Source organism: Cryptomeria japonica, unplaced genomic scaffold (assembly GCF_030272615.1).
Source record: "Cryptomeria japonica unplaced genomic scaffold, Sugi_1.0 HiC_scaffold_381, whole genome shotgun sequence".
In the NCBI taxonomy this organism is placed as follows: Eukaryota; Viridiplantae; Streptophyta; class Pinopsida; order Cupressales; family Cupressaceae; genus Cryptomeria; species Cryptomeria japonica.
In genome coordinates this window covers 87,501-146,407 of record NW_026729202.1, presented here as the reverse complement: position 1 = coordinate 146,407, position 58,907 = coordinate 87,501, and the positions used below count along the sequence as shown (strand labels likewise).

Sequence of the window (58,907 nt, the reverse complement as noted above, 5' to 3'; positions counted from 1 at the left end):
AGGAGAAGAAACATGCTCTGATGCCCAACAACGAGAATCGACCCCGAAAAGGCCACAGGCCAAAAGTGGGATGCGAGACAAAAAAAAATGGGACCCGAGGACCAAAATTGGGTTCCCAGGTCGAAGACAGGGCAACCGGACAAGAAACGACCTCTAAGGCTCGAAATGAGTCCCGACGACTAAAACTTGACAAGAAGCACCCATCAGGCACCCAACTCGACACCCATGGGATGCCGACCCACCCGGGCTTCCACCTAGCACACCTTGGCACCCACCCACCCTCGCACCCAACCTCGCACCCAACTTAGCACCTTTGAACCCACATTGGCACTCACCCTGACCCTGGCACCTTGGAACCCACATTGGCACTCACCTTGACCCTGGCACCCACCTTTGCACTCACCTTGGGACCCACCCTGGCTCCCACCTCGGCACCCACCCAGACACCCACCTTGGTTCCTTGGCACCCACCTTGGATCCTTGGCACCCACCCCGACACCCACCTTGGCACGCAACTTGGCTACTTGCCACCCACCTTGGCTCCTTGACGCCCACCCCGACAACCACCCCGTGACCTACCCTGGCTAGGGTTGGTGCACACCCACCCTGGTGCCCACCTTGGCACCCACCCTATGACCCACCTTGGCACGCACCTTAGTACCCACCCCGTTACCCACCCTAGGACCCACCCCGTGACCCACCTTGGCCAGGGTGGGTGCCTTGGTGCGCACAACTTGCCTGGGCTGCACACCAGGGCGGGCTCAAGATGGCACCCGCGTTCCGTTTTTTTCACTATCTTTCAAAACGGAAATTTTAAAATCTCATTTTTTTCTTTTTTTTGCCTTTTCTGGAAATTAGTGAAGGCAGCGCATCAAAGGTGCGCAATGCTGGTGCGAACCCGGGAGCGCTCCGATGTGTGCTCCAAGGTGCGGCGTGCACGAAGTCCGAGCCCGGTTTGCCCCGGGTGCGCACCTCGCGTGCACCTTCGCCGGGGTGAGCACCTTGGCTGGGTTGCGCGCCCTGGTGCGTACCAAGGAGCGCTCTGAAGTGTGCTCCAAGGTGCGGCGTGCACGAAGTCGGAGCCCGGTTTGCCCCGGGTGTGCACCTCGGGTGCGCACCTCGCGTGCACCTTCGCTGCGGTGGGCACCTTGGCTGGGTTGCGCGCCTTGGTGGGCACCATGCAGTGCACGAAGTCGGAGCCCGGTTTGCCCCGGGCGCGCACCTCCGCCAGGGTGGGCACCTTGGTGCGCACAACTTGCCTGGGCTGCGCATCAGGAAGGGCTCAAGATGGCACCCGCGTTCCGTTTTTTTCACTATCTTTCAGAACGGAAATTTTAAAATATCGTTTTTTTTTGCCTTTTCTGGAAATTAGTGAAGGCAGCGCATCAAAGGTGCGCAACGCTGGTGCGAACCTGGGAGCGCTCCGATGTGTGCTCCAAGGTGCGGCGTGCACGAAGTCGGAGCCCCGGTTTGCCTCGGGTGCGCCCTGGTGGGCACCATGGTGCGCACCAAGGAGCGCTCCGAAGTGTGCTCCAAGGTGCGGCCTGCACGAAGTCGGAGCCCGGTTTGCCCCGGGTGTGCACCTCGGGTGGGCACCTTGGTGCGCATGCCTTGCCTGGGCTGCGCACCAGGGCGGGCTCAAGATGGCACCCGCGTTCCTTTTTTTTCACTATCTTTCAAAACGGAAATTTTAAAATCTCATTTTTTTTTGCCTTTTTCTGGAAATTAGTGAAGGCAGCGCATCAAAGGTGCGCACCTCGCTGCCCACCACGGTGCGCAACGCCGGTGGGCACCCGGGAGTGCTTCGAAGTGTGCTCCAAGGTGCTGCGTGCACGTTGTCGGAGCCCGGTTTGCCCCGGGTGCGCACCTCGCGTGCACCTTCGTCGGGGTGGGCACCTTGGCTTGGTTTGCCCCGGCTGCGCTCCGAAGCGGGGTTATTGGAGCGCCGCCTCTTTTTTTGTCGGAGCGTTTGGTGGGGTTTCTCGCATTGGCTCTTCCGAGGCCCGGTTGCCACCCTGGCGCGCACGAAGTCGGAAGTAGGGTTAATTGCCCGGGTGCGCACCTTTGCCAGGGTGGCACCTTACCTGGGCTGCGCACCAGGGCGGGCTCAAGATGGCACGCGCGTTCCGTTTTTTTCACTATCTTTCAAAACGGAAATTTTAAAATCTCCTTTTTTTTTTGCCTTTTCTGGAAATTAGTGAAGGCAGCGCATCAAAGGTGCGCACCTCGCTGCCCACCTTGGTGTGCTCTGAGGTGCGCACCCGGGAGCGCTACGAAGTGTGCTCCAAGGTGCGGCGTGCACGTTGTCGGAGCCCGGTTTGCCCCGGGTGCGCACCTCGCCTGCACCTTGGCCGGGGTGGGCACCTTGGCTGGGTTTGCCCAGGGTGCGCTCCGAAGCGGGGTTACTGGAGCGCCCCCTCTTTTTTTGTCAGAGAGTTTGGTGGGGTTTCTCGCATTGGCTCTTCCCAGGCCCGGTTGTTGGGTGCGCTCCCACCCTGGCGCGCGCGAAGTTGGAAGTTGGGTTAATTGCCCGGGCGCGCACCTTCGCCAGGGTGGGCACCTTGGTGCGCAAACCTTGGCTGGGCTGCGCACCAGGGCGGGCTCAAGATGGCACCAGCATTCCCTTTTTCTCACTATCTTTCAAAACGGAAATTTTAAAATCTCGTTTTTTTTTTGCCTTTTATGGAAATTAGTGAAGGCATCGCATCAAAGGTGCGCACCTCGCTGCCCACCTTGGTGTGCTCCGAGGTGCCCACCACGGTGCGCAACGCCGGTGCGAACCCGGGAGCGCCCCGATGTGTGCTCCAAGGTGCGGCGTGCACGAAGTCGGACCCCGGTTTGCCCCGGGTGCGCACCTCGCGTGCACCTTGGTGCGCACACCTTGGCTGGGTTGCGCGGCCTGGTGGGCACCATGGTGCGCACCAAGGAGCGCTCCGAAGTGTGCTCCAAGGTGCGGCGTGCACGAAGTCGGAGCCCGGTTTGCCCCGGGTGCGCACCTTCGCCGCGGTGGGCACCATGGCGTGCACGAAGTCGGAGCCCGGTTTGCCCCGGGTGCGCACCTCGCGTGCACCTTCGCCGGGGTGGGCACCTCGGCTGGGTTGCGCGCCCTGGTGCGCACCAAGGAGCGCTCTGAAGTGTGCTCCAAGGTGCGGCGTGCACGAAGTCGGAGCCCGGTTTGCCCCGGGTGTGCACCTCGCGTGCACCTTCGCTGCGGTGGGCACCTTGGCTGGGTTGCGCGCCTTGGTGGGCACCATGCAGTGCACGAAGTCGGAGCCCGGTTTGCCCCGGGCGCGCACCTCCGCCAGGGTGGGCACCTTGGTGCGCACAACTTGCCTGGGCTGCGCACCAGGAAGGGCTCAAGATGGCACCCGCGTTCCGTTTTTTTCACTATCTTTCAGAACGGAAATTTTAAAATATCGTTTTTTTTTTGCCTTTTCTGGAAATTAGTGAAGGCAGCGCATCAAAGGTGCGCAACGCTGGTGCGAACCTGGGAGCGCTCCGATGTGTGCTCCAAGGTGCGGCGTGCACGAAGTCGGACCCCGGTTTGCCCCGGGTGCGCACCTCGCGTGCACCTTGGTGCGCACACCTTGGCTGGGTTGCGCGCCCTGGTGGGCACCATGGTGCGCACCAAGGAGCGCTCCGAAGTGTGCTCCAAGGTGCGGCGTGCACGAAGTCGGAGCCCGGTTTGCCCCGGGTGCGCACCTCGCGTGCACCTTCGCCGCGGTGGGCACCATGGCGTGCACGAAGTCGGAGCCCGGTTTGCCCCGGGTGCGCACCTCGCGTGCACCTTCGCCGGGGTGGGCACCTTAGTGTGCAGACCTTGGCTGGGTTGCGCGCCCTGGTGGGCACCATGGTGCGCACCAAGGAGCGCTCCGAAGTGTGCTCCAAGGTGCGGCCTGCACGAAGTCGGAGCCCGGTTTGCCCCGGGTGTGCACCTCGGGTGGGCACCTTGGTGCGCATGCCTTGCCTGGGCTGCGCACCAGGGCGGGCTCAAGATGGCACCCGCGTTCCTTTTTTTTCACTATCTTTCAAAACGGAAATTTTAAAATCTCATTTTTTTTTGCCTTTTTCTGGAAATTAGTGAAGGCAGCGCATCAAAGGTGCGCACCTCGCTGCCCACACACGGTGCGCAAACGCCGGTGGGCACCCGGGAGTGCTTCGAAGTGTGCTCCAAGGTGCTGCGTGCCACGTTGTCGGAGCCCGGTTTGCCCCGGGTGCGCACCTCGCGTGCACCTTCGTCGGGGTGGGCACCTTGGCTGGGTTTGCCCCGGCTGCGCTCACGAAGCGGGGTTATTGGAGCGCCGCCTCTTTTTTTGTCGGAGCGTTTGGTGGGGTTTCTCGCATTGGCTCTTCCGAGGCCCGGTTGCCACCCTGGCGCGCACGAAGTCGGAAGTAGGGTTAATTGCCCGGGTGCGCACCTTTGCAGGGTGGGCACCTTACCTGGGCTGCGCACCAGGGCGGGCTCAAGATGGCACGCGCGTTCCGTTTTTTTCACTATCTTTCAAAACGGAAATTTTAAAATCTCCTTTTTTTTTTGCCTTTTCTGGAAATTAGTGAAGGCAGCGCATCAAAGGTGCGCACCTCGCTGCCCACCTTGGTGTGCTCTGAGGTGCGCACCCGGAGCGCTACGAAGTGTGCTCCAGGTGCGGCGTGCACGTTGTCGGAGCCCGGTTTGCCCCGGGTGCGCACCTCGCCTGCACCTTGGCCGGGGTGGGCACCTTGGCTGGGTTTGCCCAGGGTGCGCTCCGAAGCGGGGTTACTGGAGCGCCCCATCTTTTTTTGTCAGAGCGTTTGTGGGGTTTCTCGCATTGGCTCTTCCCAGGCCCGGTTGTTGGGTGCGCTCCCACCCTGGCGCGCGCTAAGTTGATAGTTGGGTTAATTGCCCGGGCGCGCACCTTCGCCAGGGTGGGCACCTTGGTGCGCACACCTTGGCTGGGCTGCGCACCAGGGCGGGCTCAAGATGGCACCAGCATTCCCTTTTTCTCACTATCTTTCAAAACGGAAATTTTAAAATCTCGTTTTTTTTTTGCCTTTTATGGAAATTAGTGAAGGCATCGCATCAAAGGTGCGCACCTCGCTGCCCACCTTGGTGTGCTCCGAGGTGCCCACCACGGTGCGCAACGCCGGTGCGAACCCGGGAGCGCCCCGATGTGTGCTCCAAGGTGCGGCGTGCACGAAGTCGGACCCCGGTTTGCCCCGGGTGCGCACCTCGCGTGCACCTTGGTGCGCACACCTTGGCTGGGTTGCGCGGCCTGGTGGGCACCATGGTGCGCACCAAGGAGCGCTCCGAAGTGTGCTCCAAGGTGCGGCGTGCACGAAGTCGGAGCCCGGTTTGCCCCGGGTACGCACCTCGCGTGCACCTTCGCCGGGGTGGGCACCTCGGCTGGGTTGCGCGCCCTGGTGCGCACCAAGGAGCGCTCCGAAGTGTGCTCCAAGGTGCGGCGTGCACGAAGTCGGAGCCCGGTTTGCCCCGGGTGCGCACCTTCGCCGCGGTGCGCACCATGGCGTGCACGAAGTCGGAGCCCGGTTTGCCCCGGGTGCGCACCTCGCGTGCACCTTCGGCGGGGTTGCGCGCCCTGGTGGGCACCATGGTGCGCACCAAGGAGCGCTCCGAAGTGTGCTCCAAGGTGCGGCGTGCACGAAGTCGGAGCCCGGTTTGCCCCGGGTGCGCACCTCGCGTGCACCTTCGGCGGGGTTGCGCGCCCTGGTGGGCACCATGGTGCGCACCAAGGAGCGCTCCGAAGTGTGCTCCAAGGTGCGGCGTGCACGAAGTCGGAGCCCGGTTTGCCCCGGGTGCGCACCTCGCGTGCACCTTCGCCGCGGTGGGCACCATGGCGTGCACGAAGTCGGAGCCCGGTTTGCCCCGGGTGCGCACCTCGCGTGCACCTTCGCCGGGGTGGGCACCTCGGCTGGGTTGCGCGCCCTGGTGCGCACCAAGGAGCGCTCCGAAGTGTGCTCCAAGGTGCGGCGTGCACGAAGTCGGAGCCCGGTTTGCCCCGGGTGCGCACCTCGCGTGCACCTTCGCCAGGGTGGGCACCTCGGTGCGCACACCTTCTCAATGTTTTCTTGCCTTTTCTGGAAATTGGTGAAGGCAGCGCATCAAAGGTGCGCACCTCGGTGTGCTCCGAGGTGCGAACCCGAGAGCGCTCCGAGGTGCCCACGAAGTCGAAAGTCGGGTTAATTGCATTGTTTTCCCCGGGTGCGCTCCGAGGTGCGCAACATCGGCGCGCACCAAGGAGGGCTCCGAAGTGTGCTCCAAGGTGCGCACGATGGCGTGCACCTCTGGTGCGCACGATTCGGAGCTCGGTTTGACCGGGGTGCGCACACCTTGGCTGGGTTGCGCACCTTTTGTGCGCTCCAAGGTGCGCACGAAGTCGGAGCTCGGTTTGCCCCGGGTGCGCACCTTCGCCAGGGTGCGCACCTTGATGCGCACGCCTTGGCTGGGCTGCGCACCTTGGTGGGCGCCATGGTGCGCACCTTTCGTGCGCTCCAAGGTGCGCACGAAGTCGGAGCTCGGTTTGCCCCGGGTGCGCACCTTGGTGGGCGCCATGGTGCACTCCGAGGTGCCCAAGATTGGTGCGCACCAAGGAGCGCTCCGAAGTGCGCTCCAAGGTGCGCGCGAAGTCGAAAGTTGGGTTAATTGTCCGGTTTGCCTCGGGTGCGCACCTTGCGTGCACCTTCGCCAGGGTGGGCGCCTTGGTGCGCACACCTTGGCTGGGCTGCGCACACCTTGGCACCCGCGTTTCCTTCATTTTAAATTTTTTTTTTTTACAATCTCTCAAGTGGGAAATTCTATAATCTCAACTTTTTTTGCCTTTTCAGGAAACTTTTGAATGGAGCGCATCATTGGTGCGCTCCGAAGTGTGCTCCAAAGCTCTCTCCAGCTGCGTGCACCTGCCCCGGCCGCGCACCCGGCCCCGCCCAGCTTCGCTCACCTGTCCCGGGCGTCTGGTGCGGAACCTTAGAGTAAGAAACATCACCGTGCACCTTGGCCAACGTGCGCGACTCGACCGAGCGCGCACTGGCCGAGGTGCACACCGATTTCACCTGGGTGCGCGCGCAGCACCTCGGGCGCACCGGGGTGCGCGCACAACGCCCGGGTTGCACCGTGGCCTGTGTGCTCGGGGCGCCTCGGGTGCGCGCTCGGTGTCGCCCCCCGCGCGCGCGGTAGTGCGGGCAGCGCACCCCGGCCCGGCCCGGCCCCGACGAGAACGCAAACGGGCAAAAGGTTTATTCAAATAGCATTGCGACGCCCGGCGAAAAACTAAAAAAGGGTGCAACACCGGGACTTCCCGGGAGGTCACCCATCCCAGTACTACTCCGGCCCAAGCGCGCTTAACTGCGGAGTTCTGATGGGATCCGGTGCACTAACGCTGGTATGATCGCACCCGTTATGAGCTTGTCGCAGTGTGTACTTAGCAAACCGCGACCCACGTGCGAATCCACCCCGGCCACCCACCCCCGTCGAGGTGCACACCCTCCCTCGCGAAGTGCGCCCCGTTCGCCAAGTGTGAGCCCTGCCCGGGTGCGCGCACCTTGCTAGGGCGTCGGGTGTGCACCCGGCCCGGCCTACGTGCGTGCACCTGGAGGGGGCGTCGTGTGCGTGCAGTGTCCCGTCTGCAACGCGGTGCCCACACACCACCTCGGGCGCAACGACCTGCGCTCACATGTGGGCCGAGTGCACCTTGGTGCATGTTCGGGGCGCCTCGGGTGCACGCTCGATCTTGCCCCGGTGCACCAAGGCGCTCGGTTTGCCCCGGGTGCGCACTTGGTGCAAGGTGGGCACCCAAAATAGGGATCAAGCACCAAAACACAAGTTTCGGGATGCAAAATGGGACCCAAGGACCACAAATGCGTTCCAAGACCCATGATGGGTCCACGAGAACAAAAATGTGTTCCGAGACTTAATAAACAAATATTGGGTTTTAGGAGAAGAAACATGCTCTGATGCCCAAAACGAGAATCGACCCCGAAAAGGCCACAGGCCAAAAGTGGGATGCGAGACAAAAAAAAATGGGACCCGAGGACCAAAATTGGGTTCCCAGGTCGAAGACAGGGCAACCGGACAAGAAACGACCTCTAAGGCTCGAAATGAGTCCCGACGACTAAAACTTGACAAGAAGCACCCATCAGGCACCCAACTCGACACCCATGGGATGCCGACCCACCCGGGCTTCCACCTAGCACACCTTGGCACCCACCCACCCTCGCACCCAACCTCGCACCCAACTTAGCACCTTTGAACCCACATTGGCACTCACCCTGACCCTGGCACCTTGGAACCCACATTGGCACTCACCTTGACCCTGGCACCCACCTTTGCACTCACCTTGGGACCCACCCTGGCTCCCACCTCGGCACCCACCCAGACACCCACCTTGGTTCCTTGGCACCCACCTTGGATCCTTGGCACCCACCCCGACACCCACCTTGGCACGCAACTTGGCTACTTGCCACCCACCTTGGCTCCTTGACGCCCACCCCGACAACCACCCCGTGACCTACCCTGGCTAGGGTTGGTGCACACCCACCCTGGTGCCCACCTTGGCACCCACCCTATGACCCACCTTGGCACGCACCTTAGTACCCACCCCGTTACCCACCCTAGGACCCACCCCGTGACCCACCTTGGCCAGGGTGGGTGCCTTGGTGCGCACAACTTGCCTGGGCTGCACACCAGGGCGGGCTCAAGATGGCACCCGCGTTCCGTTTTTTTCACTATCTTTCAAAACGGAAATTTTAAAATCTCATTTTTTTCTTTTTTTTGCCTTTTCTGGAAATTAGTGAAGGCAGCGCATCAAAGGTGCGCAATGCTGGTGCGAACCCGGGAGCGCTCCGATGTGTGCTCCAAGGTGCGGCGTGCACGAAGTCCGAGCCCGGTTTGCCCCGGGTGCGCACCTCGCGTGCACCTTCGCCGGGGTGAGCACCTTGGCTGGGTTGCGCGCCCTGGTGCGTACCAAGGAGCGCTCTGAAGTGTGCTCCAAGGTGCGGCGTGCACGAAGTCGGAGCCCGGTTTGCCCCGGGTGTGCACCTCGGGTGCGCACCTCGCGTGCACCTTCGCTGCGGTGGGCACCTTGGCTGGGTTGCGCGCCTTGGTGGGCACCATGCAGTGCACGAAGTCGGAGCCCGGTTTGCCCCGGGCGCGCACCTCCGCCAGGGTGGGCACCTTGGTGCGCACAACTTGCCTGGGCTGCGCATCAGGAAGGGCTCAAGATGGCACCCGCGTTCCGTTTTTTTCACTATCTTTCAGAACGGAAATTTTAAAATATCGTTTTTTTTTGCCTTTTCTGGAAATTAGTGAAGGCAGCGCATCAAAGGTGCGCAACGCTGGTGCGAACCTGGGAGCGCTCCGATGTGTGCTCCAAGGTGCGGCGTGCACGAAGTCGGAGCCCGGTTTGCCTCGGGTGCGCCCTGGTGGGCACCATGGTGCGCACCAAGGAGCGCTCCGAAGTGTGCTCCAAGGTGCGGCCTGCACGAAGTCGGAGCCCGGTTTGCCCCGGGTGTGCACCTCGGGTGGGCACCTTGGTGCGCATGCCTTGCCTGGGCTGCGCACCAGGGCGGGCTCAAGATGGCACCCGCGTTCCTTTTTTTTCACTATCTTTCAAAACGGAAATTTTAAAATCTCATTTTTTTTTGCCTTTTTCTGGAAATTAGTGAAGGCAGCGCATCAAAGGTGCGCACCTCGCTGCCCACCACGGTGCGCAACGCCGGTGGGCACCCGGGAGTGCTTCGAAGTGTGCTCCAAGGTGCTGCGTGCACGTTGTCGGAGCCCGGTTTGCCCCGGGTGCGCACCTCGCGTGCACCTTCGTCGGGGTGGGCACCTTGGCTTGGTTTGCCCCGGCTGCGCTCCGAAGCGGGGTTATTGGAGCGCCGCCTCTTTTTTTGTCGGAGCGTTTGGTGGGGTTTCTCGCATTGGCTCTTCCGAGGCCCGGTTGCCACCCTGGCGCGCACGAAGTCGGAAGTAGGGTTAATTGCCCGGGTGCGCACCTTTGCCAGGGTGGCACCTTACCTGGGCTGCGCACCAGGGCGGGCTCAAGATGGCACGCGCGTTCCGTTTTTTTCACTATCTTTCAAAACGGAAATTTTAAAATCTCCTTTTTTTTTTGCCTTTTCTGGAAATTAGTGAAGGCAGCGCATCAAAGGTGCGCACCTCGCTGCCCACCTTGGTGTGCTCTGAGGTGCGCACCCGGGAGCGCTACGAAGTGTGCTCCAAGGTGCGGCGTGCACGTTGTCGGAGCCCGGTTTGCCCCGGGTGCGCACCTCGCCTGCACCTTGGCCGGGGTGGGCACCTTGGCTGGGTTTGCCCAGGGTGCGCTCCGAAGCGGGGTTACTGGAGCGCCCCCTCTTTTTTTGTCAGAGAGTTTGGTGGGGTTTCTCGCATTGGCTCTTCCCAGGCCCGGTTGTTGGGTGCGCTCCCACCCTGGCGCGCGCGAAGTTGGAAGTTGGGTTAATTGCCCGGGCGCGCACCTTCGCCAGGGTGGGCACCTTGGTGCGCAAACCTTGGCTGGGCTGCGCACCAGGGCAGGCTCAAGATGGCACCAGCATTCCCTTTTTCTCACTATCTTTCAAAACGGAAATTTTAAAATCTCGTTTTTTTTTTGCCTTTTATGGAAATTAGTGAAGGCATCGCATCAAAGGTGCGCACCTCGCTGCCCACCTTGGTGTGCTCCGAGGTGCCCACCACGGTGCGCAACGCCGGTGCGAACCCGGGAGCGCCCCGATGTGTGCTCCAAGGTGCGGCGTGCACGAAGTCGGACCCCGGTTTGCCCCGGGTGCGCACCTCGCGTGCACCTTGGTGCGCACACCTTGGCTGGGTTGCGCGGCCTGGTGGGCACCATGGTGCGCACCAAGGAGCGCTCCGAAGTGTGCTCCAAGGTGCGGCGTGCACGAAGTCGGAGCCCGGTTTGCCCCGGGTGCGCACCTTCGCCGCGGTGGGCACCATGGCGTGCACGAAGTCGGAGCCCGGTTTGCCCCGGGTGCGCACCTCGCGTGCACCTTCGCCGGGGTGGGCACCTCGGCTGGGTTGCGCGCCCTGGTGCGCACCAAGGAGCGCTCTGAAGTGTGCTCCAAGGTGCGGCGTGCACGAAGTCGGAGCCCGGTTTGCCCCGGGTGTGCACCTCGCGTGCACCTTCGCTGCGGTGGGCACCTTGGCTGGGTTGCGCGCCTTGGTGGGCACCATGCAGTGCACGAAGTCGGAGCCCGGTTTGCCCCGGGCGCGCACCTCCGCCAGGGTGGGCACCTTGGTGCGCACAACTTGCCTGGGCTGCGCACCAGGAAGGGCTCAAGATGGCACCCGCGTTCCGTTTTTTTCACTATCTTTCAGAACGGAAATTTTAAAATATCATTTTTTTTTGCCTTTTCTGGAAATTAGTGAAGGCAGCGCATCAAAGGTGCGCAACGCTGGTGCGAACCTGGGAGCGCTCCGATGTGTGCTCCAAGGTGCGGCGTGCACGAAGTCGGACCCCGGTTTGCCCCGGGTGCGCACCTCGCGTGCACCTTGGTGCGCACACCTTGGCTGGGTTGCGCGCCCTGGTGGGCACCATGGTGCGCACCAAGGAGCGCTCCGAAGTGTGCTCCAAGGTGCGGCGTGCACGAAGTCGGAGCCCGGTTTGCCCCGGGTGCGCACCTCGCGTGCACCTTCGCCGCGGTGGGCACCATGGCGTGCACGAAGTCGGAGCCCGGTTTGCCCCGGGTGCGCACCTCGCGTGCACCTTCGCCGGGGTGGGCACCTTAGTGTGCAGACCTTGGCTGGGTTGCGCGCCCTGGTGGGCACCATGGTGCGCACCAAGGAGCGCTCCGAAGTGTGCTCCAAGGTGCGGCCTGCACGAAGTCGGAGCCCGGTTTGCCCCGGGTGTGCACCTCGGGTGGGCACCTTGGTGCGCATGCCTTGCCTGGGCTGCGCACCAGGGCGGGCTCAAGATGGCACCCGCGTTCCTTTTTTTTCACTATCTTTCAAAACGGAAATTTTAAAATCTCATTTTTTTTTGCCTTTTTCTGGAAATTAGTGAAGGCAGCGCATCAAAGGTGCGCACCTCGCTGCCCACCACGGTGCGCAACGCCGGTGGGCACCCGGGAGTGCTTCGAAGTGTGCTCCAAGGTGCTGCGTGCACGTTGTCGGAGCCCGGTTTGCCCCGGGTGCGCACCTCGCGTGCACCTTCGTCGGGGTGGGCACCTTGGCTGGGTTTGCCCCGGCTGCGCTCCGAAGCGGGGTTATTGGAGCGCCGCCTCTTTTTTTGTCGGAGCGTTTGGTGGGGTTTCTCGCATTGGCTCTTCCGAGGCCCGGTTGCCACCCTGGCGCGCACGAAGTCGGAAGTAGGGTTAATTGCCCGGGTGCGCACCTTTGCCAGGGTGGGCACCTTACCTGGGCTGCGCACCAGGGCGGGCTCAAGATGGCACGCGCGTTCCGTTTTTTTCACTATCTTTCAAAACGGAAATTTTAAAATCTCCTTTTTTTTTTGCCTTTTCTGGAAATTAGTGAAGGCAGCGCATCAAAGGTGCGCACCTCGCTGCCCACCTTGGTGTGCTCTGAGGTGCGCACCCGGGAGCGCTACGAAGTGTGCTCCAAGGTGCGGCGTGCACGTTGTCGGAGCCCGGTTTGCCCCGGGTGCGCACCTCGCCTGCACCTTGGCCGGGGTGGGCACCTTGGCTGGGTTTGCCCAGGGTGCGCTCCGAAGCGGGGTTACTGGAGCGCCCCCTCTTTTTTTGTCAGAGCGTTTGGTGGGGTTTCTCGCATTGGCTCTTCCCAGGCCCGGTTGTTGGGTGCGCTCCCACCCTGGCGCGCGCGAAGTTGGAAGTTGGGTTAATTGCCCGGGCGCGCACCTTCGCCAGGGTGGGCACCTTGGTGCGCACACCTTGGCTGGGCTGCGCACCAGGGCGGGCTCAAGATGGCACCAGCATTCCCTTTTTCTCACTATCTTTCAAAACGGAAATTTTAAAATCTCGTTTTTTTTTTGCCTTTTATGGAAATTAGTGAAGGCATCGCATCAAAGGTGCGCACCTCGCTGCCCACCTTGGTGTGCTCCGAGGTGCCCACCACGGTGCGCAACGCCGGTGCGAACCCGGGAGCGCCCCGATGTGTGCTCCAAGGTGCGGCGTGCACGAAGTCGGACCCCGGTTTGCCCCGGGTGCGCACCTCGCGTGCACCTTGGTGCGCACACCTTGGCTGGGTTGCGCGGCCTGGTGGGCACCATGGTGCGCACCAAGGAGCGCTCCGAAGTGTGCTCCAAGGTGCGGCGTGCACGAAGTCGGAGCCCGGTTTGCCCCGGGTACGCACCTCGCGTGCACCTTCGCCGGGGTGGGCACCTCGGCTGGGTTGCGCGCCCTGGTGCGCACCAAGGAGCGCTCCGAAGTGTGCTCCAAGGTGCGGCGTGCACGAAGTCGGAGCCCGGTTTGCCCCGGGTGCGCACCTTCGCCGCGGTGCGCACCATGGCGTGCACGAAGTCGGAGCCCGGTTTGCCCCGGGTGCGCACCTCGCGTGCACCTTCGGCGGGGTTGCGCGCCCTGGTGGGCACCATGGTGCGCACCAAGGAGCGCTCCGAAGTGTGCTCCAAGGTGCGGCGTGCACGAAGTCGGAGCCCGGTTTGCCCCGGGTGCGCACCTCGCGTGCACCTTCGGCGGGGTTGCGCGCCCTGGTGGGCACCATGGTGCGCACCAAGGAGCGCTCCGAAGTGTGCTCCAAGGTGCGGCGTGCACGAAGTCGGAGCCCGGTTTGCCCCGGGTGCGCACCTCGCGTGCACCTTCGCCGCGGTGGGCACCATGGCGTGCACGAAGTCGGAGCCCGGTTTGCCCCGGGTGCGCACCTCGCGTGCACCTTCGCCGGGGTGGGCACCTCGGCTGGGTTGCGCGCCCTGGTGCGCACCAAGGAGCGCTCCGAAGTGTGCTCCAAGGTGCGGCGTGCACGAAGTCGGAGCCCGGTTTGCCCCGGGTGCGCACCTCGCGTGCACCTTCGCCAGGGTGGGCACCTCGGTGCGCACACCTTCTCAATGTTTTCTTGCCTTTTCTGGAAATTGGTGAAGGCAGCGCATCAAAGGTGCGCACCTCGGTGTGCTCCGAGGTGCGAACCCGAGAGCGCTCCGAGGTGCCCACGAAGTCGAAAGTCGGGTTAATTGCATTGTTTTCCCCGGGTGCGCTCCGAGGTGCGCAACATCGGCGCGCACCAAGGAGGGCTCCGAAGTGTGCTCCAAGGTGCGCACGATGGCGTGCACCTCTGGTGCGCACGATTCGGAGCTCGGTTTGACCGGGGTGCGCACACCTTGGCTGGGTTGCGCACCTTTTGTGCGCTCCAAGGTGCGCACGAAGTCGGAGCTCGGTTTGCCCCGGGTGCGCACCTTCGCCAGGGTGCGCACCTTGATGCGCACGCCTTGGCTGGGCTGCGCACCTTGGTGGGCGCCATGGTGCGCACCTTTCGTGCGCTCCAAGGTGCGCACGAAGTCGGAGCTCGGTTTGCCCCGGGTGCGCACCTTGGTGGGCGCCATGGTGCACTCCGAGGTGCCCAAGATTGGTGCGCACCAAGGAGCGCTCCGAAGTGCGCTCCAAGGTGCGCGCGAAGTCGAAAGTTGGGTTAATTGTCCGGTTTGCCTCGGGTGCGCACCTTGCGTGCACCTTCGCCAGGGTGGGCGCCTTGGTGCGCACACCTTGGCTGGGCTGCGCACACCTTGGCACCCGCGTTTCCTTCATTTTAAATTTTTTTTTTTTACAATCTCTCAAGTGGGAAATTCTATAATCTCAACTTTTTTTGCCTTTTCAGGAAACTTTTGAATGGAGCGCATCATTGGTGCGCTCCGAAGTGTGCTCCAAAGCTCTCTCCAGCTGCGTGCACCTGCCCCGGCCGCGCACCCGGCCCCGCCCAGCTTCGCTCACCTGTCCCGGGCGTCTGGTGCGGAACCTTAGAGTAAGAAACATCACCGTGCACCTTGGCCAACGTGCGCGACTCGACCGAGCGCGCACTGGCCGAGGTGCACACCGATTTCACCTGGGTGCGCGCGCAGCACCTCGGGCGCACCGGGGTGCGCGCACAACGCCCGGGTTGCACCGTGGCCTGTGTGCTCGGGGCGCCTCGGGTGCGCGCTCGGTGTCGCCCCCGCGCGCGCGGTAGTGCGGGCAGCGCACCCCGGCCCGGCCCGGCCCCGACGAGAACGCAAACGGGCAAAAGGTTTATTCAAATAGCATTGCGACGCCCGGCGAAAAACTAAAAAAGGGTGCAACACCGGGACTTCCCGGGAGGTCACCCATCCCAGTACTACTCCGGCCCAAGCGCGCTTAACTGCGGAGTTCTGATGGGATCCGGTGCACTAACGCTGGTATGATCGCACCCGTTATGAGCTTGTCGCAGTGTGTACTTAGCAAACCGCGACCCACGTGCGAATCCACCCCGGCCACCCACCCCCGTCGAGGTGCACACCCTCCCTCGCGAAGTGCGCCCCGTTCGCCAAGTGTGAGCCCTGCCCGGGTGCGCGCACCTTGCTAGGGCGTCGGGTGTGCACCCGGCCCGGCCTACGTGCGTGCACCTGGAGGGGGCGTCGTGTGCGTGCAGTGTCCCGTCTGCAACGCGGTGCCCACACACCACCTCGGGCGCAACGACCTGCGCTCACATGTGGGCCGAGTGCACCTTGGTGCATGTTCGGGGCGCCTCGGGTGCACGCTCGATCTTGCCCCGGTGCACCAAGGCGCTCGGTTTGCCCCGGGTGCGCACTTGGTGCAAGGTGGGCACCCAAAATAGGGATCAAGCACCAAAACACAAGTTTCGGGATGCAAAATGGGACCCAAGGACCACAAATGCGTTCCAAGACCCATGATGGGTCCACGAGAACAAAAATGTGTTCCGAGACTTAATAAACAAATATTGGGTTTTAGGAGAAGAAACATGCTCTGATGCCCAAAACGAGAATCGACCCCGAAAAGGCCACAGGCCAAAAGTGGGATGCGAGACAAAAAAAAATGGGACCCGAGGACCAAAATTGGGTTCCCAGGTCGAAGACAGGGCAACCGGACAAGAAACGACCTCTAAGGCTCGAAATGAGTCCCGACGACTAAAACTTGACAAGAAGCACCCATCAGGCACCCAACTCGACACCCATGGGATGCCGACCCACCCGGGCTTCCACCTAGCACACCTTGGCACCCACCCACCCTCGCACCCAACCTCGCACCCAACTTAGCACCTTTGAACCCACATTGGCACTCACCCTGACCCTGGCACCTTGGAACCCACATTGGCACTCACCTTGACCCTGGCACCCACCTTTGCACTCACCTTGGGACCCACCCTGGCTCCCACCTCGGCACCCACCCAGACACCCACCTTGGTTCCTTGGCACCCACCTTGGATCCTTGGCACCCACCCCGACACCCACCTTGGCACGCAACTTGGCTACTTGCCACCCACCTTGGCTCCTTGACGCCCACCCCGACAACCACCCCGTGACCTACCCTGGCTAGGGTTGGTGCACACCCACCCTGGTGCCCACCTTGGCACCCACCCTATGACCCACCTTGGCACGCACCTTAGTACCCACCCCGTTACCCACCCTAGGACCCACCCCGTGACCCACCTTGGCCAGGGTGGGTGCCTTGGTGCGCACAACTTGCCTGGGCTGCACACCAGGGCGGGCTCAAGATGGCACCCGCGTTCCGTTTTTTTCACTATCTTTCAAAACGGAAATTTTAAAATCTCATTTTTTTCTTTTTTTTGCCTTTTCTGGAAATTAGTGAAGGCAGCGCATCAAAGGTGCGCAATGCTGGTGCGAACCCGGGAGCGCTCCGATGTGTGCTCCAAGGTGCGGCGTGCACGAAGTCCGAGCCCGGTTTGCCCCGGGTGCGCACCTCGCGTGCACCTTCGCCGGGGTGAGCACCTTGGCTGGGTTGCGCGCCCTGGTGCGTACCAAGGAGCGCTCTGAAGTGTGCTCCAAGGTGCGGCGTGCACGAAGTCGGAGCCCGGTTTGCCCCGGGTGTGCACCTCGGGTGCGCACCTCGCGTGCACCTTCGCTGCGGTGGGCACCTTGGCTGGGTTGCGCGCCTTGGTGGGCACCATGCAGTGCACGAAGTCGGAGCCCGGTTTGCCCCGGGCGCGCACCTCCGCCAGGGTGGGCACCTTGGTGCGCACAACTTGCCTGGGCTGCGCATCAGGAAGGGCTCAAGATGGCACCCGCGTTCCGTTTTTTTCACTATCTTTCAGAACGGAAATTTTAAAATATCGTTTTTTTTTGCCTTTTCTGGAAATTAGTGAAGGCAGCGCATCAAAGGTGCGCAACGCTGGTGCGAACCTGGGAGCGCTCCGATGTGTGCTCCAAGGTGCGGCGTGCACGAAGTCGGAGCCCGGTTTGCCTCGGGTGCGCCCTGGTGGGCACCATGGTGCGCACCAAGGAGCGCTCCGAAGTGTGCTCCAAGGTGCGGCCTGCACGAAGTCGGAGCCCGGTTTGCCCCGGGTGTGCACCTCGGGTGGGCACCTTGGTGCGCATGCCTTGCCTGGGCTGCGCACCAGGGCGGGCTCAAGATGGCACCCGCGTTCCTTTTTTTTCACTATCTTTCAAAACGGAAATTTTAAAATCTCATTTTTTTTTGCCTTTTTCTGGAAATTAGTGAAGGCAGCGCATCAAAGGTGCGCACCTCGCTGCCCACCACGGTGCGCAACGCCGGTGGGCACCCGGGAGTGCTTCGAAGTGTGCTCCAAGGTGCTGCGTGCACGTTGTCGGAGCCCGGTTTGCCCCGGGTGCGCACCTCGCGTGCACCTTCGTCGGGGTGGGCACCTTGGCTTGGTTTGCCCCGGCTGCGCTCCGAAGCGGGGTTATTGGAGCGCCGCCTCTTTTTTTGTCGGAGCGTTTGGTGGGGTTTCTCGCATTGGCTCTTCCGAGGCCCGGTTGCCACCCTGGCGCGCACGAAGTCGGAAGTAGGGTTAATTGCCCGGGTGCGCACCTTTGCCAGGGTGGCACCTTACCTGGGCTGCGCACCAGGGCGGGCTCAAGATGGCACGCGCGTTCCGTTTTTTTCACTATCTTTCAAAACGGAAATTTTAAAATCTCCTTTTTTTTTTGCCTTTTCTGGAAATTAGTGAAGGCAGCGCATCAAAGGTGCGCACCTCGCTGCCCACCTTGGTGTGCTCTGAGGTGCGCACCCGGGAGCGCTACGAAGTGTGCTCCAAGGTGCGGCGTGCACGTTGTCGGAGCCCGGTTTGCCCCGGGTGCGCACCTCGCCTGCACCTTGGCCGGGGTGGGCACCTTGGCTGGGTTTGCCCAGGGTGCGCTCCGAAGCGGGGTTACTGGAGCGCCCCCTCTTTTTTTGTCAGAGAGTTTGGTGGGGTTTCTCGCATTGGCTCTTCCCAGGCCCGGTTGTTGGGTGCGCTCCCACCCTGGCGCGCGCGAAGTTGGAAGTTGGGTTAATTGCCCGGGCGCGCACCTTCGCCAGGGTGGGCACCTTGGTGCGCAAACCTTGGCTGGGCTGCGCACCAGGGCGGGCTCAAGATGGCACCAGCATTCCCTTTTTCTCACTATCTTTCAAAACGGAAATTTTAAAATCTCGTTTTTTTTTTGCCTTTTATGGAAATTAGTGAAGGCATCGCATCAAAGGTGCGCACCTCGCTGCCCACCTTGGTGTGCTCCGAGGTGCCCACCACGGTGCGCAACGCCGGTGCGAACCCGGGAGCGCCCCGATGTGTGCTCCAAGGTGCGGCGTGCACGAAGTCGGACCCCGGTTTGCCCCGGGTGCGCACCTCGCGTGCACCTTGGTGCGCACACCTTGGCTGGGTTGCGCGGCCTGGTGGGCACCATGGTGCGCACCAAGGAGCGCTCCGAAGTGTGCTCCAAGGTGCGGCGTGCACGAAGTCGGAGCCCGGTTTGCCCCGGGTGCGCACCTTCGCCGCGGTGGGCACCATGGCGTGCACGAAGTCGGAGCCCGGTTTGCCCCGGGTGCGCACCTCGCGTGCACCTTCGCCGGGGTGGGCACCTCGGCTGGGTTGCGCGCCCTGGTGCGCACCAAGGAGCGCTCTGAAGTGTGCTCCAAGGTGCGGCGTGCACGAAGTCGGAGCCCGGTTTGCCCCGGGTGTGCACCTCGCGTGCACCTTCGCTGCGGTGGGCACCTTGGCTGGGTTGCGCGCCTTGGTGGGCACCATGCAGTGCACGAAGTCGGAGCCCGGTTTGCCCCGGGCGCGCACCTCCGCCAGGGTGGGCACCTTGGTGCGCACAACTTGCCTGGGCTGCGCACCAGGAAGGGCTCAAGATGGCACCCGCGTTCCGTTTTTTTCACTATCTTTCAGAACGGAAATTTTAAAATATCGTTTTTTTTTGCCTTTTCTGGAAATTAGTGAAGGCAGCGCATCAAAGGTGCGCAACGCTGGTGCGAACCTGGGAGCGCTCCGATGTGTGCTCCAAGGTGCGGCGTGCACGAAGTCGGACCCCGGTTTGCCCCGGGTGCGCACCTCGCGTGCACCTTGGTGCGCACACCTTGGCTGGGTTGCGCGCCCTGGTGGGCACCATGGTGCGCACCAAGGAGCGCTCCGAAGTGTGCTCCAAGGTGCGGCGTGCACGAAGTCGGAGCCCGGTTTGCCCCGGGTGCGCACCTCGCGTGCACCTTCGCCGCGGTGGGCACCATGGCGTGCACGAAGTCGGAGCCCGGTTTGCCCCGGGTGCGCACCTCGCGTGCACCTTCGCCGGGGTGGGCACCTTAGTGTGCAGACCTTGGCTGGGTTGCGCGCCCTGGTGGGCACCATGGTGCGCACCAAGGAGCGCTCCGAAGTGTGCTCCAAGGTGCGGCCTGCACGAAGTCGGAGCCCGGTTTGCCCCGGGTGTGCACCTCGGGTGGGCACCTTGGTGCGCATGCCTTGCCTGGGCTGCGCACCAGGGCGGGCTCAAGATGGCACCCGCGTTCCTTTTTTTTCACTATCTTTCAAAACGGAAATTTTAAAATCTCATTTTTTTTTGCCTTTTTCTGGAAATTAGTGAAGGCAGCGCATCAAAGGTGCGCACCTCGCTGCCCACCACGGTGCGCAACGCCGGTGGGCACCCGGGAGTGCTTCGAAGTGTGCTCCAAGGTGCTGCGTGCACGTTGTCGGAGCCCGGTTTGCCCCGGGTGCGCACCTCGCGTGCACCTTCGTCGGGGTGGGCACCTTGGCTGGGTTTGCCCCGGCTGCGCTCCGAAGCGGGGTTATTGGAGCGCCGCCTCTTTTTTTGTCGGAGCGTTTGGTGGGGTTTCTCGCATTGGCTCTTCCGAGGCCCGGTTGCCACCCTGGCGCGCACGAAGTCGGAAGTAGGGTTAATTGCCCGGGTGCGCACCTTTGCCAGGGTGGGCACCTTACCTGGGCTGCGCACCAGGGCGGGCTCAAGATGGCACGCGCGTTCCGTTTTTTTCACTATCTTTCAAAACGGAAATTTTAAAATCTCCTTTTTTTTTTGCCTTTTCTGGAAATTAGTGAAGGCAGCGCATCAAAGGTGCGCACCTCGCTGCCCACCTTGGTGTGCTCTGAGGTGCGCACCCGGGAGCGCTACGAAGTGTGCTCCAAGGTGCGGCGTGCACGTTGTCGGAGCCCGGTTTGCCCCGGGTGCGCACCTCGCCTGCACCTTGGCCGGGGTGGGCACCTTGGCTGGGTTTGCCCAGGGTGCGCTCCGAAGCGGGGTTACTGGAGCGCCCCCTCTTTTTTTGTCAGAGCGTTTGGTGGGGTTTCTCGCATTGGCTCTTCCCAGGCCCGGTTGTTGGGTGCGCTCCCACCCTGGCGCGCGCGAAGTTGGAAGTTGGGTTAATTGCCCGGGCGCGCACCTTCGCCAGGGTGGGCACCTTGGTGCGCACACCTTGGCTGGGCTGCGCACCAGGGCGGGCTCAAGATGGCACCAGCATTCCCTTTTTCTCACTATCTTTCAAAACGGAAATTTTAAAATCTCGTTTTTTTTTTGCCTTTTATGGAAATTAGTGAAGGCATCGCATCAAAGGTGCGCACCTCGCTGCCCACCTTGGTGTGCTCCGAGGTGCCCACCACGGTGCGCAACGCCGGTGCGAACCCGGGAGCGCCCCGATGTGTGCTCCAAGGTGCGGCGTGCACGAAGTCGGACCCCGGTTTGCCCCGGGTGCGCACCTCGCGTGCACCTTGGTGCGCACACCTTGGCTGGGTTGCGCGGCCTGGTGGGCACCATGGTGCGCACCAAGGAGCGCTCCGAAGTGTGCTCCAAGGTGCGGCGTGCACGAAGTCGGAGCCCGGTTTGCCCCGGGTACGCACCTCGCGTGCACCTTCGCCGGGGTGGGCACCTCGGCTGGGTTGCGCGCCCTGGTGCGCACCAAGGAGCGCTCCGAAGTGTGCTCCAAGGTGCGGCGTGCACGAAGTCGGAGCCCGGTTTGCCCCGGGTGCGCACCTTCGCCGCGGTGCGCACCATGGCGTGCACGAAGTCGGAGCCCGGTTTGCCCCGGGTGCGCACCTCGCGTGCACCTTCGGCGGGGTTGCGCGCCCTGGTGGGCACCATGGTGCGCACCAAGGAGCGCTCCGAAGTGTGCTCCAAGGTGCGGCGTGCACGAAGTCGGAGCCCGGTTTGCCCCGGGTGCGCACCTCGCGTGCACCTTCGGCGGGGTTGCGCGCCCTGGTGGGCACCATGGTGCGCACCAAGGAGCGCTCCGAAGTGTGCTCCAAGGTGCGGCGTGCACGAAGTCGGAGCCCGGTTTGCCCCGGGTGCGCACCTCGCGTGCACCTTCGCCGCGGTGGGCACCATGGCGTGCACGAAGTCGGAGCCCGGTTTGCCCCGGGTGCGCACCTCGCGTGCACCTTCGCCGGGGTGGGCACCTCGGCTGAGTTGCGCGCCCTGGTGCGCACCAAGGAGCGCTCCGAAGTGTGCTCCAAGGTGCGGCGTGCACGAAGTCGGAGCCCGGTTTGCCCCGGGTGCGCACCTCGCGTGCACCTTCGCCAGGGTGGGCACCTCGGTGCGCACACCTTCTCAATGTTTTCTTGCCTTTTCTGGAAATTGGTGAAGGCAGCGCATCAAAGGTGCGCACCTCGGTGTGCTCCGAGGTGCGAACCCGAGAGCGCTCCGAGGTGCCCACGAAGTCGAAAGTCGGGTTAATTGCATTGTTTTCCCCGGGTGCGCTCCGAGGTGCGCAACATCGGCGCGCACCAAGGAGGGCTCCGAAGTGTGCTCCAAGGTGCGCACGATGGCGTGCACCTCTGGTGCGCACGATTCGGAGCTCGGTTTGACCGGGGTGCGCACACCTTGGCTGGGTTGCGCACCTTTTGTGCGCTCCAAGGTGCGCACGAAGTCGGAGCTCGGTTTGCCCCAGGTGCGCACCTTCGCCAGGGTGCGCACCTTGATGCGCACGCCTTGGCTGGGCTGCGCACCTTGGTGGGCGCCATGGTGCGCACCTTTCGTGCGCTCCAAGGTGCGCACGAAGTCGGAGCTCGGTTTGCCCCGGGTGCGCACCTTGGTGGGCGCCATGGTGCACTCCGAGGTGCCCAAGATTGGTGCGCACCAAGGAGCGCTCCGAAGTGCGCTCCAAGGTGCGCGCGAAGTCGAAAGTTGGGTTAATTGTCCGGTTTGCCTCGGGTGCGCACCTTGCGTGCACCTTCGCCAGGGTGGGCGCCTTGGTGCGCACACCTTGGCTGGGCTGCGCACACCTTGGCACCCGCGTTTCCTTCATTTTAAATTTTTTTTTTTTACAATCTCTCAAGTGGGAAATTCTATAATCTCAACTTTTTTTGCCTTTTCAGGAAACTTTTGAATGGAGCGCATCATTGGTGCGCTCCGAAGTGTGCTCCAAAGCTCTCTCCAGCTGCGTGCACCTGCCCCGGCCGCGCACCCGGCCCCGCCCAGCTTCGCTCACCTGTCCCGGGCGTCTGGTGCGGAACCTTAGAGTAAGAAACATCACCGTGCACCTTGGCCAACGTGCGCGACTCGACCGAGCGCGCACTGGCCGAGGTGCACACCGATTTCACCTGGGTGCGCGCGCAGCACCTCGGGCGCACCGGGGTGCGCGCACAACGCCCGGGTTGCACCGTGGCCTGTGTGCTCGGGGCGCCTCGGGTGCGCGCTCGGTGTCGCCCCCGCGCGCGCGGTAGTGCGGGCAGCGCACCCCGGCCCGGCCCGGCCCCGACGAGAACGCAAACGGGCAAAAGGTTTATTCAAATAGCATTGCGACGCCCGGCGAAAAACTAAAAAAGGGTGCAACACCGGGACTTCCCGGGAGGTCACCCATCCCAGTACTACTCCGGCCCAAGCGCGCTTAACTGCAGAGTTCTGATGGGATCCGGTGCACTAACGCTGGTATGATCGCACCCGTTATGAGCTTGTCGCAGTGTGTACTTAGCAAACCGCGACCCACGTGCGAATCCACCCCGGCCACCCACCCCCGTCGAGGTGCACACCCTCCCTCGCGAAGTGCGCCCCGTTCGCCAAGTGTGAGCCCTGCCCGGGTGCGCGCACCTTGCTAGGGCGTCGGGTGTGCACCCGGCCCGGCCTACGTGCGTGCACCTGGAGGGGGCGTCGTGTGCGTGCAGTGTCCCGTCTGCAACGCGGTGCCCACACACCACCTCGGGCGCAACGACCTGCGCTCACATGTGGGCCGAGTGCACCTTGGTGCATGTTCGGGGCGCCTCGGGTGCACGCTCGATCTTGCCCCGGTGCACCAAGGCGCTCGGTTTGCCCCGGGTGCGCACTTGGTGCAAGGTGGGCACCCAAAATAGGGATCAAGCACCAAAACACAAGTTTCGGGATGCAAAATGGGACCCAAGGACCACAAATGCGTTCCAAGACCCATGATGGGTCCACGAGAACAAAAATGTGTTCCGAGACTTAATAAACAAATATTGGGTTTTAGGAGAAGAAACATGCTCTGATGCCCAAAACGAGAATCGACCCCGAAAAGGCCACAGGCCAAAAGTGGGATGCGAGACAAAAAAAAATGGGACCCGAGGACCAAAATTGGGTTCCCAGGTCGAAGACAGGGCAACCGGACAAGAAACGACCTCTAAGGCTCGAAATGAGTCCCGACGACTAAAACTTGACAAGAAGCACCCATCAGGCACCCAACTCGACACCCATGGGATGCCGACCCACCCGGGCTTCCACCTAGCACACCTTGGCACCCACCCACCCTCGCACCCAACCTCGCACCCAACTTAGCACCTTTGAACCCACATTGGCACTCACCCTGACCCTGGCACCTTGGAACCCACATTGGCACTCACCTTGACCCTGGCACCCACCTTTGCACTCACCTTGGGACCCACCCTGGCTCCCACCTCGGCACCCACCCAGACACCCACCTTGGTTCCTTGGCACCCACCTTGGATCCTTGGCACCCACCCCGACACCCACCTTGGCACGCAACTTGGCTACTTGCCACCCACCTTGGCTCCTTGACGCCCACCCCGACAACCACCCCGTGACCTACCCTGGCTAGGGTTGGTGCACACCCACCCTGGTGCCCACCTTGGCACCCACCCTATGACCCACCTTGGCACGCACCTTAGTACCCACCCCGTTACCCACCCTAGGACCCACCCCGTGACCCACCTTGGCCAGGGTGGGTGCCTTGGTGCGCACAACTTGCCTGGGCTGCACACCAGGGCGGGCTCAAGATGGCACCCGCGTTCCGTTTTTTTCACTATCTTTCAAAACGGAAATTTTAAAATCTCATTTTTTTCTTTTTTTTGCCTTTTCTGGAAATTAGTGAAGGCAGCGCATCAAAGGTGCGCAATGCTGGTGCGAACCCGGGAGCGCTCCGATGTGTGCTCCAAGGTGCGGCGTGCACGAAGTCCGAGCCCGGTTTGCCCCGGGTGCGCACCTCGCGTGCACCTTCGCCGGGGTGAGCACCTTGGCTGGGTTGCGCGCCCTGGTGCGTACCAAGGAGCGCTCTGAAGTGTGCTCCAAGGTGCGGCGTGCACGAAGTCGGAGCCCGGTTTGCCCCGGGTGTGCACCTCGGGTGCGCACCTCGCGTGCACCTTCGCTGCGGTGGGCACCTTGGCTGGGTTGCGCGCCTTGGTGGGCACCATGCAGTGCACGAAGTCGGAGCCCGGTTTGCCCCGGGCGCGCACCTCCGCCAGGGTGGGCACCTTGGTGCGCACAACTTGCCTGGGCTGCGCATCAGGAAGGGCTCAAGATGGCACCCGCGTTCCGTTTTTTTCACTATCTTTCAGAACGGAAATTTTAAAATATCGTTTTTTTTTGCCTTTTCTGGAAATTAGTGAAGGCAGCGCATCAAAGGTGCGCAACGCTGGTGCGAACCTGGGAGCGCTCCGATGTGTGCTCCAAGGTGCGGCGTGCACGAAGTCGGAGCCCGGTTTGCCTCGGGTGCGCCCTGGTGGGCACCATGGTGCGCACCAAGGAGCGCTCCGAAGTGTGCTCCAAGGTGCGGCCTGCACGAAGTCGGAGCCCGGTTTGCCCCGGGTGTGCACCTCGGGTGGGCACCTTGGTGCGCATGCCTTGCCTGGGCTGCGCACCAGGGCGGGCTCAAGATGGCACCCGCGTTCCTTTTTTTTCACTATCTTTCAAAACGGAAATTTTAAAATCTCATTTTTTTTTGCCTTTTTCTGGAAATTAGTGAAGGCAGCGCATCAAAGGTGCGCACCTCGCTGCCCACCACGGTGCGCAACGCCGGTGGGCACCCGGGAGTGCTTCGAAGTGTGCTCCAAGGTGCTGCGTGCACGTTGTCGGAGCCCGGTTTGCCCCGGGTGCGCACCTCGCGTGCACCTTCGTCGGGGTGGGCACCTTGGCTTGGTTTGCCCCGGCTGCGCTCCGAAGCGGGGTTATTGGAGCGCCGCCTCTTTTTTTGTCGGAGCGTTTGGTGGGGTTTCTCGCATTGGCTCTTCCGAGGCCCGGTTGCCACCCTGGCGCGCACGAAGTCGGAAGTAGGGTTAATTGCCCGGGTGCGCACCTTTGCCAGGGTGGCACCTTACCTGGGCTGCGCACCAGGGCGGGCTCAAGATGGCACGCGCGTTCCGTTTTTTTCACTATCTTTCAAAACGGAAATTTTAAAATCTCCTTTTTTTTTTGCCTTTTCTGGAAATTAGTGAAGGCAGCGCATCAAAGGTGCGCACCTCGCTGCCCACCTTGGTGTGCTCTGAGGTGCGCACCCGGGAGCGCTACGAAGTGTGCTCCAAGGTGCGGCGTGCACGTTGTCGGAGCCCGGTTTGCCCCGGGTGCGCACCTCGCCTGCACCTTGGCCGGGGTGGGCACCTTGGCTGGGTTTGCCCAGGGTGCGCTCCGAAGCGGGGTTACTGGAGCGCCCCCTCTTTTTTTGTCAGAGAGTTTGGTGGGGTTTCTCGCATTGGCTCTTCCCAGGCCCGGTTGTTGGGTGCGCTCCCACCCTGGCGCGCGCGAAGTTGGAAGTTGGGTTAATTGCCCGGGCGCGCACCTTCGCCAGGGTGGGCACCTTGGTGCGCAAACCTTGGCTGGGCTGCGCACCAGGGCGGGCTCAAGATGGCACCAGCATTCCCTTTTTCTCACTATCTTTCAAAACGGAAATTTTAAAATCTCGTTTTTTTTTTGCCTTTTATGGAAATTAGTGAAGGCATCGCATCAAAGGTGCGCACCTCGCTGCCCACCTTGGTGTGCTCCGAGGTGCCCACCACGGTGCGCAACGCCGGTGCGAACCCGGGAGCGCCCCGATGTGTGCTCCAAGGTGCGGCGTGCACGAAGTCGGACCCCGGTTTGCCCCGGGTGCGCACCTCGCGTGCACCTTGGTGCGCACACCTTGGCTGGGTTGCGCGGCCTGGTGGGCACCATGGTGCGCACCAAGGAGCGCTCCGAAGTGTGCTCCAAGGTGCGGCGTGCACGAAGTCGGAGCCCGGTTTGCCCCGGGTGCGCACCTTCGCCGCGGTGGGCACCATGGCGTGCACGAAGTCGGAGCCCGGTTTGCCCCGGGTGCGCACCTCGCGTGCACCTTCGCCGGGGTGGGCACCTCGGCTGGGTTGCGCGCCCTGGTGCGCACCAAGGAGCGCTCTGAAGTGTGCTCCAAGGTGCGGCGTGCACGAAGTCGGAGCCCGGTTTGCCCCGGGTGTGCACCTCGCGTGCACCTTCGCTGCGGTGGGCACCTTGGCTGGGTTGCGCGCCTTGGTGGGCACCATGCAGTGCACGAAGTCGGAGCCCGGTTTGCCCCGGGCGCGCACCTCCGCCAGGGTGGGCACCTTGGTGCGCACAACTTGCCTGGGCTGCGCACCAGGAAGGGCTCAAGATGGCACCCGCGTTCCGTTTTTTTCACTATCTTTCAGAACGGAAATTTTAAAATATCGTTTTTTTTTGCCTTTTCTGGAAATTAGTGAAGGCAGCGCATCAAAGGTGCGCAACGCTGGTGCGAACCTGGGAGCGCTCCGATGTGTGCTCCAAGGTGCGGCGTGCACGAAGTCGGACCCCGGTTTGCCCCGGGTGCGCACCTCGCGTGCACCTTGGTGCGCACACCTTGGCTGGGTTGCGCGCCCTGGTGGGCACCATGGTGCGCACCAAGGAGCGCTCCGAAGTGTGCTCCAAGGTGCGGCGTGCACGAAGTCGGAGCCCGGTTTGCCCCGGGTGCGCACCTCGCGTGCACCTTCGCCGCGGTGGGCACCATGGCGTGCACGAAGTCGGAGCCCGGTTTGCCCCGGGTGCGCACCTCGCGTGCACCTTCGCCGGGGTGGGCACCTTAGTGTGCAGACCTTGGCTGGGTTGCGCGCCCTGGTGGGCACCATGGTGCGCACCAAGGAGCGCTCCGAAGTGTGCTCCAAGGTGCGGCCTGCACGAAGTCGGAGCCCGGTTTGCCCCGGGTGTGCACCTCGGGTGGGCACCTTGGTGCGCATGCCTTGCCTGGGCTGCGCACCAGGGCGGGCTCAAGATGGCACCCGCGTTCCTTTTTTTTCACTATCTTTCAAAACGGAAATTTTAAAATCTCATTTTTTTTTGCCTTTTTCTGGAAATTAGTGAAGGCAGCGCATCAAAGGTGCGCACCTCGCTGCCCACCACGGTGCGCAACGCCGGTGGGCACCCGGGAGTGCTTCGAAGTGTGCTCCAAGGTGCTGCGTGCACGTTGTCGGAGCCCGGTTTGCCCCGGGTGCGCACCTCGCGTGCACCTTCGTCGGGGTGGGCACCTTGGCTGGGTTTGCCCCGGCTGCGCTCCGAAGCGGGGTTATTGGAGCGCCGCCTCTTTTTTTGTCGGAGCGTTTGGTGGGGTTTCTCGCATTGGCTCTTCCGAGGCCCGGTTGCCACCCTGGCGCGCACGAAGTCGGAAGTAGGGTTAATTGCCCGGGTGCGCACCTTTGCCAGGGTGGGCACCTTACCTGGGCTGCGCACCAGGGCGGGCTCAAGATGGCACGCGCGTTCCGTTTTTTTCACTATCTTTCAAAACGGAAATTTTAAAATCTCCTTTTTTTTTTGCCTTTTCTGGAAATTAGTGAAGGCAGCGCATCAAAGGTGCGCACCTCGCTGCCCACCTTGGTGTGCTCTGAGGTGCGCACCCGGGAGCGCTACGAAGTGTGCTCCAAGGTGCGGCGTGCACGTTGTCGGAGCCCGGTTTGCCCCGGGTGCGCACCTCGCCTGCACCTTGGCCGGGGTGGGCACCTTGGCTGGGTTTGCCCAGGGTGCGCTCCGAAGCGGGGTTACTGGAGCGCCCCCTCTTTTTTTGTCAGAGCGTTTGGTGGGGTTTCTCGCATTGGCTCTTCCCAGGCCCGGTTGTTGGGTGCGCTCCCACCCTGGCGCGCGCGAAGTTGGAAGTTGGGTTAATTGCCCGGGCGCGCACCTTCGCCAGGGTGGGCACCTTGGTGCGCACACCTTGGCTGGGCTGCGCACCAGGGCGGGCTCAAGATGGCACCAGCATTCCCTTTTTCTCACTATCTTTCAAAACGGAAATTTTAAAATCTCGTTTTTTTTTTGCCTTTTATGGAAATTAGTGAAGGCATCGCATCAAAGGTGCGCACCTCGCTGCCCACCTTGGTGTGCTCCGAGGTGCCCACCACGGTGCGCAACGCCGGTGCGAACCCGGGAGCGCCCCGATGTGTGCTCCAAGGTGCGGCGTGCACGAAGTCGGACCCCGGTTTGCCCCGGGTGCGCACCTCGCGTGCACCTTGGTGCGCACACCTTGGCTGGGTTGCGCGGCCTGGTGGGCACCATGGTGCGCACCAAGGAGCGCTCCGAAGTGTGCTCCAAGGTGCGGCGTGCACGAAGTCGGAGCCCGGTTTGCCCCAGGTACGCACCTCGCGTGCACCTTCGCCGGGGTGGGCACCTCGGCTGGGTTGCGCGCCCTGGTGCGCACCAAGGAGCGCTCCGAAGTGTGCTCCAAGGTGCGGCGTGCACGAAGTCGGAGCCCGGTTTGCCCCGGGTGCGCACCTTCGCCGCGGTGCGCACCATGGCGTGCACGAAGTCGGAGCCCGGTTTGCCCCGGGTGCGCACCTCGCGTGCACCTTCGGCGGGGTTGCGCGCCCTGGTGGGCACCATGGTGCGCACCAAGGAGCGCTCCGAAGTGTGCTCCAAGGTGCGGCGTGCACGAAGTCGGAGCCCGGTTTGCCCCGGGTGCGCACCTCGCGTGCACCTTCGGCGGGGTTGCGCGCCCTGGTGGGCACCATGGTGCGCACCAAGGAGCGCTCCGAAGTGTGCTCCAAGGTGCGGCGTGCACGAAGTCGGAGCCCGGTTTGCCCCGGGTGCGCACCTCGCGTGCACCTTCGCCGCGGTGGGCACCATGGCGTGCACGAAGTCGGAGCCCGGTTTGCCCCGGGTGCGCACCTCGCGTGCACCTTCGCCGGGGTGGGCACCTCGGCTGGGTTGCGCGCCCTGGTGCGCACCAAGGAGCGCTCCGAAGTGTGCTCCAAGGTGCGGCGTGCACGAAGTCGGAGCCCGGTTTGCCCCGGGTGCGCACCTCGCGTGCACCTTCGCCAGGGTGGGCACCTCGGTGCGCACACCTTCTCAATGTTTTCTTGCCTTTTCTGGAAATTGGTGAAGGCAGCGCATCAAAGGTGCGCACCTCGGTGTGCTCCGAGGTGCGAACCCGAGAGCGCTCCGAGGTGCCCACGAAGTCGAAAGTCGGGTTAATTGCATTGTTTTCCCCGGGTGCGCTCCGAGGTGCGCAACATCGGCGCGCACCAAGGAGGGCTCCGAAGTGTGCTCCAAGGTGCGCACGATGGCGTGCACCTCTGGTGCGCACGATTCGGAGCTCGGTTTGACCGGGGTGCGCACACCTTGGCTGGGTTGCGCACCTTTTGTGCGCTCCAAGGTGCGCACGAAGTCGGAGCTCGGTTTGCCCCGGGTGCGCACCTTCGCCAGGGTGCGCACCTTGATGCGCACGCCTTGGCTGGGCTGCGCACCTTGGTGGGCGCCATGGTGCGCACCTTTCGTGCGCTCCAAGGTGCGCACGAAGTCGGAGCTCGGTTTGCCCCGGGTGCGCACCTTGGTGGGCGCCATGGTGCACTCCGAGGTGCCCAAGATTGGTGCGCACCAAGGAGCGCTCCGAAGTGCGCTCCAAGGTGCGCGCGAAGTCGAAAGTTGGGTTAATTGTCCGGTTTGCCTCGGGTGCGCACCTTGCGTGCACCTTCGCCAGGGTGGGCGCCTTGGTGCGCACACCTTGGCTGGGCTGCGCACACCTTGGCACCCGCGTTTCCTTCATTTTAAATTTTTTTTTTTTACAATCTCTCAAGTGGGAAATTCTATAATCTCAACTTTTTTTGCCTTTTCAGGAAACTTTTGAATGGAGCGCATCATTGGTGCGCTCCGAAGTGTGCTCCAAAGCTCTCTCCAGCTGCGTGCACCTGCCCCGGCCGCGCACCCGGCCCCGCCCAGCTTCGCTCACCTGTCCCGGGCGTCTGGTGCGGAACCTTAGAGTAAGAAACATCACCGTGCACCTTGGCCAACGTGCGCGACTCGACCGAGCGCGCACTGGCCGAGGTGCACACCGATTTCACCTGGGTGCGCGCGCAGCACCTCGGGCGCACCGGGGTGCGCGCACAACGCCCGGGTTGCACCGTGGCCTGTGTGCTCGGGGCGCCTCGGGTGCGCGCTCGGTGTCGCCCCCGCGCGCGCGGTAGTGCGGGCAGCGCACCCCGGCCCGGCCCGGCCCCGACGAGAACGCAAACGGGCAAAAGGTTTATTCAAATAGCATTGCGACGCCCGGCGAAAAACTAAAAAAGGGTGCAACACCGGGACTTCCCGGGAGGTCACCCATCCCAGTACTACTCCGGCCCAAGCGCGCTTAACTGCGGAGTTCTGATGGGATCCGGTGCACTAACGCTGGTATGATCGCACCCGTTATGAGCTTGTCGCAGTGTGTACTTAGCAAACCGCGACCCACGTGCGAATCCACCCCGGCCACCCACCCCCGTCGAGGTGCACACCCTCCCTCGCGAAGTGCGCCCCGTTCGCCAAGTGTGAGCCCTGCCCGGGTGCGCGCACCTTGCTAGGGCGTCGGGTGTGCACCCGGCCCGGCCTACGTGCGTGCACCTGGAGGGGGCGTCGTGTGCGTGCAGTGTCCCGTCTGCAACGCGGTGCCCACACACCACCTCGGGCGCAACGACCTGCGCTCACATGTGGGCCGAGTGCACCTTGGTGCATGTTCGGGGCGCCTCGGGTGCACGCTCGATCTTGCCCCGGTGCACCAAGGCGCTCGGTTTGCCCCGGGTGCGCACTTGGTGCAAGGTGGGCACCCAAAATAGGGATCAAGCACCAAAACACAAGTTTCGGGATGCAAAATGGGACCCAAGGACCACAAATGCGTTCCAAGACCCATGATGGGTCCACGAGAACAAAAATGTGTTCCGAGACTTAATAAACAAATATTGGGTTTTAGGAGAAGAAACATGCTCTGATGCCCAAAACGAGAATCGACCCCGAAAAGGCCACAGGCCAAAAGTGGGATGCGAGACAAAAAAAAATGGGACCCGAGGACCAAAATTGGGTTCCCAGGTCGAAGACAGGGCAACCGGACAAGAAACGACCTCTAAGGCTCGAAATGAGTCCCGACGACTAAAACTTGACAAGAAGCACCCATCAGGCACCCAACTCGACACCCATGGGATGCCGACCCACCCGGGCTTCCACCTAGCACACCTTGGCACCCACCCACCCTCGCACCCAACCTCGCACCCAACTTAGCACCTTTGAACCCACATTGGCACTCACCCTGACCCTGGCACCTTGGAACCCACATTGGCACTCACCTTGACCCTGGCACCCACCTTTGCACTCACCTTGGGACCCACCCTGGCTCCCACCTCGGCACCCACCCAGACACCCACCTTGGTTCCTTGGCACCCACCTTGGATCCTTGGCACCCACCCCGACACCCACCTTGGCACGCAACTTGGCTACTTGCCACCCACCTTGGCTCCTTGACGCCCACCCCGACAACCACCCCGTGACCTACCCTGGCTAGGGTTGGTGCACACCCACCCTGGTGCCCACCTTGGCACCCACCCTATGACCCACCTTGGCACGCACCTTAGTACCCACCCCGTTACCCACCCTAGGACCCACCCCGTGACCCACCTTGGCCAGGGTGGGTGCCTTGGTGCGCACAACTTGCCTGGGCTGCACACCAGGGCGGGCTCAAGATGGCACCCGCGTTCCGTTTTTTTCACTATCTTTCAAAACGGAAATTTTAAAATCTCATTTTTTTCTTTTTTTTGCCTTTTCTGGAAATTAGTGAAGGCAGCGCATCAAAGGTGCGCAATGCTGGTGCGAACCCGGGAGCGCTCCGATGTGTGCTCCAAGGTGCGGCGTGCACGAAGTCCGAGCCCGGTTTGCCCCGGGTGCGCACCTCGCGTGCACCTTCGCCGGGGTGAGCACCTTGGCTGGGTTGCGCGCCCTGGTGCGTACCAAGGAGCGCTCTGAAGTGTGCTCCAAGGTGCGGCGTGCACGAAGTCGGAGCCCGGTTTGCCCCGGGTGTGCACCTCGGGTGCGCACCTCGCGTGCACCTTCGCTGCGGTGGGCACCTTGGCTGGGTTGCGCGCCTTGGTGGGCACCATGCAGTGCACGAAGTCGGAGCCCGGTTTGCCCCGGGCGCGCACCTCCGCCAGGGTGGGCACCTTGGTGCGCACAACTTGCCTGGGCTGCGCATCAGGAAGGGCTCAAGATGGCACCCGCGTTCCGTTTTTTTCACTATCTTTCAGAACGGAAATTTTAAAATATCGTTTTTTTTTGCCTTTTCTGGAAATTAGTGAAGGCAGCGCATCAAAGGTGCGCAACGCTGGTGCGAACCTGGGAGCGCTCCGATGTGTGCTCCAAGGTGCGGCGTGCACGAAGTCGGAGCCCGGTTTGCCTCGGGTGCGCCCTGGTGGGCACCATGGTGCGCACCAAGGAGCGCTCCGAAGTGTGCTCCAAGGTGCGGCCTGCACGAAGTCGGAGCCCGGTTTGCCCCGGGTGTGCACCTCGGGTGGGCACCTTGGTGCGCATGCCTTGCCTGGGCTGCGCACCAGGGCGGGCTCAAGATGGCACCCGCGTTCCTTTTTTTTCACTATCTTTCAAAACGGAAATTTTAAAATCTCATTTTTTTTTGCCTTTTTCTGGAAATTAGTGAAGGCAGCGCATCAAAGGTGCGCACCTCGCTGCCCACCACGGTGCGCAACGCCGGTGGGCACCCGGGAGTGCTTCGAAGTGTGCTCCAAGGTGCTGCGTGCACGTTGTCGGAGCCCGGTTTGCCCCGGGTGCGCACCTCGCGTGCACCTTCGTCGGGGTGGGCACCTTGGCTTGGTTTGCCCCGGCTGCGCTCCGAAGCGGGGTTATTGGAGCGCCGCCTCTTTTTTTGTCGGAGCGTTTGGTGGGGTTTCTCGCATTGGCTCTTCCGAGGCCCGGTTGCCACCCTGGCGCGCACGAAGTCGGAAGTAGGGTTAATTGCCCGGGTGCGCACCTTTGCCAGGGTGGCACCTTACCTGGGCTGCGCACCAGGGCGGGCTCAAGATGGCACGCGCGTTCCGTTTTTTTCACTATCTTTCAAAACGGAAATTTTAAAATCTCCTTTTTTTTTTGCCTTTTCTGGAAATTAGTGAAGGCAGCGCATCAAAGGTGCGCACCTCGCTGCCCACCTTGGTGTGCTCTGAGGTGCGCACCCGGGAGCGCTACGAAGTGTGCTCCAAGGTGCGGCGTGCACGTTGTCGGAGCCCGGTTTGCCCCGGGTGCGCACCTCGCCTGCACCTTGGCCGGGGTGGGCACCTTGGCTGGGTTTGCCCAGGGTGCGCTCCGAAGCGGGGTTACTGGAGCGCCCCCTCTTTTTTTGTCAGAGAGTTTGGTGGGGTTTCTCGCATTGGCTCTTCCCAGGCCCGGTTGTTGGGTGCGCTCCCACCCTGGCGCGCGCGAAGTTGGAAGTTGGGTTAATTGCCCGGGCGCGCACCTTCGCCAGGGTGGGCACCTTGGTGCGCAAACCTTGGCTGGGCTGCGCACCAGGGCGGGCTCAAGATGGCACCAGCATTCCCTTTTTCTCACTATCTTTCAAAACGGAAATTTTAAAATCTCGTTTTTTTTTTGCCTTTTATGGAAATTAGTGAAGGCATCGCATCAAAGGTGCGCACCTCGCTGCCCACCTTGGTGTGCTCCGAGGTGCCCACCACGGTGCGCAACGCCGGTGCGAACCCGGGAGCGCCCCGATGTGTGCTCCAAGGTGCGGCGTGCACGAAGTCGGACCCCGGTTTGCCCCGGGTGCGCACCTCGCGTGCACCTTGGTGCGCACACCTTGGCTGGGTTGCGCGGCCTGGTGGGCACCATGGTGCGCACCAAGGAGCGCTCCGAAGTGTGCTCCAAGGTGCGGCGTGCACGAAGTCGGAGCCCGGTTTGCCCCGGGTGCGCACCTTCGCCGCGGTGGGCACCATGGCGTGCACGAAGTCGGAGCCCGGTTTGCCCCGGGTGCGCACCTCGCGTGCACCTTCGCCGGGGTGGGCACCTCGGCTGGGTTGCGCGCCCTGGTGCGCACCAAGGAGCGCTCTGAAGTGTGCTCCAAGGTGCGGCGTGCACGAAGTCGGAGCCCGGTTTGCCCCGGGTGTGCACCTCGCGTGCACCTTCGCTGCGGTGGGCACCTTGGCTGGGTTGCGCGCCTTGGTGGGCACCATGCAGTGCACGAAGTCGGAGCCCGGTTTGCCCCGGGCGCGCACCTCCGCCAGGGTGGGCACCTTGGTGCGCACAACTTGCCTGGGCTGCGCACCAGGAAGGGCTCAAGATGGCACCCGCGTTCCGTTTTTTTCACTATCTTTCAGAACGGAAATTTTAAAATATCGTTTTTTTTTGCCTTTTCTGGAAATTAGTGAAGGCAGCGCATCAAAGGTGCGCAACGCTGGTGCGAACCTGGGAGCGCTCCGATGTGTGCTCCAAGGTGCGGCGTGCACGAAGTCGGACCCCGGTTTGCCCCGGGTGCGCACCTCGCGTGCACCTTGGTGCGCACACCTTGGCTGGGTTGCGCGCCCTGGTGGGCACCATGGTGCGCACCAAGGAGCGCTCCGAAGTGTGCTCCAAGGTGCGGCGTGCACGAAGTCGGAGCCCGGTTTGCCCCGGGTGCGCACCTCGCGTGCACCTTCGCCGCGGTGGGCACCATGGCGTGCACGAAGTCGGAGCCCGGTTTGCCCCGGGTGCGCACCTCGCGTGCACCTTCGCCGGGGTGGGCACCTTAGTGTGCAGACCTTGGCTGGGTTGCGCGCCCTGGTGGGCACCATGGTGCGCACCAAGGAGCGCTCCGAAGTGTGCTCCAAGGTGCGGCCTGCACGAAGTCGGAGCCCGGTTTGCCCCGGGTGTGCACCTCGGGTGGGCACCTTGGTGCGCATGCCTTGCCTGGGCTGCGCACCAGGGCGGGCTCAAGATGGCACCCGCGTTCCTTTTTTTTCACTATCTTTCAAAACGGAAATTTTAAAATCTCATTTTTTTTTGCCTTTTTCTGGAAATTAGTGAAGGCAGCGCATCAAAGGTGCGCACCTCGCTGCCCACCACGGTGCGCAACGCCGGTGGGCACCCGGGAGTGCTTCGAAGTGTGCTCCAAGGTGCTGCGTGCACGTTGTCGGAGCCCGGTTTGCCCCGGGTGCGCACCTCGCGTGCACCTTCGTCGGGGTGGGCACCTTGGCTGGGTTTGCCCCGGCTGCGCTCCGAAGCGGGGTTATTGGAGCGCCGCCTCTTTTTTTGTCGGAGCGTTTGGTGGGGTTTCTCGCATTGGCTCTTCCGAGGCCCGGTTGCCACCCTGGCGCGCACGAAGTCGGAAGTAGGGTTAATTGCCCGGGTGCGCACCTTTGCCAGGGTGGGCACCTTACCTGGGCTGCGCACCAGGGCGGGCTCAAGATGGCACGCGCGTTCCGTTTTTTTCACTATCTTTCAAAACGGAAATTTTAAAATCTCCTTTTTTTTTTGCCTTTTCTGGAAATTAGTGAAGGCAGCGCATCAAAGGTGCGCACCTCGCTGCCCACCTTGGTGTGCTCTGAGGTGCGCACCCGGGAGCGCTACGAAGTGTGCTCCAAGGTGCGGCGTGCACGTTGTCGGAGCCCGGTTTGCCCCGGGTGCGCACCTCGCCTGCACCTTGGCCGGGGTGGGCACCTTGGCTGGGTTTGCCCAGGGTGCGCTCCGAAGCGGGGTTACTGGAGCGCCCCCTCTTTTTTTGTCAGAGCGTTTGGTGGGGTTTCTCGCATTGGCTCTTCCCAGGCCCGGTTGTTGGGTGCGCTCCCACCCTGGCGCGCGCGAAGTTGGAAGTTGGGTTAATTGCCCGGGCGCGCACCTTCGCCAGGGTGGGCACCTTGGTGCGCACACCTTGGCTGGGCTGCGCACCAGGGCGGGCTCAAGATGGCACCAGCATTCCCTTTTTCTCACTATCTTTCAAAACGGAAATTTTAAAATCTCGTTTTTTTTTTGCCTTTTATGGAAATTAGTGAAGGCATCGCATCAAAGGTGCGCACCTCGCTGCCCACCTTGGTGTGCTCCGAGGTGCCCACCACGGTGCGCAACGCCGGTGCGAACCCGGGAGCGCCCCGATGTGTGCTCCAAGGTGCGGCGTGCACGAAGTCGGACCCCGGTTTGCCCCGGGTGCGCACCTCGCGTGCACCTTGGTGCGCACACCTTGGCTGGGTTGCGCGGCCTGGTGGGCACCATGGTGCGCACCAAGGAGCGCTCCGAAGTGTGCTCCAAGGTGCGGCGTGCACGAAGTCGGAGCCCGGTTTGCCCCGGGTACGCACCTCGCGTGCACCTTCGCCGGGGTGGGCACCTCGGCTGGGTTGCGCGCCCTGGTGCGCACCAAGGAGCGCTCCGAAGTGTGCTCCAAGGTGCGGCGTGCACGAAGTCGGAGCCCGGTTTGCCCCGGGTGCGCACCTTCGCCGCGGTGCGCACCATGGCGTGCACGAAGTCGGAGCCCGGTTTGCCCCGGGTGCGCACCTCGCGTGCACCTTCGGCGGGGTTGCGCGCCCTGGTGGGCACCATGGTGCGCACCAAGGAGCGCTCCGAAGTGTGCTCCAAGGTGCGGCGTGCACGAAGTCGGAGCCCGGTTTGCCCCGGGTGCGCACCTCGCGTGCACCTTCGGCGGGGTTGCGCGCCCTGGTGGGCACCATGGTGCGCACCAAGGAGCGCTCCGAAGTGTGCTCCAAGGTGCGGCGTGCACGAAGTCGGAGCCCGGTTTGCCCCGGGTGCGCACCTCGCGTGCACCTTCGCCGCGGTGGGCACCATGGCGTGCACGAAGTCGGAGCCCGGTTTGCCCCGGGTGCGCACCTCGCGTGCACCTTCGCCGGGGTGGGCACCTCGGCTGGGTTGCGCGCCCTGGTGCGCACCAAGGAGCGCTCCGAAGTGTGCTCCAAGGTGCGGCGTGCACGAAGTCGGAGCCCGGTTTGCCCCGGGTGCGCACCTCGCGTGCACCTTCGCCAGGGTGGGCACCTCGGTGCGCACACCTTCTCAATGTTTTCTTGCCTTTTCTGGAAATTGGTGAAGGCAGCGCATCAAAGGTGCGCACCTCGGTGTGCTCCGAGGTGCGAACCCGAGAGCGCTCCGAGGTGCCCACGAAGTCGAAAGTCGGGTTAATTGCATTGTTTTCCCCGGGTGCGCTCCGAGGTGCGCAACATCGGCGCGCACCAAGGAGGGCTCCGAAGTGTGCTCCAAGGTGCGCACGATGGCGTGCACCTCTGGTGCGCACGATTCGGAGCTCGGTTTGACCGGGGTGCGCACACCTTGGCTGGGTTGCGCACCTTTTGTGCGCTCCAAGGTGCGCACGAAGTCGGAGCTCGGTTTGCCCCGGGTGCGCACCTTCGCCAGGGTGCGCACCTTGATGCGCACGCCTTGGCTGGGCTGCGCACCTTGGTGGGCGCCATGGTGCGCACCTTTCGTGCGCTCCAAGGTGCGCACGAAGTCGGAGCTCGGTTTGCCCCGGGTGCGCACCTTGGTGGGCGCCATGGTGCACTCCGAGGTGCCCAAGATTGGTGCGCACCAAGGAGCGCTCCGAAGTGCGCTCCAAGGTGCGCGCGAAGTCGAAAGTTGGGTTAATTGTCCGGTTTGCCTCGGGTGCGCACCTTGCGTGCACCTTCGCCAGGGTGGGCGCCTTGGTGCGCACACCTTGGCTGGGCTGCGCACACCTTGGCACCCGCGTTTCCTTCATTTTAAATTTTTTTTTTTTACAATCTCTCAAGTGGGAAATTCTATAATCTCAACTTTTTTTGCCTTTTCAGGAAACTTTTGAATGGAGCGCATCATTGGTGCGCTCCGAAGTGTGCTCCAAAGCTCTCTCCAGCTGCGTGCACCTGCCCCGGCCGCGCACCCGGCCCCGCCCAGCTTCGCTCACCTGTCCCGGGCGTCTGGTGCGGAACCTTAGAGTAAGAAACATCACCGTGCACCTTGGCCAACGTGCGCGACTCGACCGAGCGCGCACTGGCCGAGGTGCACACCGATTTCACCTGGGTGCGCGCGCAGCACCTCGGGCGCACCGGGGTGCGCGCACAACGCCCGGGTTGCACCGTGGCCTGTGTGCTCGGGGCGCCTCGGGTGCGCGCTCGGTGTCGCCCCCGCGCGCGCGGTAGTGCGGGCAGCGCACCCCGGCCCGGCCCGGCCCCGACGAGAACGCAAACGGGCAAAAGGTTTATTCAAATAGCATTGCGACGCCCGGCGAAAAACTAAAAAAGGGTGCAACACCGGGACTTCCCGGGAGGTCACCCATCCCAGTACTACTCCGGCCCAAGCGCGCTTAACTGCGGAGTTCTGATGGGATCCGGTGCACTAACGCTGGTATGATCGCACCCGTTATGAGCTTGTCGCAGTGTGTACTTAGCAAACCGCGACCCACGTGCGAATCCACCCCGGCCACCCACCCCCGTCGAGGTGCACACCCTCCCTCGCGAAGTGCGCCCCGTTCGCCAAGTGTGAGCCCTGCCCGGGTGCGCGCACCTTGCTAGGGCGTCGGGTGTGCACCCGGCCCGGCCTACGTGCGTGCACCTGGAGGGGGCGTCGTGTGCGTGCAGTGTCCCGTCTGCAACGCGGTGCCCACACACCACCTCGGGCGCAACGACCTGCGCTCACATGTGGGCCGAGTGCACCTTGGTGCATGTTCGGGGCGCCTCGGGTGCACGCTCGATCTTGCCCCGGTGCACCAAGGCGCTCGGTTTGCCCCGGGTGCGCACTTGGTGCAAGGTGGGCACCCAAAATAGGGATCAAGCACCAAAACACAAGTTTCGGGATGCAAAATGGGACCCAAGGACCACAAATGCGTTCCAAGACCCATGATGGGTCCACGAGAACAAAAATGTGTTCCGAGACTTAATAAACAAATATTGGGTTTTAGGAGAAGAAACATGCTCTGATGCCCAAAACGAGAATCGACCCCGAAAAGGCCACAGGCCAAAAGTGGGATGCGAGACAAAAAAAAATGGGACCCGAGGACCAAAATTGGGTTCCCAGGTCGAAGACAGGGCAACCGGACAAGAAACGACCTCTAAGGCTCGAAATGAGTCCCGACGACTAAAACTTGACAAGAAGCACCCATCAGGCACCCAACTCGACACCCATGGGATGCCGACCCACCCGGGCTTCCACCTAGCACACCTTGGCACCCACCCACCCTCGCACCCAACCTCGCACCCAACTTAGCACCTTTGAACCCACATTGGCACTCACCCTGACCCTGGCACCTTGGAACCCACATTGGCACTCACCTTGACCCTGGCACCCACCTTTGCACTCACCTTGGGACCCACCCTGGCTCCCACCTCGGCACCCACCCAGACACCCACCTTGGTTCCTTGGCACCCACCTTGGATCCTTGGCACCCACCCCGACACCCACCTTGGCACGCAACTTGGCTACTTGCCACCCACCTTGGCTCCTTGACGCCCACCCCGACAACCACCCCGTGACCTACCCTGGCTAGGGTTGGTGCACACCCACCCTGGTGCCCACCTTGGCACCCACCCTATGACCCACCTTGGCACGCACCTTAGTACCCACCCCGTTACCCACCCTAGGACCCACCCCGTGACCCACCTTGGCCAGGGTGGGTGCCTTGGTGCGCACAACTTGCCTGGGCTGCACACCAGGGCGGGCTCAAGATGGCACCCGCGTTCCGTTTTTTTCACTATCTTTCAAAACGGAAATTTTAAAATCTCATTTTTTTCTTTTTTTTGCCTTTTCTGGAAATTAGTGAAGGCAGCGCATCAAAGGTGCGCAATGCTGGTGCGAACCCGGGAGCGCTCCGATGTGTGCTCCAAGGTGCGGCGTGCACGAAGTCCGAGCCCGGTTTGCCCCGGGTGCGCACCTCGCGTGCACCTTCGCCGGGGTGAGCACCTTGGCTGGGTTGCGCGCCCTGGTGCGTACCAAGGAGCGCTCTGAAGTGTGCTCCAAGGTGCGGCGTGCACGAAGTCGGAGCCCGGTTTGCCCCGGGTGTGCACCTCGGGTGCGCACCTCGCGTGCACCTTCGCTGCGGTGGGCACCTTGGCTGGGTTGCGCGCCTTGGTGGGCACCATGCAGTGCACGAAGTCGGAGCCCGGTTTGCCCCGGGCGCGCACCTCCGCCAGGGTGGGCACCTTGGTGCGCACAACTTGCCTGGGCTGCGCATCAGGAAGGGCTCAAGATGGCACCCGCGTTCCGTTTTTTTCACTATCTTTCAGAACGGAAATTTTAAAATATCGTTTTTTTTTGCCTTTTCTGGAAATTAGTGAAGGCAGCGCATCAAAGGTGCGCAACGCTGGTGCGAACCTGGGAGCGCTCCGATGTGTGCTCCAAGGTGCGGCGTGCACGAAGTCGGAGCCCGGTTTGCCTCGGGTGCGCCCTGGTGGGCACCATGGTGCGCACCAAGGAGCGCTCCGAAGTGTGCTCCAAGGTGCGGCCTGCACGAAGTCGGAGCCCGGTTTGCCCCGGGTGTGCACCTCGGGTGGGCACCTTGGTGCGCATGCCTTGCCTGGGCTGCGCACCAGGGCGGGCTCAAGATGGCACCCGCGTTCCTTTTTTTTCACTATCTTTCAAAACGGAAATTTTAAAATCTCATTTTTTTTTGCCTTTTTCTGGAAATTAGTGAAGGCAGCGCATCAAAGGTGCGCACCTCGCTGCCCACCACGGTGCGCAACGCCGGTGGGCACCCGGGAGTGCTTCGAAGTGTGCTCCAAGGTGCTGCGTGCACGTTGTCGGAGCCCGGTTTGCCCCGGGTGCGCACCTCGCGTGCACCTTCGTCGGGGTGGGCACCTTGGCTTGGTTTGCCCCGGCTGCGCTCCGAAGCGGGGTTATTGGAGCGCCGCCTCTTTTTTTGTCGGAGCGTTTGGTGGGGTTTCTCGCATTGGCTCTTCCGAGGCCCGGTTGCCACCCTGGCGCGCACGAAGTCGGAAGTAGGGTTAATTGCCCGGGTGCGCACCTTTGCCAGGGTGGCACCTTACCTGGGCTGCGCACCAGGGCGGGCTCAAGATGGCACGCGCGTTCCGTTTTTTTCACTATCTTTCAAAACGGAAATTTTAAAATCTCCTTTTTTTTTTGCCTTTTCTGGAAATTAGTGAAGGCAGCGCATCAAAGGTGCGCACCTCGCTGCCCACCTTGGTGTGCTCTGAGGTGCGCACCCGGGAGCGCTACGAAGTGTGCTCCAAGGTGCGGCGTGCACGTTGTCGGAGCCCGGTTTGCCCCGGGTGCGCACCTCGCCTGCACCTTGGCCGGGGTGGGCACCTTGGCTGGGTTTGCCCAGGGTGCGCTCCGAAGCGGGGTTACTGGAGCGCCCCCTCTTTTTTTGTCAGAGAGTTTGGTGGGGTTTCTCGCATTGGCTCTTCCCAGGCCCGGTTGTTGGGTGCGCTCCCACCCTGGCGCGCGCGAAGTTGGAAGTTGGGTTAATTGCCCGGGCGCGCACCTTCGCCAGGGTGGGCACCTTGGTGCGCAAACCTTGGCTGGGCTGCGCACCAGGGCGGGCTCAAGATGGCACCAGCATTCCCTTTTTCTCACTATCTTTCAAAACGGAAATTTTAAAATCTCGTTTTTTTTTTGCCTTTTATGGAAATTAGTGAAGGCATCGCATCAAAGGTGCGCACCTCGCTGCCCACCTTGGTGTGCTCCGAGGTGCCCACCACGGTGCGCAACGCCGGTGCGAACCCGGGAGCGCCCCGATGTGTGCTCCAAGGTGCGGCGTGCACGAAGTCGGACCCCGGTTTGCCCCGGGTGCGCACCTCGCGTGCACCTTGGTGCGCACACCTTGGCTGGGTTGCGCGGCCTGGTGGGCACCATGGTGCGCACCAAGGAGCGCTCCGAAGTGTGCTCCAAGGTGCGGCGTGCACGAAGTCGGAGCCCGGTTTGCCCCGGGTGCGCACCTTCGCCGCGGTGGGCACCATGGCGTGCACGAAGTCGGAGCCCGGTTTGCCCCGGGTGCGCACCTCGCGTGCACCTTCGCCGGGGTGGGCACCTCGGCTGGGTTGCGCGCCCTGGTGCGCACCAAGGAGCGCTCTGAAGTGTGCTCCAAGGTGCGGCGTGCACGAAGTCGGAGCCCGGTTTGCCCCGGGTGTGCACCTCGCGTGCACCTTCGCTGCGGTGGGCACCTTGGCTGGGTTGCGCGCCTTGGTGGGCACCATGCAGTGCACGAAGTCGGAGCCCGGTTTGCCCCGGGCGCGCACCTCCGCCAGGGTGGGCACCTTGGTGCGCACAACTTGCCTGGGCTGCGCACCAGGAAGGGCTCAAGATGGCACCCGCGTTCCGTTTTTTTCACTATCTTTCAGAACGGAAATTTTAAAATATCGTTTTTTTTTGCCTTTTCTGGAAATTAGTGAAGGCAGCGCATCAAAGGTGCGCAACGCTGGTGCGAACCTGGGAGCGCTCCGATGTGTGCTCCAAGGTGCGGCGTGCACGAAGTCGGACCCCGGTTTGCCCCGGGTGCGCACCTCGCGTGCACCTTGGTGCGCACACCTTGGCTGGGTTGCGCGCCCTGGTGGGCACCATGGTGCGCACCAAGGAGCGCTCCGAAGTGTGCTCCAAGGTGCGGCGTGCACGAAGTCGGAGCCCGGTTTGCCCCGGGTGCGCACCTCGCGTGCACCTTCGCCGCGGTGGGCACCATGGCGTGCACGAAGTCGGAGCCCGGTTTGCCCCGGGTGCGCACCTCGCGTGCACCTTCGCCGGGGTGGGCACCTTAGTGTGCAGACCTTGGCTGGGTTGCGCGCCCTGGTGGGCACCATGGTGCGCACCAAGGAGCGCTCCGAAGTGTGCTCCAAGGTGCGGCCTGCACGAAGTCGGAGCCCGGTTTGCCCCGGGTGTGCACCTCGGGTGGGCACCTTGGTGCGCATGCCTTGCCTGGGCTGCGCACCAGGGCGGGCTCAAGATGGCACCCGCGTTCCTTTTTTTTCACTATCTTTCAAAACGGAAATTTTAAAATCTCATTTTTTTTTGCCTTTTTCTGGAAATTAGTGAAGGCAGCGCATCAAAGGTGCGCACCTCGCTGCCCACCACGGTGCGCAACGCCGGTGGGCACCCGGGAGTGCTTCGAAGTGTGCTCCAAGGTGCTGCGTGCACGTTGTCGGAGCCCGGTTTGCCCCGGGTGCGCACCTCGCGTGCACCTTCGTCGGGGTGGGCACCTTGGCTGGGTTTGCCCCGGCTGCGCTCCGAAGCGGGGTTATTGGAGCGCCGCCTCTTTTTTTGTCGGAGCGTTTGGTGGGGTTTCTCGCATTGGCTCTTCCGAGGCCCGGTTGCCACCCTGGCGCGCACGAAGTCGGAAGTAGGGTTAATTGCCCGGGTGCGCACCTTTGCCAGGGTGGGCACCTTACCTGGGCTGCGCACCAGGGCGGGCTCAAGATGGCACGCGCGTTCCGTTTTTTTCACTATCTTTCAAAACGGAAATTTTAAAATCTCCTTTTTTTTTGCCTTTTCTGGAAATTAGTGAAGGCAGCGCATCAAAGGTGCGCACCTCGCTGCCCACCTTGGTGTGCTCTGAGGTGCGCACCCGGGAGCGCTACGAAGTGTGCTCCAAGGTGCGGCGTGCACGTTGTCGGAGCCCGGTTTGCCCCGGGTGCGCACCTCGCCTGCACCTTGGCCGGGGTGGGCACCTTGGCTGGGTTTGCCCAGGGTGCGCTCCGAAGCGGGGTTACTGGAGCGCCCCCTCTTTTTTTGTCAGAGCGTTTGGTGGGGTTTCTCGCATTGGCTCTTCCCAGGCCCGGTTGTTGGGTGCGCTCCCACCCTGGCGCGCGCGAAGTTGGAAGTTGGGTTAATTGCCCGGGCGCGCACCTTCGCCAGGGTGGGCACCTTGGTGCGCACACCTTGGCTGGGCTGCGCACCAGGGCGGGCTCAAGATGGCACCAGCATTCCCTTTTTCTCACTATCTTTCAAAACGGAAATTTTAAAATCTCGTTTTTTTTTTGCCTTTTATGGAAATTAGTGAAGGCATCGCATCAAAGGTGCGCACCTCGCTGCCCACCTTGGTGTGCTCCGAGGTGCCCACCACGGTGCGCAACGCCGGTGCGAACCCAGGAGCGCCCCGATGTGTGCTCCAAGGTGCGGCGTGCACGAAGTCGGACCCCGGTTTGCCCCGGGTGCGCACCTCGCGTGCACCTTGGTGCGCACACCTTGGCTGGGTTGCGCGGCCTGGTGGGCACCATGGTGCGCACCAAGGAGCGCTCCGAAGTGTGCTCCAAGGTGCGGCGTGCACGAAGTCGGAGCCCGGTTTGCCCCGGGTACGCACCTCGCGTGCACCTTCGCCGGGGTGGGCACCTCGGCTGGGTTGCGCGCCCTGGTGCGCACCAAGGAGCGCTCCGAAGTGTGCTCCAAGGTGCGGCGTGCACGAAGTCGGAGCCCGGTTTGCCCCGGGTGCGCACCTTCGCCGCGGTGCGCACCATGGCGTGCACGAAGTCGGAGCCCGGTTTGCCCCGGGTGCGCACCTCGCGTGCACCTTCGGCGGGGTTGCGCGCCCTGGTGGGCACCATGGTGCGCACCAAGGAGCGCTCCGAAGTGTGCTCCAAGGTGCGGCGTGCACGAAGTCGGAGCCCGGTTTGCCCCGGGTGCGCACCTCGCGTGCACCTTCGGCGGGGTTGCGCGCCCTGGTGGGCACCATGGTGCGCACCAAGGAGCGCTCCGAAGTGTGCTCCAAGGTGCGGCGTGCACGAAGTCGGAGCCCGGTTTGCCCCGGGTGCGCACCTCGCGTGCACCTTCGCCGCGGTGGGCACCATGGCGTGCACGAAGTCGGAGCCCGGTTTGCCCCGGGTGCGCACCTCGCGTGCACCTTCGCCGGGGTGGGCACCTCGGCTGGGTTGCGCGCCCTGGTGCGCACCAAGGAGCGCTCCGAAGTGTGCTCCAAGGTGCGGCGTGCACGAAGTCGGAGCCCGGTTTGCCCCGGGTGCGCACCTCGCGTGCACCTTCGCCAGGGTGGGCACCTCGGTGCGCACACCTTCTCAATGTTTTCTTGCCTTTTCTGGAAATTGGTGAAGGCAGCGCATCAAAGGTGCGCACCTCGGTGTGCTCCGAGGTGCGAACCCGAGAGCGCTCCGAGGTGCCCACGAAGTCGAAAGTCGGGTTAATTGCATTGTTTTCCCCGGGTGCGCTCCGAGGTGCGCAACATCGGCGCGCACCAAGGAGGGCTCCGAAGTGTGCTCCAAGGTGCGCACGATGGCGTGCACCTCTGGTGCGCACGATTCGGAGCTCGGTTTGACCGGGGTGCGCACACCTTGGCTGGGTTGCGCACCTTTTGTGCGCTCCAAGGTGCGCACGAAGTCGGAGCTCGGTTTGCCCCGGGTGCGCACCTTCGCCAGGGTGCGCACCTTGATGCGCACGCCTTGGCTGGGCTGCGCACCTTGGTGGGCGCCATGGTGCGCACCTTTCGTGCGCTCCAAGGTGCGCACGAAGTCGGAGCTCGGTTTGCCCCGGGTGCGCACCTTGGTGGGCGCCATGGTGCACTCCGAGGTGCCCAAGATTGGTGCGCACCAAGGAGCGCTCCGAAGTGCGCTCCAAGGTGCGCGCGAAGTCGAAAGTTGGGTTAATTGTCCGGTTTGCCTCGGGTGCGCACCTTGCGTGCACCTTCGCCAGGGTGGGCGCCTTGGTGCGCACACCTTGGCTGGGCTGCGCACACCTTGGCACCCGCGTTTCCTTCATTTTAAATTTTTTTTTTTTACAATCTCTCAAGTGGGAAATTCTATAATCTCAACTTTTTTTGCCTTTTCAGGAAACTTTTGAATGGAGCGCATCATTGGTGCGCTCCGAAGTGTGCTCCAAAGCTCTCTCCAGCTGCGTGCACCTGCCCCGGCCGCGCACCCGGCCCCGCCCAGCTTCGCTCACCTGTCCCGGGCGTCTGGTGCGGAACCTTAGAGTAAGAAACATCACCGTGCACCTTGGCCAACGTGCGCGACTCGACCGAGCGCGCACTGGCCGAGGTGCACACCGATTTCACCTGGGTGCGCGCGCAGCACCTCGGGCGCACCGGGGTGCGCGCACAACGCCCGGGTTGCACCGTGGCCTGTGTGCTCGGGGCGCCTCGGGTGCGCGCTCGGTGTCGCCCCCGCGCGCGCGGTAGTGCGGGCAGCGCACCCCGGCCCGGCCCGGCCCCGACGAGAACGCAAACGGGCAAAAGGTTTATTCAAATAGCATTGCGACGCCCGGCGAAAAACTAAAAAAGGGTGCAACACCGGGACTTCCCGGGAGGTCACCCATCCCAGTACTACTCCGGCCCAAGCGCGCTTAACTGCGGAGTTCTGATGGGATCCGGTGCACTAACGCTGGTATGATCGCACCCGTTATGAGCTTGTCGCAGTGTGTACTTAGCAAACCGCGACCCACGTGCGAATCCACCCCGGCCACCCACCCCCGTCGAGGTGCACACCCTCCCTCGCGAAGTGCGCCCCGTTCGCCAAGTGTGAGCCCTGCCCGGGTGCGCGCACCTTGCTAGGGCGTCGGGTGTGCACCCGGCCCGGCCTACGTGCGTGCACCTGGAGGGGGCGTCGTGTGCGTGCAGTGTCCCGTCTGCAACGCGGTGCCCACACACCACCTCGGGCGCAACGACCTGCGCTCACATGTGGGCCGAGTGCACCTTGGTGCATGTTCGGGGCGCCTCGGGTGCACGCTCGATCTTGCCCCGGTGCACCAAGGCGCTCGGTTTGCCCCGGGTGCGCACTTGGTGCAAGGTGGGCACCCAAAATAGGGATCAAGCACCAAAACACAAGTTTCGGGATGCAAAATGGGACCCAAGGACCACAAATGCGTTCCAAGACCCATGATGGGTCCACGAGAACAAAAATGTGTTCCGAGACTTAATAAACAAATATTGGGTTTTAGGAGAAGAAACATGCTCTGATGCCCAAAACGAGAATCGACCCCGAAAAGGCCACAGGCCAAAAGTGGGATGCGAGACAAAAAAAAATGGGACCCGAGGACCAAAATTGGGTTCCCAGGTCGAAGACAGGGCAACCGGACAAGAAACGACCTCTAAGGCTCGAAATGAGTCCCGACGACTAAAACTTGACAAGAAGCACCCATCAGGCACCCAACTCGACACCCATGGGATGCCGACCCACCCGGGCTTCCACCTAGCACACCTTGGCACCCACCCACCCTCGCACCCAACCTCGCACCCAACTTAGCACCTTTGAACCCACATTGGCACTCACCCTGACCCTGGCACCTTGGAACCCACATTGGCACTCACCTTGACCCTGGCACCCACCTTTGCACTCACCTTGGGACCCACCCTGGCTCCCACCTCGGCACCCACCCAGACACCCACCTTGGTTCCTTGGCACCCACCTTGGATCCTTGGCACCCACCCCGACACCCACCTTGGCACGCAACTTGGCTACTTGCCACCCACCTTGGCTCCTTGACGCCCACCCCGACAACCACCCCGTGACCTACCCTGGCTAGGGTTGGTGCACACCCACCCTGGTGCCCACCTTGGCACCCACCCTATGACCCACCTTGGCACGCACCTTAGTACCCACCCCGTTACCCACCCTAGGACCCACCCCGTGACCCACCTTGGCCAGGGTGGGTGCACCCACCCTGGTGCCCACCTTGGCACCCACCCATCCTAGCACCCAGCCTGTGACCGGGCTTGGAACCCAACCTTGCACCCGCACCCGTCTTGGCCAGTGTGGGTGCGCACCCATCCTGGCACCCACGTTGTGACACACCCTTTAACCCACGCACCCTAGCACCCACGTTGGCACCCACCTTGGAACCCAACCTAGCAACTTGGCACCCACCCCGTGACCCACCTTGGCATCCACCATAGCAGTCGCCGACTTGGCACCCACCTCGGCACCCACCTTGACACTTGTGGACCCACCTTGCCACTCACCCTAGCATCGACCCATCCTAGCACCCACCCTGGCACCTTTGCACCCTAGCACTCACCCATCCTAGCACCTAACCTGTGACCCACCTTGACACTCACCCTCGCACCCACCTTGGAACCCAACCTAGCACCCACCCACCCTGACACCAACCCTAGCACCTACCCACCCTTGCACCCACCCTGTGACCCATCTTGGCACCCACCCATCCTACCACTCAACCTATCACCCACCTTCTCACCCACCTTGGCATCCACCTTAGCACCCACCCACACTGGCACCTTGGCACCCACCTCGGGCAAGGTGGGTGCACACCCACCCTGGCACCCAATTTAGAACCCACCGAGCATGTTACCCACCTTGGCACCCACATTGCAGCCCACCCTAGTACCCACCCTATGACCCACATTGGCATCCACACCCTAGCACCCAGGCACCTCGACACCCGCCTTGACACCCACCCTAGCACTGAACCTGTGACCCACCTTGGAACTCACCCTAGAACCCACCCACCCTGTGAACCACCTTGGCATCCACCTTAGCACCCACCCACCTTGGCACCCACTCTAGCACTCACCCATCCTAACACCCAACTTGTTACCCACCTTGGCACCCGCCCTCGCGTCCACCTTGAAACCCACCCTAGCACCCACCCACGCAGGAGCCCACCTTGGCACCCAACCTAACACCCACGCATCCTGGCACCCAACTTGTGACCCACCTTGGAACCCACCCTAGTACCCACCTTTGAACCCACTATATCACCAACCCACCTTGGCACCCACCCTATGACCCTCTTTGGAATCCACCCTAGCACGCACCCACCCTGGCACCCACCATGGAGCGCACCCTAGCACCCACCCACCTCGGCACGCACCTCAACACCCACCTTGGTGTGCGCACTGCGCCAACCTCTCAAAGACCCTATGTGGTGCGCTCCAAAGTGTACACCTTTGGTGCGCTCCAAGGTGCGCACCTTTGGTGCACACCGAGGTGCACACCAAAGTGTGCACCGAGGTGAGCACCAAAGTGCACTCCAGGGTGCACACCAAGGCGTGCACCTTTGGTGCGGTCAATGCAAACGAATTCGGAAGTTGGGGTCGATGTCCTAATCGCTGCTGCAGACTACACGTATGAGAATCGGACAAATAGCTTTATATAGGGGAGGTGTTGCGTTTGATGGGTCGACTCCCCTGGTTGTGTGCACTGCACCAACTTCAAAGACCCTGTCTTGTTTAAGAAGTCAAAAGTTGGGGTGGATGTCCTAATCATTGCTGCAGTCTACGCATGTATGAGAATCAGACAAATAGCTTATATAGGGGAGGTGTTGCATTCGGTGGGTTGACTCCCCTGGTTGTGCGCACTGCGCCAACCTCAAAGACCCCGCATAGCAGAAGAAGTCGGAAGTCGGATTTTGGTGAGCACCAAGGCGTGCACCTTTGGTGCGGTCAACGCAGACGAATTCAGAAGTTGGGGTGGATGTCCTAATCGTTGTTGCAGGCTACACATGTATGAGAATCAGACAAATAGCTTATATAGGGGAGGTGTTGGGTTTGATGGGTCAACTCCCTTGGTTGTGCGCATTACGCCAACCTCAAAGACCTTGTTTTCGTTAAGAAGTCAAAAGTTGGGGTCAATGTCCTAATGGCTCCTGCAGGCTACACATGTATGAGAATCGGACAAATAGCTTATATAGGGGAGGTGTTGGGTTTGATGGGTCGACTCCCCTGGTTGTGCGCATTACGTCAACCTCAAAGACCTTGTTTTCGTTAAGAAGTCAAAAGTTGGGGTCGATGTCCTAATTGCTCCTGTAGACTACACATGTATGAGAATCAGACAAATAGCTTATATAGGGGAGGTGTTGGGTTTGATGGGTTGACTCCCCTAGTTGTTCGCATTACACCAACCTCAAAGACCTTGTTTTCGTTTAGAAGCCGAAAGTTGGGGTCGATGTCCTAATTGCTCCTGCAGGCTACGCATGTATGAGAATCAGACAAATAGCTTATATAGGGGAGGTGTTGGGTTTGATGGGTCGACTCCCCTGGTTGTGCGCATTGCGCCAACCTCAAAGACCCTGCATTGCGGATGAAGTCGAAAGTCAGAGTTTGGTGTGCTACAAGGTGTGGTCGAAGGTGCTCACCTAGGTGTGCACCTTTGGAGCACAGGAAAAGTGCCCTCCAAAAGTGCGCACCTTTGGAGTGCACAAAAGTGCCCTCCAAAAGTGCGCACCTTTGGAGCGCAGAAAAGTGCCCTCCAAAAAGTGCCCTCCAAAAGTGCGCACCTTTGGAGCGCAGAAAAGTGCCCTCCAAAAGTGCGCACCTTTGGAGCGCAGAAAAGTGCCCTCCAAAAAGTGCCCTCCAAAAGTGCGCACCTTTGGAGCGCAGAAAAGTGCCCTCCAAAAGTGCGCACCTTTGGAGCGCAGAAAAGTGCCCTCCAAAAAGTGCCCTCCAAAAGTGCGCACCTTTGGAGCGCAGAAAAGTGCCCTCCAAAAAGTGCCCTCCAAAAGTGCGCACCTTTGGAGCGCAGAAAAGTGCCCTCCAAAAAGTGCCCTCCAAAAGTGCGCACCTTTGGAGCGCAGAAAAGTGCCCTCCAAAAAGTGCCCTCCAAAAGTGCGCACCTTTGGAGCGCAGAAAAGTGCCCTCCAAAAAGTGCCCTCCAAAAGTGCGCACCTTTGGAGCGCAGAAAAGTGCCCTCCAAAAGTGCGCACCTTTGGAGCGCACAAAAGTGCCCTCCAAAAGTGCGCACTTTTGGTGCGCACCAAGGCGCTGGTTCGGTCGTTGCAGGCGAGTTCGGAAGTTGGGGTCGATGTCCTGAGCGGAGGTGCAAACTACACAGGTGTCGGAATCGGACAAATAGCTTATATAGGGGAGGTGTATGCTTCGATGGGTCGACTCCCCAGGTTGAGCGCACCGCGCCAACCTCAAAGACCCTACGGTATGGATGAAGTCGGAAGTTGGGTCCGATGACCAATTCGATTAGTAGGTATGCTCATGAGGTCGGAATTTGGGTCCGATGACCTGCCATGTGCAGGAAGGCGAATGTTGACACTGTGCGTTGCAAGGTGCACACCAAGGCGCTGGTGCGGTCTTTTTAGTCGAGTTCGGAAGTTGGGGTCGATGTCCTGATCGGAGGTGCAAGCTACACAGGTGTGGGAATCGGACAAATAGCTTATATAGGGGAGGTGTATGCTTCGTTGGGTCGACTCCCCGGGTTGAGCGCACCGCGCCAACCTCAAAGACCCTACGGTATGGATGAAGTCGGAAGTTGGGTCCGATGACCGATTCGATATGTAGGCATACTCGCGAGGTCGGAATTTGGGTCCGATGACCTGCCACGTGCAGGAAGGCGAATGTTGGCACTGTGCGTTGCAAGGTGCGCACCAAGGCGCTGGTTCGGTCGTTGGAGGCGAGTTCGGAAGTTGGGGTCGATGTCTTGATCGGAGGTGCAAACTACACAGGTGTGGGAATCGGACAAATAGCTTATATAGGGGAGGTGTATGCTTCGTTGGGTCGACTCCCCGGGTTGAGCGCACCGCGCCAACCTCAAAGACCCTACGGTATGGATGAAGTCGGAAGTTGGGTCCGATGACCGATTCGATATGTAGGCATACTCGCGAGGTCGGAATTTGGGTCCGATGACCTGCCATGTGCAGGAAGGCGAATGTTGGGACTGTGCGTCGCAAGGTGCGCACCAAGGCGCTGGTGCCGTCGTTGCAGTCGAGTTCGGAAGTTGGGGTCGATGTCCTGGTCAGAGGTGCAAACTACACAGGTGTGGGAATCGGACAAATAGCTTATATAGGGGAGGTGTATGCTTCGATGGGTCGACTCCCTGGGTTGAGCGCACCGCGCCAACCTCAAAGACCCTACAGTATGGATGAAGTCGGAAGTTGGGTCCGATGACCGATTCGATACGTAGGCATATTGGCGAGGTCTGAATTTGTGTCCGATGACCTGCCATGCGCAGGAAGGCGGAATTTGGGTCCGATGACCGAGTTGATGGCGTGCCATGCGCAGAAAGGCGGAATTTGGGTCCGATGACCGAGTTGATGTTGATGGCCCGCCATGCACAGGAAGGCGGAATTTGGGTCCGATGACCGATTTGAAGGCGTGCCATACGCAAAAAGGCGGAGTTTGGGTCCGATGACCGAGTTGATATTGATGGCCCGCCATGCGCAGGAAGGCGGAATTTGGGTCCGATGACCTGACATACGCATGGAGTCCGACTCGGGGGCCGATGTTCGATTCGATGACTTGCATTGTGGGTAAAGTCGGAAGTTGTGGTCTTTGACCCGATTCGATGACCAGACTTCGGCTGCTTGAGAATCGGACAAATAACTTATATAGGGGAGGTAGTGTTCTCGAGCATCCTCCCCCCGTGCCCGTTTATGTCGATTGATGCTGGTGCTCGACTGGTTGGAGCGCTCGGATGCAAAAATCTTGCACCAGGATTTATCGATTGTGATGGACACGGCAAGTCTCCTGATTGCTATGCAGGAGCTCATCGTGAATCTCTATGCGGCCTTGGTATGGACTCGACCTGCGGAATGGTTCGGCAATGGTAGTCGCTCCAACACGTCCTTGCAATGGCCACAGAGGTGATTCGACTAGAGCTCCAGTCTAGCTTTTGGGTTGCTTGGCGGACTGGTATAGCCGCGATCGAGTTCCGGCCATGAACGTTTTAGATAGCTCTTGGGCTTTCTGGGACGGAAGTCGGAAGTTTGGGCTGTTGTCCGATTTGATGACCATTCTTCGGATGTGTGAGAATCGGACAAATAACTTATATAGGGGACTGTGTTGTCTCACGCAGCCCCCTCCGTGCCCCTCTATCTCGACCGATGTTGGTGCTTGAAAGGGTTGGGATCGCTCGGATTTATAAACGTGCACCACCATTTGTCGAGTGTGAGGGACGCGGCAGGTCTCCTAAATGCTATGCGGGCGCTCTCTGAGAATCTCTATCCGGCCTCGACACAGACTAGTCTTGCTGAATGGTTTGGCACTGGTAGTCGATCCAACACGTCGTTGTTGTGGCCGCCTAGGCGATTCGATTCGAGCCCCCGTCTAGCTTTTGGGTTGCTTGGCGGATTTTGCCCTATCCGCAAGTGAGCTCGGTCCCTAAACGTTCGAGAAACCCGATTGCTATGCGCCGACTCTCTTTCTTGCGAGCCTCCATCTAGCTTTTGGGTCTCTACGGAACGGAAGTCGGAATCTGGGACCGTTGTTTGATTCGACGAGGCAGACTACGGTTGTGCGAGAATCGGACAAATAACTTATATAGGGGAGGTGTTGACTGGAGCATTCTCCCCCGTGCCCCTCTAACTCGACCAATGCTGGCGCTCGAACGGTGGTAGCGCTCGGATTTTCATTGAGCGCCAGCATTGGTCGATTTAGAGGGGCATGCGAGATTCCCGAATGCTATGCGAGGGCTCTAACGGAAATGTCTATTGGTTTCGGTATGGATGCAATTGCGAGTGGTTCGGCAAAGGTAGTCGTTCCGATGCGTCCATGTCGTGGCCAAATCGATAATTCGATTTGAGCCCTCGTATAGCATTTGGGTCTCTCGATGTGATTCCGCATTCCAGTCCCTTTGGGCACTGCTTGAGCCGCATCCCAGGGGGTTCCCTTCCCAATAATCTGCCTCGCAACCCGATTGCTATGCGGTGAGGCTCCTCGGCCGCCTCGGAACTATCTGTGTATCAGACGCATCGCGGGATAAGGGGTTGGCAACGGTAGTCGCCCCAAGCGCGTCCGATGCTTGGACCATTCCGAGGCGGCCCTGAAGCCTCTTCCGTCTAGCCGTTGGGTCCTTCTCGCCGCATCCCTCGCCTCGCACCCCGATTGCTATGCGGTGAGGCTCCTCGGCCGCCTCGGAACTATCTGTGTATCGGACGCGTCGCGGGATAAGGGGTTGTCACTGGTAGTCGCCCCAAGCGCGTCCGATGCTTGGACCATTCCGAGGCGGCCCTGAAGCCTCTTCCGTCTAGCCGTTGGGTCCTTCTCGCCGCATCCCTCGCCTCGCACCCCGATTGCTATGCGGTGAGGCTCCTCGGCCGCCTCGGAACTATCTGTGTATCGGACGCGTCGCGGGATAAGGGGTTGTCATTGGTAGTCGCCCCAAGCGCGTCCGATGCTTGGACCATTCCGAGGCGGCCCTGAAGCCTCTTCCGTCTAGCCGTTGGGTCCTTCTCGCCGCATCCCTCGCCTCGCACCCCGATTGCTATGCGGTGAGGCTCCTCGGCCGCCTCGGAACTATCTGTGTATCGGACGCGTCGCGGGATAAGGGGTTGTCACTGGTAGTCGCCCCAAGCGCGTCCGATGCTTGGACCATTCCGAGGCGGCCCTGAAGCCTCTTCCGTCTAGCCGTTGGGTCCTTCTCGCCGCATCCCTCGCCTCGCACCCCGATTGCTATGCGGTGAGGCTCCTCGGCCGCCTCGGAACTATCTGTGTATCGGACGCGTCGCGGGATAAGGGGTTGTCACTGGTAGTCGCCCCAAGCGCGTTCGATGCTTGGACCATTCCGAGGCGGCCCTGAAGCCTCTTCCGTCTAGCCGTTGGGTCCTTCTCGCCGCATCCCTCGCCTCGCACCCCGATTGCTATGCGGTGAGGCTCCTCGGCCGCCTTGGAACTATCTGTGTATCGGACGCGTCGCGGGATAAGGGGTTGTCACTGGTAGTCGCCCCAAGCGCGTCCGATGCTTAGACCATTCCGAGGCGGACCCGAAGCCTCTTCCGTCTAGCCGTTGGGTCCTTCTCGCCGCATCCTTCGCCTCGCACCCCGATTGCTATGCGGTGAGGCTCCTCGGCCGCCTCGGAACTATCTGTGTATCGGACGCGTCGCGGGATAAGGGGTTGTCACTGGTAGTCGCCCCAAGCGCGTCCGATGCTTGGACCATTCCGAGGCGGACCCGAAGCCTCTTCCGTCTAGCCGTTGGGTCCTTCTCGCCGCATCCCTCGCCTCGCACCCCGATTGCTATGCGGTGAGGCTCCTCGGCCGCCTTGGAACTATCTGTGTATCGGACGCGTCGCGGGATAAGGGGTTGTCACTGGTAGTCGCCCCAAGCGCGTCCGATGCTTGGACCATTCCGAGGCGGACCCGAAGCCTCTTCCGTCTAGCCGTTGGGTCCTTCTCGCCGCATCCCTCGCCTCGCACCCCGATTGCTATGCGGTGAGGCTCCTCGGCCGCCTTGGAACTATCTGTGTATCGGACGCGTCGCGGGATAAGGGGTTGTCACTGGTAGTCGCCCCAAGCGCGTCCGATGCTTGGACCATTCCGAGGCGGCCCCGAAGCCTCTTCCGTGTAGCCGTTGGGTCCTTCTCGCCGCATCCCTCGCCTCGCACCCCGATTGCTATGCGGTGAGGCTCCTCGGCCGCCTTGGAACTATCTGTGTATCGGACGCGTCGCGGGATAAGGGGTTGTCACTGGTAGTCGCCCCAAGCGCGTCCGATGCTTGGACCATTCCGAGGCGGCCCCGAAGCCTCTTCCGTGTAGCCGTTGGGTCCTTCTCGCCGCATCCCTCGCCTCGCACCCCGATTGCTATGCGGTGAGGCTCCTCGGCCGCCTTGGAACTATCTGTGTATCGGACGCGTCGCGGGATAAGGGGTTGTCACTGGTAGTCGCCCCAAGCGCGTCCGATGCTTGGACCATTCCGAGGCGGACCTGAAGCCTCTTCCCTCTAGCCGTTGGGGCTTTCTCGCCGCATCCCTCGCCTCGCACCCTGATTGCTATGCTGTGAGGCTCCTCGGCCGCCTTGGAACTATCTGTGTATCGGACGCATCGCGGGATAAGGGGTTGGCAGTGGTAGTCGCCCCAAGCGCATCCGATGCTTGGACCATTCCGAGGCGGCCCTGCAGCCTCTTCCGTCTAGCCGTTGGGGCCATCTCGCCGCATCCCCCACCTCGCACCACGATTGCTATGCGGTGAGGCTCCTTGGCCGCCTCGGAACTATCTGTGTATCGGACGCATCGCGGGATAAGGGGTTGTCACTGGTAGTCGCCCCAAGCGCGTCCGATGCTTGGACTATTCCGAGGCGGCCCTGCAGCCTCTTCCGTCTAGCCGTTGGGGCCATCTCGCTGCATCCCCCACCTCCTCGGCCGCCTCGGAACTATCTGTGTATCGAACGCATCGCGGGATAAGGGGTTGGCAGTGGTAGTCGCCCCAAGCGCGTCCGATGCTTGGACTATTCCGAGGCAGCCCTGCAGCCTCTTCCGTCTAGCCTTTGGGGCCATCTCGCCGCATCCCTCGCCTCGCACCCCGATTGCTATGCGGTGAGGCTCCTCGGCCGCCTGGGAACTATCTTCGTATCGGACGCATCGCGGGATAAGGGGTTGTCACTGGTAGTCGCCCCAAGCGCGTCCGATGCTTGGACTATTCCGAGGCGGCCCTGTGGCCTCTTCCGTCTAGCCGTTGGGGCCATCTCGCCGCATCCCCCACCTCGCACCCCGATTGCTATGCGGTGAGGCTCTTCGGCCGCCTTGGAACTATCTTCGTATCGGACGCATTGCGGGATAAGGGGTTGTCACTGGTAGTGGCCCCAAGCGCGTCCGATGCTTGGACTATTCCGAGGCGGCCCTGCAGCCTCTTCCGTCTAGCCGTTGGGGCCATCTCGCCGCATCCCCCACCTCGCACCCCGATTGCTATGCGGTGAGGCTCCTCGGCCGCCTTGGAACTATCTTCGTATCGGACGCATCGCGGGATAAGGGGTTGTCACTGGTAGTCGCCCCAAGCGCGTCCGATGCTTGGACTATTCCGACGCGGCCCTGTGGCCTCTTCCGTCTAGCCGTTGGGGCCATCTCGCCGCATCCCCCACCTCGCACCCCGATTGCTATGCGGTGAGGCTCCTCGGCCGCCTTGGAACCATCTTCGTATCGGACGCATCGCGGGATAGGGGGCTGTCACTGGTAGTCGCCCCAAGCGTGTCCGATGCTTGGACCATTCCTAGGCGGCCCTGAAGCCTCTTCCGTCTAGCCGTTGGGGCCTTCCCGCCCCATCCCTCGCCTCGCACCCCCGATTGCTATGCGGTGAGGCTCCTCGGCCGCCTTGGAACCATCTGTGTATCGGACGCATCGCGGGATAAGGGGTTGGCACTGGCAGTCGCCCCAAGCGCGTCCGATGCTTGGACCATTCCGAGGTGGCCCTGAAGCCTCTTCCGTCTAGCCGTTGGGGCCTTCCCGCCCCATCCCTCGCCTCGCACCCCGATTGATATGCGGTGAGGCTCCTCGGCCGCCTTGGAACTATCTGTGTATCGGACGCATCGCGGGATAAGGGGTTGGCACTGGTAGTCGTCCCAATCGCATCCGATGCTTGGACCATTCCGAGGCGGCCCTGCAGCCTCTTCCGTTTAGCCGTCGGGGCCTTCCCGCCGCATCCCTCGCCTCGCATCCCGATTCCTATGCGGTGAGTCTTCTCGGCCGCCGCGGAACTATACCTGTTATTGCTACTGCATCCTTCGGCTGGTAACCTCCTCTGCCGCCTTGGAACGTTCTCTTTGTCGGACGCGTCGCGGGATAAGGGGTTGGCACTGGTAGTCGCCCCAAGCGCGCCCGATGCATAGACCGCTCCGAGTCGACCTTGCTTTCAGCCTCTCACATGCATAGACCTCTCTGAGTCGACCCTGCAGCCTCTCACGTTTAGCCTTTGGAATCTCGCCTCACAACATGATTGCTATCCTTGATGCATCCCTTGCCTCGAGCCCTGATTGCTTTCTTGGCTGCATCCCTCCTCTCCTCACAGCCCGGTTGTCATCACTGCTTCATCCGTCGCTTCATGCATTCTGGCTGCTGGGCCCTTCCCACCGCACACCTCGATTGCTATCTCTTCTGCATCACACACCCCGATTGCTATCTCTGCTACATCCCTCGGCTCTCACTTCTGCATCCTTCGCCTCACACCTCGATTGCTATCAATGCTGCATCCGTAACCTCACACCCCGATTGCTATGCGGGGAGGCTCCTTGGCCGCCTTGGAAATTTCTGTGTGTCGGACGCACCGCGGGATAAGGGGTTGGCACTGGTAGTCGCCCCAAGTGCGCCCGATTCTTAGACCGCTTCGAGGTGACCTCGTAGCCTCTTTCGTCCAGGTTTCCTGCCTTCAACGCCCTTTTTACACCTCGATTGCTATGCGCGGGCTCGTTGGCGTCTATCACCTCTCTGCGAAGAGTGGCACGATGATTGTTGGGGTAAATCGTAGCAGTCCGATCTCTGGCCTTGGGCCATTGTGAGGGCTGATCGATTTCCTGTGCGCATCTCGTGTTCGCCCAGTAACAGACTCGACGACTTGTAATCGGTCTTGTTCCCGATTGTTCCTGGAGGTAGTCTTCGGAACTCTTGGATTTGACCTGTCACTCGAACTGTCCT

The 58,907-nt window shown here is 61.9% G+C and overlaps 6 non-coding genes across 6 annotated transcripts; all 6 read right to left on the bottom strand.

Moving 5' to 3' along the window:
* Positions 1-7,271: 7,271 nt before the first annotated feature.
* On the bottom strand, positions 7,272-7,390 carry LOC131871238 (5S ribosomal RNA). Its single transcript, XR_009369503.1, has one exon. It is a non-coding gene; the product is annotated as a 5S ribosomal RNA (ribosomal RNA).
* Positions 7,391-15,194: 7,804 nt separating this feature from the next.
* Positions 15,195-15,313, bottom strand: LOC131871237 (5S ribosomal RNA). The gene has a single exon (XR_009369502.1). It is a non-coding gene; the product is annotated as a 5S ribosomal RNA (ribosomal RNA).
* A 7,804-nt stretch (positions 15,314-23,117) lies between these two features.
* Positions 23,118-23,236, bottom strand: LOC131871239 (5S ribosomal RNA). Its single transcript, XR_009369504.1, has one exon. It is a non-coding gene; the product is annotated as a 5S ribosomal RNA (ribosomal RNA).
* A 7,804-nt stretch (positions 23,237-31,040) lies between these two features.
* On the bottom strand, positions 31,041-31,159 carry LOC131871236 (5S ribosomal RNA). Its single transcript, XR_009369501.1, has one exon. It is a non-coding gene; the product is annotated as a 5S ribosomal RNA (ribosomal RNA).
* A 7,804-nt stretch (positions 31,160-38,963) lies between these two features.
* On the bottom strand, positions 38,964-39,082 carry LOC131871235 (5S ribosomal RNA). The gene has a single exon (XR_009369500.1). It is a non-coding gene; the product is annotated as a 5S ribosomal RNA (ribosomal RNA).
* Positions 39,083-46,885: 7,803 nt separating this feature from the next.
* Positions 46,886-47,004, bottom strand: LOC131871234 (5S ribosomal RNA). Its single transcript, XR_009369499.1, has one exon. It is a non-coding gene; the product is annotated as a 5S ribosomal RNA (ribosomal RNA).
* Positions 47,005-58,907: the final 11,903 nt, after the last annotated feature.